This window comes from Acinonyx jubatus, chromosome A3 (assembly GCF_027475565.1).
Source record: "Acinonyx jubatus isolate Ajub_Pintada_27869175 chromosome A3, VMU_Ajub_asm_v1.0, whole genome shotgun sequence".
NCBI lineage: Eukaryota > Metazoa > Chordata > Mammalia > Carnivora > Felidae > Acinonyx > Acinonyx jubatus.
Genome location: NC_069388.1, coordinates 27,464,066 through 27,534,765, shown reverse-complemented (window position 1 = coordinate 27,534,765; position 70,700 = coordinate 27,464,066). Strand labels below are relative to the sequence as shown.

Sequence of the window (70,700 nt, the reverse complement as noted above, 5' to 3'; positions counted from 1 at the left end):
GCATGACAAGCTTGGGATCCGCAAACCCTAAGAAGTCCCCATCTCTGCCCTCAGTACACACATACCCCTGGAGATAACCTGACTTCCTGTACAAAGTTTCATTGACCCTGAAACCCAGCTGCCTGACATGTTGGGCACACTCAGTCAGGGCTCAGCCTATAGGAAGGCCATCTTCTCACTTCCCTCCAACGTTCTCAGAGCTCAGGCCAACCAATCCCGCTGCCTGTATCAGCCCCCACAAGCGCACAACCTGGCCACACCCTCTCCCCTCTGGGTCCCAGAGTCCTGACGTAAGACCCGAGGAAGCTCAGCTCTAAGACCTCGGCTGAATCAGTTGGGCATGATACGAAAGGCAATGGGGAGCCCAGCCTAGCTCTGGAGAGAGAGGGTCTCCAGATGAAGGGCGTTCACTGTCTTCCAGTGGCTCCTATACCCTTTGCGTCTTGTCCTCACAGCTGCCAGGGGCTCCCGCCAACTACTGGCCATGAGTCCCTGCTGTGTTTCGGGGTTAGGTTATTTTTTCATTAAGTTTGCAATTATTAAAAAAATGCAAGTCAAATTGTGACATGCTGAGCTGGGCAGGCTGGAGGTTAAAGCTCTTTCCCTGCCTGCGGCCCACTGGGCCCCCACCCTGTTCTGGGGAAAGGGGAACATTTTCGGGAAAATAAACAAGCAGGCCTTGATGCTTTGGGGACTTTATGAACTTGACCCTACCCCCACTCCATACCCGACTCCATTAGCAGGGCTTGGTCGCTCTCCCTGTTAATTAAAGGGAAGACTGGTTTCCAGGGCAATTTCAGCTCTGGCCAGGCCTATGCCCACATCCTTGAGAGGGAGGCTATGGTGATAGGCTGGCTGGGTGGCTGGTGGCCTCAGAGGTAACAATTTGTCTCAGGATGGAATCCATTCCCCCGAATAAAGGGACTTTGTGTTCTCTCCCTTTCTCATAGCCCCCTGACCTCCAAGGAGAGAATTCTTAGAGGAGAAGCAGCTGTGATTGCCCAAGAGAGGGGGGCCGCCATGGTAGGCAACTCAAGACCACTGCCTGGGCCAGCCAAGACCCTCTCATCCCCCCTCAGCCTCCACCCGGCCTCGGAACTCCTGCTTTCTTGTAGAAACCTGTGCACTCACACAGTCCTTCCTTCATCCATTCGTTCATGTACCAGCTCTTTATTGAGCCTCTACTAATCCACCAGGCAATGGTGCTAGGCACTGGCCATATGGAAGTGAAAAAGAAAAACTCCCTCCCGCCATGGAGCTCACATTCCAGAAAGACACGAAAGATGAGTAAGTCAATGTAAAATCATCACCAGGCAGTCAGACGAGGACAACTAAAACAGAGATCGTAGGTAACAAGTGACGGGTGGGCACGAGTCTCTCTGAGGAGGTGATGTCTGAGCAGACACCTGCAGGCAGGGAGGGGCGAGCTGTGGGGACAGTGGGCACTTCTGCCATAGCAGAGACAGCCTGGCCTTGTGCCTCCACCCGTTTTCCATCTCTGGTCTTTTGCCAGGACTTCCTGGACTGCCTTTCTCTCTGCCTGTATTTTCTTTAGTATGTGATTTGCTATTTTATTAAGTGAGTCAAATACATTTGTAAAAGCAGAACACAGAGCTGTCTGGGTTATAGCACAAGCTGTCCAGTGAGAATCAGGAAACCCACATTCTTGACCTGCTTCTGCTCAATATAATGGTGCCCTTACCATTTAAAACTCTCGAGAAATGGTTTTTTTTTTTTTTTAGATGGCAGACAAAAGGCATTTCTACTCCCCCTTCTCTTGTTAAAAAAAAGTTTCCCTAAAACAGGAAACAGGAACAAAAACTCGGTCTTTGAGAAACCTGGGAGATAGTATAACCCTGAACCACAGTTTACAGAGAAGGGAAGTGGATAAAGAAATGGCCAGTGGCTTAGCAGAGAGGAAGAGAGTCAGACCTAAGTGCCTGGGTAGATGGTTGCTATGGGGATGGATAGCTGCAAAAAGGAACGAGTCGATTTGCCTGAAAAGCTCAAAAATTGCAGATACCAGCTATCACAGAAGGTGCTAGGGAGTGGGGATTGAAGTGAGAGCGGGGAGGGGCTTGGGCTGGAAGTCCATACTGGGAGCAATGAACCCTCAGGTCCCTGACTCCTATTCAGCCCGGTCTGCAAATAGCCCCTGTCATATCCAGGGTGGGCCACTTCCGAGACAAAGACTTACAGATAAGATGATTTGAGAGAAGGGAGAATGCTCCACAGAGTGAGCCCAATAGCCTCTTGCTCACCCACTCCAGATGGAAGCCCACCAGTCCACCGCCCCCACCCACAGCTTTCCAATCAGAGTGTTAATATGAGTGAGCAGCCAGGGATCACTCCACATGTAAAGAAATTTCCAACATGAAAGAGACCAAAGCAAACCATGGGGGCAGTGGGGGGAGGGGGGGAGGGACTTAGAGACAATGAAGGGAACAGAAGAAAACTGAAAAATAAGTCCTACGATTAATGTCCTTTGGGAGATGAAGATACTGCATCCATAAAACATGAACAGGACGTTATTAAAAAGGAACAGAGTAAGGAAAATTAAAAGTATATGTAGTAGATTGCACAAATAGCCACAAGTTCCTTCCATCCCCCAATGCCCACCCTTTTGCCCTTCCGGAGATAGAGGCTCTTCTAGTTATCCACTGCTACATTAACAAACTACCCCCAAAATTAGTGGGCTAGTTTTGTGAATTGGAAACTCAGGGAGGGCTCAGCTGGGTGATGATTCTTCTCCAGCTGGTGTCCTCATATGACAATACCCAAAAAGAGAAAGAAAGTGGGGGGTGGGGGGATAAGTGTAGGTAGAGGGAAGAAACCCTTTCCCAGAAGCCTCTAGCATACTTCCCCTCTTGTTTCATTGACCAAAACTGGGTCACATGACCACTCCTTGCCACAAGGGAGTCCAGGAAAATATCTGGAGTAGAGAATTCATTCCAGGCATGAGCACTGTCCAGTCTCTGGTCTTCCTTTAAAGATTTTGGGCAGCTCAGGGCAGCTGGGTGGCTGAGTCGGTTGAGCATTCAACTCCTGGTTTCAGCTCAGGTCATGATCTCACAGTTTGTGAGTTCGAGCCCTGCATCGGGCTCCACGCTGATGGCACGGAGCTTGCTTAGGATTCTCTCTCTCTCTCGCTCTGCCCCTCCCCTGCTCACTCTCTCTGTCTCTCTCTCAAAATAAATAAATAAACGTAAAAAAATTTTTTTAAAGATTCTGGGCAGCTCAATCTTACATTGTTTGTTTTTCCTTTAGTAAGATTTTATATCCCCCTTCATAAGAATGGCCACCTTGCGTGTGCAGGGCTCCCTGCCAAGGCCTTCTGCACCCACTTCTCTTCAAATGGTATTATGTGGGTGCAGGGCTTCAAGGATGATTATCCTCATTTTATTGAGGAGGAAACAGAGGCCCAGCCAGAGAGGAGTCCCACCTGCCCAAAGTCAGATGACCAGTAGGTACCAGAGGGGGCATTTCAACTGAGTTCCATTCCCCTCCAGCCTCCTGTGTTTGGCCAGGGCCAAGGTTGCTCTCGTGCTCTAGCAGAGAGGTCAGGTTTCCTTGTGGCAGACCCCTCCCAGACCTCTGCAGTGTCCCCAGACAGTACTACTGTTAGAAGTGACGAAGGTAGTCATCCAGATATGGACCCCAGATCTTCCCAGTAAACACTACCCGGCCACAGGGAAGGCCTGCCTCTGTCCCCACCCCTGGAGCCCAGTATAGCCTCCTTGGAAACAGGGAGGGCGTCTCCCTCCCCCTTTCAGATATGGCCAAGTTTGGGGGTCCAGGAGAGAGGCCAGTGGAATCCCATGGGGTCGGGGAGAGTCACCTTCATGAAGCGACCCATCACTTCGTCAGACAGCATGAAGATAGACGCCCCCCACCCCCACTCTTGCTGTGGTGGCTCCATGCTGTCCACCGTCTAGTGGGAGTGGCTCTTAGCACCAGCATGGTCTGCCACGTGGAGACAGAGGCCAGCCCCCCAAACCCAGAATTCAAACACTGGAAGCCCTCTGCAATCACCTTGCACGTGGGGCACCATCACCCTGAGTCTCCTTGTATGGATTCATCACCTTGTATGTATTCACTCATCCATTCCTTCCTTCATTCATCTCTCCAACAACTATTTTTTGAGTGCCTCACCTCAAAGAGCCTCTTAATTTTAGTGTAGCCCAATGTACCATTTTTGTTCTTCTAAAATAGTCCTTCTCTCCCAGGCTATGCCCTGTTCCTGGCCCCAGGACGACCATGGTGGTCTAGACCGCCTCGCAGAGCTGATGGTCAAGGGGAAGGAAGACTTTAAACAATTAGTCCCGTCAATAATACGCAGTTTGAGTGTGGTGACACTAAAGGGAACAGGGCATAGGGACAAAACCAGGTGTTCCTGGTTAATTTGGGGAGGTGTGGGAGGGTGACTCCCTATGAGCCCCTGGCATTCTTATTTTTGAAATCAAATTGTATCAGATATTTAAAAAAAAATTTTTTTTTCAACGTTTATTTATTTTTGGGACAGAGAGAGACAGAGCATGAACGGGGGAGGGGCAGAGAGAGAGGGAGACACAGAATCGGAAACAGGCTCCACGCTCTGAGCCATCAGCCCAGAGCCTGACGCGGGGCTCGAACTCACGGACCGCGAGATCGTGACCCGGCTGAAGTCGGACGCTTAACCGACTGTGCCACCCAGGCGCCCCGTATCAGATATTTTTAAATGTACCCACACTAAATATATTTTTAGCTGTAAAATTACTTGAAAGGGTTTTTCTAATTTTACCTTTTGTAAGTGTTAGCTGTGAACAACGTATTTAATTAACAATTGTTCAGACTTAACGACAATTGGTCCACACCTCTAGGAGTTCTAGCACAGTGGAAAAAATAGGGTCCACAAGGGTTTTCAACTCCACCTTGAGCAGGATTTTATTTAAGCAGAGATCTGTGACTAAAACACTTTGGAAACTCTCCTCTTCCGGGGCCCCACGCATCAGGATTGGAGGGTTGGGGCCCGGTGGGAAAGGTGTTATAGGATAGTCTGGAGTGGTGGGGGTGGCACAGGGAGCCTGAAGCCAGCATGACTTGGGGGGTGGGAGGCAGGTTCAGCATCTGGGGGAGGTAAGGGGGCCTCTCCTGGGTTGGGGATGGGGGATGATTAGGGGCAGTAACTGTACAACTAGGGCTCACTCTCAGGACAGGCTGTGATCTTGGCCTGGGCCACCTCTACCTATAGCCACTGACAGCTAGGGCCTCCAGGGAGTGGAAGGAGGCATTCCTCTACCCTCCCCTGAAGCAAAGAATATGGGGGGGAAGACTCTGGCTGCTATCAGGGAAGGCAGGCCAAGCCCATCCCTAGGCCTGAGACCCAGATGAACTTGAGAAAGGAAACTTCCTTGGAGATGCATGAGAAAGGGAGATTTATTTATTTTTTATTTTTTATTTAAAAAAAAATTTTTTTTTAACGTTTATTTATTTTTGAGACAGGGCATGAATGGGGGAGGGGCAGAGAGAGAGGGAGACACAGAATCGGAAGCAGGCTCCAGGCTCTGAGCCATCAGCCCAGAGCCCGACGCGGGGCTCGAACTCACGGACCGTGAGATCGTGACCTGAGCTGAAGTCGGACGTTTAACCGACTGAGCCACCCAGGTGCCCCTCGGGAGATTTATAAAAAAAAAATAAATAAATAAAAAGGTCATTATTATCATCATGGATCAAGAGCTATAGGGCTAAGCTTAAACCATTCAGTTAAAAAAAATTAATTCCCAAATGTAAGAAAAGAAAATCGTTAAGATTCAATAAGAAGACAAGCCAGTGGCTCTCAAACGCAGGAGCAAATGCTTCCCGTCACTCTCAATTCAGAAACTCAGATTTTAAATGTACGACGGGTTTGACAAGGACAGGTGTTTAATGAGGACGGCAAAGTATATCCCTAAAAGTCAAAAATTAATTACAAAAGGAAAAGTAATAACTTCACAGTGGACACCACCTTAGCCAAGTGGTCAAAGTGAACACGAAGGGACAAGTTGACATCCTGTGCCTCTGCTGCCATGCACTAAGAAGGACACGGCACCACTTCTGGGGTATTCCCGACAAAAAGGCATAACCAGAGTCTAATTAGGAAGAAACATTTCACAAACCGAAATCAAGGGATATGACATTCTGTGAAACAATGTATCTGTGTTCTTCAAAAATGTCAATGTCACGAATGACAAAGAAAGGTCCGGAACTGTTCGGGATTAAAGGAGAATAAAGAGACACAACAACTAATGCAATATGTGATCCTGGGCTCCATCCTGCAGTGGGGAAAAAAAAATCTATAAAGGATATTATTGGGACAGTTGACAAAATTGGAATATAGACTGCGGCTCAGATGAAAAGTATGAGCTGGCCGGCCAGTGGGGAGCAGGCATTTCGCTACACCGGCTGGAATGTCAGGCCATTTGGCAATATCTACCCAGTTACAAACACACATCCCCTCTGCCCAGTTCCTCTCCTAGGAATTTATTCTGCACATACACGTATTTGCAAATGACATCAGCATAAGGACAGGCATCGCAGCCTTCTGATAATAGCGAACGGCAGGAAACAACCTGAAAGGGAGCTGTATAATCTGTCTCCCACTGACCCCAGGTGGAGACTTTGACCCCCTCACCCCAGAGGAGGACTCAGGGGCCCAGGAGGTCTAGGACGAACCCCCAGGCCTCCTAACCCCCAGGTGCCCCGCCTCCTTCACACAGACCTTTTGTATTTTGCCCCAGCCTCCCTGACCTCCCACTACCCCATTCTCTCCCCACTCACGCCTCCTTGGTGTGGATTTCTGGGCAGCCACATGCGTCTTGGTTTGCACGCTTTCATCTTTTTTTTGGCTGCCCCTTTCACCGCCAAATCGTAACGTAGTGGCTCAGAATCTGAAACTAACACAGACCTGAGTTCAGCCCCCACTGCCCAAGTCATGACTCCTAAACCGGTGCCTGCAAACACTTGGCAAGGTGGGGCTCACCACGTGGAAGCTGCTGGTATCGTGGAAAATGAGCACCATCTGCCAAACCTCCAGCTCCCGTGAAAGCCTCGGCTAAAGCCCAAAGAAACCCCACAAAACAGGTCCCAGGCCTCTAGCCGCCTGCTCTGGGGTGAAGGGTCTGGAAGAGCAGCCTGCAACGTGGTCATCAATCCTGTGCTCCAGTCTTACCTGCGAAACTGCCTCTTGTACTTGGTGAGCACACACTCTCTGTGTTTACTCATTTTAATTAATAAATTGTAATTATCCAACTCACCTATGTAGAATGTAAGTGATACATTCTCTTTGCAAATAGTTGAAATGTACGGAAATCTATCAATGAAACACCTGAACAGAACGTTGCGTCAAACCAGCCAAACACAAAATTGTATCCACCTTATGATCCCGTTTACATAAAGTTCGAAACCAGGCAAAACTCACTTAAGATGATAAAGGGGATAGAACAGTGAGAACTACCTTTGAGGGGATAGCCATCAGGGCTCCTAGGATGCCGGCCATATTCTCGTCCTTCATCTGAGTGTTGATGACAGGGATGGGTACAGTTTGTGGAAACTTTTATCGACTGCCAGGCTTATCCATGTGCATTTAAAATGTATCTTATACCAGATCCAGGCACATAGACACCCCAGGCACAAATAAAATCTCTAAGTAAGAATAGCTCTTTGCACGCCATGCCATTTTATTCTCTCCTTCAGATCCACCACTGTTAAGTTTGGTGCTTCCTTCTGAAATATTTTTCTGTTTGTTTATATTGATAGATTGATAGATGATAAATGGATGGGGGGTTAGATGGATGGATGGATGGATGGATGGATGGATGGATGGATGGAAGGAAGGATAGATACATAGATGATAGCAAGTTAGAGTTTATGTTTTTCCCATGGACACTATCCACTGTTTTTCTGTGACTGGCTGTTTCCTTTCTGTCCTATGTCTTAGAGATTGGACCATATCATTATCAGAGATCTGATCTTGTTCTTTTTAAGAAGTACAGAGTATTCCATAGCGAGGACAGACCACAGCTTACTTAATCAGCGCTGTTGAGCATTTAGGTTTTTTTTTCAACGTTTGTGGTTTAAACAATGCTGTAAGGAACACTCTTCTACCCAGTCCTTTGGGAATTTGTATATTTCTATTGCGCGGATGCTAAAGGAGGAATTTCTGAGTCAGCGAATACGCACTTAAAATTCTAATGAATGTTGCCAAATCACCTACCAAAAAATGCTACACCAATTGACGTGCTGTCCATTCATTTGTTTCACTCACTCTTATGCCTGATAAATATTTATGAGACACCTTCTCTGTGCTGGGCATGCGGTTCTAGGTTCTGGGGCTTCAGCAGGGAACAGGAGATAGTTCTTACCCTCATGGAACTAGCAGTCTGGTCAGGCAACAGCCCCAAACAAATAAACACGTAAATATATAATACGTCAGGTGATGAGATTCCCCTTTGCCCATTTTATGATGGAGTGCTTTGCCTTTTTCTTGTTGGTTTATAGGAGCTCTCAATATTATGTATTTTAATCTTCTGACCTATATACATGCAACTATTTTCTCCAGCTGGTTGCTAGTCTTTTATCTTTGTTCCTGATGTTTCAAAAAGTCCTAATTAATGATGGAGAGCCACAGAAATTTTATTTCAGGGTTCTGTTCTAGGAAAAGTGGTTTCGGTCCTCCCCCTACCCCACCCCATGAATCTATGTATCTTTGTATCTTTTTTTTTCTTGCTTTGACTACAAGGAAGCTCAGAACAAATGTTTCTATTGGCTTCTAGCAACTGCCCAGAACCTCACAGCAGGATCCTGTAACCTGATCTCGACCCTGGGTTCCTGTTCTTTCCTTTCGCACAGGTTTGTTATCTATTTCTTTTTCTATCTTCTAGTTTGTAACACCTGTAAGCTGCCTAAAACCATTTTTTGCTTCCAGGTGGGGCGTAAATAAATGACTTCATTGCCTGCTCATAGCAGCCCATTTCACAGATGACAAAACTGAGGCCCAGAGGAGGGCAGCAACTTGAGCCAAAGCTGCATTGAGACGGCAGAGAAAGCCACTCAGGTTCTCCATGTCTGCGCTCCTTCCCTGCTCTTTGTTTCTAAAGAAGAGCCTTGTCTGATTTGCCGCCTGTATTAATCAGAAGTCTCTCAGTTGCCTTTGACAGAAATCCTGTGAAACGAGCCAAGGGGATGTGTTGATTCACGTGGAGGATGAATCCAGTGGGCTGCAGGTACGGCTGGATTCAGGCACGTAGACAGTATTGGCAAACCTCCCCCTACACTCAGCTTCACTTCTCTCTGTCTCTCTACTCGGTAGCATCATCGTTTCCTGCTCCACTCCATGTGGCATAAATGCAACACCAGCAGCTCCAAGATCACATTCAGAGCCCAAAGAGGGAGACCCTCCCTGGAGCCTCAAGAGAGGGAAAAGATTCCAACTGGCCCCGCCTGGAAAGCCCTTCTCCGGTAGCCAGGGTGACAGGCATCTTGACTGACAGCTCTACGAGGCTCCTGGAAGTGGAGAGGAGTGCCCCAGAGACAGAGGAAAGGGGGAAAGAAAATGTGGTGGGCAAACAGAGTCTGCACCGACCAATGCCTATTGTCCCGGGGAAACCGATCTCCCGATGGGGGAGGAAAGCGATGCTCGCCCCGAGAACAAATTAGCCCACGGGTGACTGGTCTTCCTTTAACAGAAACTCATCTTTTTTTTCCCTCCCGCTCTTGAGCTCTCAGTGGCTTTGGGGGCTAACCTACCATCATCATTGCCAACCACAGCCTCTTTCATGCCAGTCCTGACTGCATCCACTGGCTTTTGCCATTTCCACCTCCTGAATGCCCGCTTCTTAGCTCCTAACCAAATCCTAGCACCTCTTCCTTGGAGCCCCCAAGCCCAGGAGGTGCCTCCCTCTTCCGAACTTTCCACACCAACTTAAGACATTTTTACAGTAATGATTGTGGGCTTAGCTCCACAGGGAGAGACAAAGATCCACCCGGGGACGAAGGTGCACCAGATTTGCCCCAAAACGCCATTTCAGGCAGGCGGCTGGATGGTTTTTCTCGAAGGCTATAGTTCATGCTGGAGAAAGCAAACAGCACTCCTACTGTGCCCCCCAAGGTCGTTTGGGAGATGAAGTGAGAAGAGACATAGGAAGGGAAAGCAGTGAATATGTGAAGCTCTTTTTGTGTGTTCAGATCTCCCCAGATCTCTGCCAGGTGCATATTAGTTTACAGACAAGGAAACTGGTGCTCAGAGAGGTAAGGTGGCTTCCCAAGGTCACACAGCCAGTGAGAGATCTGCGGAACCCAGAGTTGAATTGTCCCACTGTCTGTCTTCTTTCTGCCCGTTCCTTAATAGGCACCCCCCATTATTAAGTGACGACTCACCCTACAGAAACGTCTCCTAATTAAATCTGAAAATAGGAAAAGCATTTGGAATCTACTCTGAGGAGGCTAGCCTTAGCAGAATTACTTCCATACCAAAAATTTGTTCTCCAGCTATGTAGCAGCTGGATTTTTTCTTTCATTTCTTGATGCTCTCCATGGGTGGAAAATGTAAGATGACAGAAGATGACCAGTTTCTACCCTTCCCTTCCTTCCGCAGATGCCTCAAATCCTTTGTATAATAGGGACGTAGAAATGATTGATCAATCAATTAAGAAGCCTGTTGACAAATTTAATAAATCCCCCCCCCTTTTTTTTTTTTTACCAGATATGCTTGTTTGGGGGCAGTTATTGACCCAGAGTGGACACAGCAAAGTCCTGGACTCCATCCCACAAAACACAATGACAACCAGTGGGGTAGGTTGCTTTGTTTTACAGCCAACAGTCTGAGAACACATCTGTTGTCAGCCTCCAAGTCAGGCCACTAAAAAGTGTGGAGAAAACTATGGGCTCTTTCCCTTTCTTGCCACGTAGAGTTGTGATAAACTAAGCCGAGTCTGAATATTCCAGCTTCGTCTCCTTTAAGCTGTGGGCTCTAAAGGATGAGCCTTCCTAGAGCCTCTGTGGCCCCCATCCCTGGCACCCCCATCCATCCCTGGCCACCTTGTGGCCCCTTCCCCCGGAAGAGGAGAAATCACCCTATTATCGGGGAGATTCTGTTGGTCCACTCGCTTGAAATAAAACCAGTTAAGGGGTAAGGTGACCACAGAGCCTGATGCCATCTCGCTCTAACTGGCCTCTTCAACTTCCCTCACCCTAATTCAGCTCCACCAGCCTCCTTGCTGCTCCTCGGGGCTTTTGCACCGCTGTTCCCTCTCCCTGGAATGCTCTTCTCCCAAGTTGTCCCAGGGCCTCCTCCTTCCCTTCCCTTCAGGGTTCTGCTTCAATGCCACCTTGTCAAAGAGGACTTCCTTGATGACCATCTTGCCTGGGTTACTCCCAACATTGCTTCTTTGCCTGATTTTTCTTTGTAGCACTTACATCTCAGGTACAGTATGTATTTATTTGTTTGTTATCTGCCTCCCACAGCCAGAACGTGAGCTCCATGAGGGTAGGGCTTGATCTGGCTCAAAGTTGTATCTCAGTCCCTGGAATAGTGATTGATGGATGGCAGGGTCTTAGTAACAATTGAATAAATGGGTAGGTGGCAGGTGGATGGTGGATGGGAGGATATATGGATGGGAAGATGGTGGGTGGGTAAATGGGAAAATGGGTGGATGGGATAATAAACCGATGGGTTAACGGATGGATGGGAGAATCGGTCTATGGGTCAAAGGGTCAATGGGCCAATGGGTTGATGGGTTGATGGGTTGATGGGTCGATGGGTAGATGGTAGGTGAGAGGAAGGATAGATGGGAAAATGATGGGCTGGAGGATGGGAAGATGGGAAGATGAGAGGATGGAAGGATGGGTTGATGAGTCAGTGGACGGATGGAAGAATAGGTCCATGATTTGATGGGTCAATGGGTTGCAGGGTCAATGGATAGAGTGAAGAGAGCACTGGATTTGGAATCAGACAGACCTGGGTTTTTGTTCCAATCCTCTCCCCACTCCCCATGTGACCTCAATTGACTTACTCATGCTCTCTGATCCTCTATTCCTGCATTTGCAAAATACACAAACTATTTCTTTGCATCAAGCGTCTAGCAATGACTATGTACCAAGTGCCATGCCGAATGCCGAATGCCGAATGCCTTACAACACAATGTCCTTTAACCCTCTCAGCAATCCTGCAACGAGGAGGCTGAGGCCAAAGGAAAAGACATGACCTGACCATGGACACGTGCTAGCAAAACCCAAGCAGGAACTCAAGCAGTTCACCTGATACCAAGATCCAGGTATTTGTGAATATGGAGGGCTGAACAAAGGAGACTATTATTATTGTTGTTGTTAATCTTATTGATTGTTAGGGCGAGGACTTGACCAGGAAGTATCATTGTGGTACTTTGGAATACACTTGGGGGCCTTCCTACGTCTCTGGGGTCATCCTTTACACCTTGATCTTCCAAGAGGATCGCTGAGGGTGCACCGACCGGGTAAAATCAAGGGACGTCAGCAGAAAGCATTGCTTCCTCTGACTTTGTCTTCAAGAGGGAGACCAGATAGTCAAGATAAGACTGAAACAGTGGACTTAGAAAAGAGGAGAGGTGGATGGCGAAAACATTGGGAAGGGAGGCTGGATCGGACCAGTGACTCACTTGACAGAGAATCTCGGAGACAGTGGAATCTACACGTGGATCTGGTAACTGGAGGGAGGATGGGGCCACATCCCCAGCAAGGGAAGGTCTAAATCAAGCCAAAATGATCCTGGATCTCCAGCCACAGATCGTTCCCTGGAACTGTGTGACGATTCGGAGAGGCACCCCAATAGTTGGGAACAGGGCTTTGGAACCAGAGGGGTTCCAGTGGTCCAGTCCTGGCTCCATCTCTGACTCGGGCAAGTTGCGTCCTCTCCCTGAACTCTGATTTCCTCAGCTGAGAAATGTAGATAGTAGTCATTTCTGTCCCTCGAGGATGTTGTGAGAATCCAATGGGGCTCTGTGTAAAGAAGATAGATAGCACGGGGAACCAGCTGCCATGTTGTGAGGGAACTCAGGCAACCCTGTGGAGAGGAACCGAGATCCCAGCCAACAGCCAGCTCCAACTCTTGGCCATGTCGGTGAGCCACCTTGGAGGCAGGTCCTCCGGTTCCAGACAGACCCTAGGGTGTGTGCGGTCCCAGCCAACATTTGCACTGCAACGTCCTGAGAGATCCTGAGCCACTAAGGATTATTGGTGCCATAAACCAAGGGTCAGTGAACTTTTTCTGTAAAAGTTCAGATAGTGAGTAGTTTCATCTTTGAGGGCCATGTGGTCTCTGTTGAAACTGGCTTGTCATTATAGTGCAAAGTCAGCCACAGGCAGTACGTAAATAAATGTGACCGTGTTCCAATAAAACTTTATTTATAAGAACAAATGACAGCCCTCATTTGGTCCATAGTTTGCCAATCCCTGTGTTACGCCACTAAAATAAATGAGTCATGTATTTCTCATGGTGCATAAAAATAGTTGCTTTCTTTGTGGGGTTGATGGTCTTGCCTGGAATGCCGACCCCGTCTCCTGTACGTCTTCTCCATTGGATTGTTCAGACCTCGGGGCAAGGTGTATATTGACTGACTTCCACATCTCCACCTCTCCCAGCTCTTAGAGCCATGCACAAAGAAAATGCAAACCTGTTTTCTGGAGGAACAAACCAAGTAAAACTCAGGACAGTGTTTATGCCACAAGCAGGGAGCAGACTCTTGAGACTGCGGAAACATTCCGAGGATTAATGTAATCTGGAAGGCTTCCTGAAGGAGGTGGACTTGAGCTGAACCTTGAAAGGGAGGTATACCGCAGATGAACATTAAGCAAAAGGACAATCATTTCAGAGCAGAGGGAACAGTGTGAGCAAAGAATGGAAGGGCAGGCACATGGTGAAGGGGTCGGTGCGGGCCTTGAATGCCAAGCGAGGGGCTCGGCTGTCATCTGGGAGACCAGGGCCTCTCAAATGGAGCCAGATGGGCTTTAACAATGGGCTCTGGGGAGAGAAGCTGTGACTCATAAAATTCTGTGACCCAGAGACAATGAAGACACTGGAGTAAGCTGAAGATTTATGTTTTATTTTAAACAGAAGGGGACATCTTGGTTTGCGTTCCCCCAAAAGTAGACACTGAGATGAGGAATCAAGCAAGTGCTTGATTTGGGAGGTAATTCAGGGAAACACAGTACAACACAGGGAAAGATGGGGCGGTGAGGCCTGGAAGGAGAGGAGGCCAAAATGATGTGTAATCAAGCAGGCTGCTGATGGGGGCTATGGGATCCAGTCCCAACGGGATCTCAACTGGCCACCTCTGGGAGACAGTGAAAAGCACCTGAGAGCAGGAAGCTGGCATTTATCCACCAACTCCCACGGGTCACTGGCTGAGGGGTGCTTGGCCCCTTTGATTCCCCGGCACCTCTAGCCTCGGTGGAGAGCTCAGGTGTCTGCGGGAGGCTCCTTGGGCATGGAAAGGTGAGTACTGAGGGAACAATGACAGCGAGTGACATAGGTGGGGTGTCACCTACAAAGTAACGGGTTAGAAAGAGTAATTGAGCGCCCAGGGCGGGGCGGGCACAGACTCTGACCTGAGACCCAAGGAAGTGGCTGCAGCAGACCCTGAGGTCTGTGGGAGGGGGTGGATGGGCCCCTCCCAGAGCGGGAAGCCAGGAGAGGAAGGGGCTGAGTCGGGCTGCAGACACCCTGGGCTTGAGAGGCCCACAGGACCTCCAGTGGGGCCGTCAGAGCTAGTAAAGGACTTGCCAGACAGCGGAGATGGAGGGAGGAGAACAGAGCCCAAAGGGACGCAGAAATGCAGCAAGGAGTGCAACAAGGAGTGGGAAGGGCGAGAGGAGTTTGCAAAGGAAGGGGGCGGGGGGGGGGCGGGGGGGAGAGCGCAAACGGATTTGGGAGGGCAGCATTCGGAACTGATGCCTGTCGAGGGTTTAGCACCGGACCCTCAAGCTCTTGGGGGTGGACTTATTGCCTCTCAGATACCTTTATATGGATTTATGTAAATGCCTGGGACGAAGTAGCCAGCGGATGTTCTTCACCCCGTTGTACAGATGGAATAGTGGAGGCCCGGAGAGGTGAAGTCACCTTGCTCCTCCTGCTCTGCCTGAACGCAGAGCCCACGTTCTGGGCTTCCAGGGGGTGTGAAGTGAAGAGACCATCCAGTTGGAGAGAAGAAGGGGCTGGCCCCACTGGGTGAGCCTGACGATGCCTGAGGCAACAACCGCCAGGCATCCCCCACAGCCAGTCTCCCTTTCTCTTGGATGCTCACATTTCCCCTGCGTTTCAGCTGAGCGTGTGGCATTTCCCAGCCTCCCTTGGGACTGGGTGTGGCTGTGTCCCAGTGCTACCGGCTGGACTATGGATGTGCTGGGCGCTATCTCAGGCAGCCCCCAAGCAGCCGTGGAGCTACCACGTGAAATGAGTCTGTACAGTGGAAACTTTGTACCAGCAACACTGCTCACGCCTGGGCTGCTGAGGAAGAGAGCTATACCTCTCCCGGCTCTCTGTTCTTCTACGGAATCCAGCCACCCAAGTGAGCATGGCTTCCCACCCCTTGCTGGGGGTGGGGGTCACTCTCTTCCAGTTCTTTCCACCCCGCCCCCCATCCGCCACCAGCATGTCCCCTAACTGGCCCTCATCACCAAACTCACAGCTAAATGCTGAGGCCAGCGCAGGGCCCCGGGGCAGGAGGCCCAGCTGGTGCATACCAGGTCCCTGCTTTCAGGGGCACAGCCAGCAAGACCACAAATCACTGAGGCCAGTCCAGATCCTGGGAAACGGCCTAAAGGGAATGAAGCCAGCGAAGGGGATGGATGAAGGCGGGGGCGGGGGGGGGGGGGGGGGTTGACGGAAGCGTCAGGGGAGGCCTCTCTGAGGAGGTGACCTTGGAGAAGACAAGGATGAGCTCACCGCGGGAGATCTGGGGAGCGCTCCAGGCCGAGGGAACAGCAAATGCAAAGGCCCTGAGGTAGTAATGAGTGGGGAGTTGTGTTTGAAGAACACGAAGGTGACCGATGTGGAGTGTGGAGAAGAGATAGAGATAAGGGGCGGGGCCAAATCCTATGGGCCTTGAAGGCCGTGATAAGGGGAAAACGGGGGCGGGGGGTGGGCAGTCATGGCAGGTTTCAAGCTGGGGAAGGAGACGGCCTGATGCTCTTTATGTCAAGATCCCTTTGGCTTCTTGGGGTTGCAGGCAGACTGCAGGACAAAACCAGAGGACAATTTGGGAGGAGGCCTTTATATGCACGCAGGCACGAGATCCGGGGGCTTGGATGAACAGGCAGTCACGGGGGTGTTAGAGACGAGGGGCTGGCTTTGAGAGCTATTTTGCGGGTGAAACGGACTGGGTGTGGTGATCGCCTTAGCAGACCTAGAAATACGAAGTCAAGGGCAAATTGGTTACTTGGGAGCTGATCCCAGAAAGCAGCAGCAAGGAAGTGAAGGAAGACAGGGAAGAAAAAGAAGCAAATATAAGGGGTGGTGAGAATCAGGTTGGGCAACAGAGTTTCCATGCCACTGGGAACCTCGAGAGTCCCACCCGGGGGGCCCGAGCTGGGAGCTTATCCACCAACTCCCAACATCCCTGGTTGAGAGTTGTTCCGGGGAGCATTAACTACCCTGAGGGCAGCTGGCCCCTGGGTCTGGGCCAGAAAGTGCCTGAAGGGTAAATGCCAAGCCGGTGTGGGCAGGGCACCCACTGAAGGAGCTAGAGAAGTGGGAAGGAGGAGACTTGGAAGCGAATACCTTGGCCAAGACCTCTCGGGAGCTGACGTGACAAATCGAGAGGGATTGGAGTGGGCAATGGGGGCCATACGGTAATGGGGGCCTGGTCCTAGGATTAAGGGACTGAGGGACACCAGAGAGTTAGTGCTTCTCACTTCCTCCTTGGTCCAGTTTTGGCTGAGCAGCTGGGAATAAGGTGGGTGAGGACTTGGTGGGCGGGGGGAGGTCATGGGTCCTGAGGGTCCTTGGGCTGGGAGGCAGAGGCCAGAGAAGACAGGTGAACTGGAGGCAGTCAGATCTGTGTCCCCTCAGAGTGCCTTCCTGGGACCTCCTTTACCCCATCTGTGAAATGGGGCTGTTGGTAGGATTAAGGGAGAGAGTGTGGAAGGACCCAGAACTCTAGACTTTCTAATGCCAGGGTCCCATCTTGTCTCTCCCCTGTCCAATGCCCCTCAGTGGCTGCTGATGGCTTTCAGAGAGGGTGGAAACTCTCCCACCTTTCCCTGAACGAACAGGACTCCTCCCCATGTGTCCCGGCCCAGCTCTCTGGCATCTGCCCTTTCCTACCCACCGCCTCCCATCCCCACGGGAAGACACATCCCTCACTCCCTCTGCTCCAGCCACTCTGCCTCCCTTCACTGCCTTGGCCCCACGTTCATTCCTGCCTCTGGGCCTTTGCATCTGCTGTTCCGCAGGCGCCTGGAATGCTTTATCCAGATCTCCATACAACCCACTCCCTCACCTCCTTCAGGTCTTTGTTCAGTGTCCCCTCTCAGAGCAGCCTGTCCCCGCCCACCCTGGTCCAACCCCAGCTTTCTTCACTGCACTCACCGTCACCGACATCACGTTCCACTCACTCCTTGTCTCTCCCCTGGACCGTAAGCTCCAGGGGGGTCGGATCTGGACCTGGCGTACCGTTGGTTGAGTCCAGGACATGGGGACCAGCACTCAGTAAATATGTGTTGAACGAGTGAATATTTAACCGCCACGAGCAGTTAAATAGGACTCAGCTCAGACGTCAGCTCTTACAGGCATCTTTCCAGCCCCTCGCCTGAGCTGCACAACCCCTCCTACTTGCCTGGATTTGAGAATTTCTCCGACTTTGTTATGGTTTCTGCTTTTTCTCTGTCTCCCCACCAGGCCGTGAGGGCCTTGTGCCTTTAACGCTCAACTCAATTCATCAATTATCAACTGCTAATGGTCAGAACCAAGATGGGGGACACGGGGCAGTGGGCCACCAAACTCTACCACCTTTCAGGGGACAAACAATTGCATATAAATAATAACAACATCTATTCCGCGCACCTGCTCAGTGTCAGATTTGTGCCGGAGGCTCTGCGATCGCCTAGTCTTTTGATCTCCGCCGTCCTCCTTGGGCAAGTGGTATTGCCTCCATTTCATAGGTGAGAAAAGAGAGGCTCGGGGTTAAGGACGCACAGCAAGGAAGAGGCTCCGGGTCTTGGTGACTTCCAAAGTGGGAACGTGTGGAGGCCTGAACCTTGGCTCTTCTCCCTCACCTTTCTGCACTCAGTTCCCTTTCGCCCCGCCCCATTGCTCCCTTTGTGTTGACCCAGAGCCAAGGCTGGCCCCACGCCCCACGCCCCTGCCCCGGGGCCCACCAGAGACCTGCCTGCCGGCCCTTCCTTGTGAAAAACTCTTTGTCCTTCCCTTCTCTCCCCCAGCCAATTACTGTGCGATCAACTTGGTTGTGGATGTATTTTGGAAATATTTTCACTGTTTTAAAAGTTTTTTCCTTTGAAAGAGGGCTCCAACTCCAACCGTGCAGGGGGAAGAAAAAACCCTACCCCAGAGGTCCAGGGATGCAAATGTAAAAACCAGAATCGACTGTATTAAAGAATCAGAACTGAAAACCTCCCAAATAATAGAACTCCTCAGAATTCTGGCCTCAGGAAGACATGGGTCTTTGAGGCTGCCCCAGGGTGGGTTTGGGGGCTTTGCAAACATAGAAAATGGGTATCTTCCTTCTGTGATGGGATATAAACCCTGCTCTAAGGGTGCCGAGAGAGTTCTCTTCTCCGTCATTTCCTGGGCAACGGACTGAAGTCTGGGTACGACGGGCAGTTGGGTTGACACAGCAGATCCAGGATGGGCTACAAGTAGAATTCCAGGTTCGAAGCCCCACTGTGGGCTCCACGTGGGGCCAGAGCTAGTGCTCAGTATGGCGCCAGGGTCATGAGTCAGTATGGAGCCAGGAGTATGACTCAGTCTACAACAAGGATGAGAGCTCAGTCTATCACAAGGTCCAGGGTTCAATCTAAGATCGGGATCAGGGCTTAGTCTGAAGCTAGAGTCTAGGCCTACTATGAAACAACACTCATGGCCTGACTGAAACCCAGGTGTGGTTAGTGTGGGGCTCAGTCCACGAACAAGACGGGGATCAGAACCCTACTCAGGTCCAGGATTATATCTGGTCTAGGATCAGGGTCAAGTTTCAGTGTGTGACGAAGGACCAGGACTTAGCCTACAATGAGAGTCAGGGTTCAATGTGCGACTGGGACCAGGATTCATCTCGGGTCTCGAAACCACCAAAAAAAGAAAGTCTACCGCCTCCTGAGACCATGGGTGAGCCACTGCACCTTCTAGGCCTCAGTTTCCTCTTCTGTGAGCTGGGGATAATCATAACCCCCATCCTGAAAACTTCCATAGTTAAATGTCAGGCCAAGTGAAATAGAGGATGTTAGCAAGCTTTGCAAGCAGTACGGTGTTGGGCAGATGTTTATATAAAGACCGCAGGGGAAACCCCAAAGAAGGCTGATCGTGGAAAAGCCCAAATATCACTAAGCCTCCCACTCCACCTTCTACCCAAGTTTCTCTTCTGCCTGTAAAACTAATAATAGCTAACAGTTACACAGCAGGGCCTTGTGCTAGGCACTGTTGTAAGAACTTCACATATATTTAATTTAATCTTCAAACAACCCTACGAGGTAGGTACTGTATTATCCCTATTTTCAGAGGGGGAAACTGAGGCAGAGATAGGTTAAGTACTTTGCTTTGTCACCCTTAATATGTAGAAAGTCTCTGATTTGAACCTAGGCACTTTGGCTCCCAAGTCTATGCTGAGTATAGGCACTGGGGGTGGGTGGGGGGGAACGGGGGACGGGTCTGGAAGATTCCTCATGGAGCAGACAGGGGTGAGAGATGCAAGTCAGCACCAAGCTGAGGGATGACCCATGGCCTTTCCCCAGGAGGTTGTCTCTCAGCAGACCCCACTCCCACAAGAGGACATAACAGGCTGGGGTAGGGGGGAGGAGTTGGTGGGTGGCATTAAAGGCATTTCTTTAAACTTGTTTGTTTATGGAAAGAAATTTCAGGCCAGCTGCTGAAAACCTGTATTTTATGGGTAATTTTTCAATTTATTTCACACTGGTATTAAAAACAACAACCCAACCCACCACGGAGGCTGTGATTCCCCTGGGGTTGGCGAGGGAGGGGCGGCTGGCTTAAAGCAGCTCCTTTGTTTGCCTAAACAACCCAGGGACAAGGCTGCCTGCCTTCCCTTGGGAAAAACCAGACGACGTGAAGAATGAAGACAGGGCACGATGCAGAGGGTGTGGTTTAACAGGAGAACAAGGTGAAGTTCAGCGGAGGAAGGTGGGGGGGGGGGTGGTGTTCAATGCCTGTCTTTTATAGATGATGAGCTTGAGACCCAGATAATGAAAATTGTTAGTAAGAACTTATTCTGGAGGAGACATTGCTTTCGCCGCCACTGCCTCATGGGTGGTCATGACAGTTAAGATACTGCCTTGGTTTGGGATTGCTGTGATGCAGACACTGAGACAAAGATCGGAGCTCAAGAAGTTTATTTGGGAATTGATCCTAGGAAGTGTGGGGCGGAGAATAAGCTGTGAAACAGGATGGGAGGACGGCCCAGGAAGGGCGGGTCATCAAGACAGGTACCAATGGGGACCACTGGAGCTCACCCCTGCTGGGCAGTTCTGGGAAACAGCATAGAACACGCCTCGGGCTATCCCACCTGTTAAAAGAGGGCTTTGGAGTAACTGTCCATCATCGGATATCTCCACTCTACTAATGAGTCTACCAGCAAGACTTTTTTTTTTTTCCAGTCATTGTACTGTTCAGTTTTATACTTTCTCTTTGGCTCTTTTTAAAATAACTTCTATTTCTTTGTTGAGATTTTCTATGTTTTCCTTCATTTCCAAAGAATTTATAATTTCTTGGCAAGGCGCTTCTTGGATGGTGGCTTTAAAGTCCTTGACTGATGAGCCCAATATCTGAATCATCCCGGTTTTGGTATTAGTTGATTGTCTTTTCTCATTCAAACTGTGGTTTTCTGGTTCTCAGTATGACAGGCAATTTTGTACATATCCTGGACCTTTGGGCTATTATATTAGGAGACTTCGGGTCCTGTTTAACTCTTTTATTTTAGCAGGCAGTTTCACTTTTTAGGTGCAGCACATAGATTCTCACCTACTTTTGGAGGCTGTAGTGGCAATGACCATTTTGTTTCCAGAGCTCTTGCATTTCTATTCTGGTCTGCTTTGTTCTTCTGGTGCTATTGGGGCTAGTATTAGCCTGATACCAAAATCAGACAAAAGACAGCGCAAGAATTATATATAGGTCAATGTCTTTCATTGATGGATGCAAAAATCCTTAAGAAAATATTATCAAGTAGAATTCAGCAACATACAAGAAGAATTATGCGCCATGGCCAAATGGGGTTTATTCCAGGGACAGAAGGTTAGTTCAATATTCAAAAATCAAGGTACTACATCAACAAGCTAAAGAAGAAAAATCACATGATTGTATCAATAGATGCCCCCCCCCAAAAAAAAAAGAAAAGAAAAAAGCATTTGACAAAATCCAACACCCATTCCTGATTGAAAACTCTCAGGAAAATAGTAATAGAGAGGAACTTCCTCAACTTGATAAAGAGTATCTACAAAAAACCTACAGCCAACATCACACCTAATGATGGAACACTGAATGAATGCTTTTGCATTAAGACTGGGAACAAGGCAAGCATGTCTGCTCCCATCACTCTTATTCAGCATAGTGCTAGAAGTTCTAGCCAATGCAATAAAGCAGGAAAAAGAAATAAAAGGAACGTAAATCAGAAAGAAAGAAAGAATACTGTCCGTACTTACCGGAGACATGTTATCTTTGTTGGAAAACCCTAGAAATCTACAAAAATACTCCTAAAACTAATGATCAAGCTAGGAGGATACAAGATCAATCCATAAAAATCAGTTGTATTTTTATGCACTAGGAATGAACACATGGGGTAACAAAATTGAAAACACAATACAATGTACAATTCTTTTTAAAAAGGAAAGAAAGATTCTTAGGTGTAAATCAAATAGAACATATGTAGGACTTATTAGGCAAAACACTAATTCCATAAATCAAATAGAACATATGTAGGCAAAACACTAATTCCGTAAATCAAATAGAACATAGGTAGGACTTATTAGGCAAAACACTAATTCCATAAAGAATCAAAGAATATCTGAATAAATGGAGACATATACCATGTTCATGGATTGGAAGACTCAACAAGGTCAAGATGCTAATTCTCCCCAAATTGATATACATGTTTAGTGCAATTCTGATCAAATTCCCAGCAAGATTTTTTGGTAGGTATAGACAAAATTATTATAAAATTCATATTGAAAGGCAAAGGAACTAGAATAGCTAAAACAATTTTGAGAAAGAATAAGATGGATGAGATCAGTCTTCCCAACCTCAAAATTTCAGTAATCAGAACAGTAAGGTATTGGCAGACAGAACAACACATAGTCTGCAGAACAGATAAGTCAGAAATAGATTCACACAAATATGCCCAATTAATTTTTGACAAACAAGCAAAAGCAATTCAGTACAGGTAGGACAGCCTTTTCAACAAATCACACTGGAGCATTTGAACATCCATAGGCAAAAAAATGAACCTTGACATAAATCTTATTCTTTATGCAAAAATTAATTTAAAATGGATCATGAACTTAAATGTAAAATGATATAACTTCTAGAGAAAAATAGGAGAAAATCTTTGAGACTTGGGACTAGGCAGAACAAGAGGGCACAAGACTAGGCAAATGTCCTTAGACTTGGAAAGACTCTGGGAAAGAAGATGAAGGGACAAATCATAAGCTGGGAGAAAATACTAGCAAACCACATATCCACCAAAGGACTTCCGCATGGAATTAAAAAACCCTTAAAATGCAACAGTAAAACAAACAAACAAAAATCCCAATCAAAAATGTGCAAAAGACATGCACAGACATTTTGCCAAAGAGGATATACAGAAACTTGTACACAAACATCCATAGTAGCTTTGGACTTAATAACCAAAATCTGGAAGTTATCCAAATGGTTTTCAAAGAGTGAACGGCTAAAGAAACTATAGTACATTCATCCCATGGAGTATTACTCGGCAGTAAAAAGCAACTGTTAATCATGCAACAAGTTGGGCAAATCTCAAGCAATTATGCTGAATAAAGAAAGCCAATCTCAAAAGGACACATACTACATGACTCCATTATATAATATCTGTGTTACAATGTAATTATAGGAATGAGGAACAGATTGGTGGTGGTTAGGGGTTAAGGTGGAGGGGAGGAAGTGGTCCAGTGTGGCAGAAGGGCCAGGGGTTCACCAAACTGTTATGTTTTTCCTCCTGAGCACACAGCTAGACTACATTTCCCAGCCACCCTTGCAAGCAGGTGTGGCTACATGACTGAATTCTGGCCAGTGGGAGGTGGGGGGACATACTCTGTACCTCTTCTAGGTGACCTTCCATGCCTTGCCCCTTCTACAGGGAACTTTAAGCTGCATACCAAAAGCGCAGAGCAGAAGCTGGAATTAACCTGAGCCCTGGCTGTCCAAGGAGGAGAAGGATTTGCTCATCTGGAACACCCGATTATGCCTGTAATGTGTTGCAGCCATTATACTCGTCTTCATTTATTTGTGACGGTGTCCTGTCGTTCCTTAACCGATACCCCTGCTGTTCCTTAACTGATATACACCTCCTGGAATGTCATCAGCACCACCAGCCTCGATGTCCTCCCTGGGTGCTTGTGTTGGGGGAGAGCGACCAGATGGCAGGCCAGGATTCCCAGACAGCCCCCTACAGCTACAGAGACCCCAAGACCCTCTGAGCATCTCAGAGCAGGGTAGAGACCTGAATTCTGGCTCACAGAATCCTAGAAATATGGGATTGTCAAAAGATTGTAAAACTCTCAGGGAACACAAAATCCTGTCCATACCACTGAACAGGTGGGGAAATTGAGCCTGTGAGAGCAGGAATGAATGAATCAGGGCACGAGTGAGCACTCGTTCGTCCATTCTTTTATCCACTGCACAAATACTTCGTAAGCACTTTATGCGTTAGGCACACAGGTAAAACAGAAGATTCCTGCCCTCATGGAACTTACAAACAAGCCAACGACAAACACGAACAGGACTATGTACTCGGTACCGTGGAAGATAAGGCGAGATAAGGGGATAAAGGAAATGGGTGTTCTGCTTTATCTGGAGTGGTCGGAGAGGGCCTCTCTGAGGAGGTCGCCTTGAGCGGAGACAGGCCTGGGAGATGTCTCAGGAAGGATTTTCCAGACTGAAGGAACAGCAAAAAGTCCTGCTGAGGACACATGGCAGAGTCTGAGAAACACGGGGAGGCTGAGTAGCTGGAGCAGAGGGGATGGGAGGAGAAAGGGGGGAGGCTACAGCCTGCAGAGCCGTGCAGCTGTCTTGTAGCTGGGGCCTCCGCATGACCAATGCGCACTGCTCTTCCCCAGCGCGGCTCACGTGGGGGCTGTCCTGCTCTGGACTTTGGAGACTTCAGGACCAGGGGTGGTTGGGTAGGGGCTGACTTTCCAACTTCCTGACGTTTGATCTTCTAGGGTCACCTCATTTCTCCAAATACCTAATTCCACGTATAAACCGGGAGACTCCTGCATTGGGAGAACTCATTCATTCATTCATTCATTCATTCATTCATTCTTCATGAACATGCTGACTCCTGCTCTGTGTCTACTGTGTGCTAGCATTCCAGGGCTCTGCGTATGACCTCATCTCTGGCCTCAAAGACTTGATGATTTAGAGAGAGAGACAGAGACATCAATAGTCACCACCTGGTGTGATCCAGGCTGTGATAAAGAGACGGTGGGAGCCTGGAGGAGGCACTGAACCTGGCCTGAGAGGCAGGGATGAGGGGCATATCCAGGGCGGGGTCCTGAATGAGTCAGTGAGGAAGGGGGATGGGAAGCTGGCCAACATTCCATGGAGAGGCCACCTATGAAAGGCTCAGAGATGTGGGAGGCCTAGAGGTGTCGGTCAAATACCGCAAGGAGTTGAGATCTCTGGGATCAAAGACGTGAGGGGTGGGGGGATGGGGGACACTGAGATCAGAGAGATCAGAACAAGAGGGATTTGTAGGGTGAGGCCGAGGGGATCCATGCTGGAACGCCTGGACGCCCATCCCACCTCTGTCCGAGACTTGCCGGGCTGCCGGAGCTAAGCACCCCCAATCCCGAGGCCTCAGTGACCCCATCTGCGAAATAGAGCCATTTTGGTGGAACCACTCCAACATTCGGCCAAGATCCCAGGATGCCGTCTGCCCGTGTCTGTGGAGCCCCACAGAAGCATGGCCAGTGCTGCCTCCCTCTGTAGATTTCCTTCCCCTTGACATGCCTTCAAACGTCCTCATTGCACTGGAGACTCACTAGGATGGAGAGAAGGGGCTGGAGGCCACAAGCCACACACATAGGAAAAAGGAAGGACAGCTGTTCAGCAAGAGGCTGTCCAAGGGTGAGTTCCTCTGTGTCCTGAGCAGTGGCTAAGAGGGCAGGCGAGGGACCCAGACAGGGCCCTGACCTGCCTCGTGTGGCCTTAGGCAAATCGGTCAGCCTCTCTGACTTCTTTCCTCCCCTGTAAAGTGGGGCTAATCAGAACAGAACCTCACTGAGTTGCTCTGAAGATTATATTACGTGTCAAGGGCTAAGCACAACCCCAAGCACACAGGCCCCGAAACTGATAGCTACCATTAATAGCACGGGGGTTGTTTTCAGTGGGCGGGGCCACGGGAGGCAGGAGTGAGTGCGCTGTCTGTTGGGTAGGCGGAGGGGTCTGGCTCTGCAAGGGTTAAAACAGAACCCGCTGCTCCCAGTGCCGCAGATAAGGTTGGAGGAAACACAGTCCAGGTCCCCCAGACCCTTCACAAGTGAATTTATGAGGTGCTGGTCACTTCCAGGCAAAGATTAGGGGCTCCCCGCAGGCCGCGCAGGAAACATTCAGGGTCAGTGGCCAGAAGGGACGCAGGACTCTTGAAAGAGCAGAAAGGGCGCAGACCAGATGGCCCAGGGACGAGGCCACAGAGTTTGGGGGGCGTGGGGGGGGGGGGACGTGAGACAAAGACAGAAGAAGAGAGTAAGTGCAGGAGTGGCCCTGAAGGGCCAGGCGCAGGAGACAGGAGCCACCGAGAAGGAGAAGAGAGAAAATCGGCGGCAGGCGGGGAGTGGGGGGATCGCGACGTGCCGAGAGCACAAGGATGGGGGTCACTTGGCGGCCGCGCGTCTGTACCTGTGTCTGCCCGGCCGGCGGCGGCGGCGGGGCTGGGGAGAGGGGCAGTGCAGGGGGCGGAACGACGCCAGACCGCGGGCTGCGGGACCCGCCGACCTCCGGACCCCCGCCGGGCGACCCCCGCCCCCCGCCGCGCGCGCCTCCCGAGCGGGTTAACGCGCCGCCCCGCGCGCCGGCTCCTCCCCGCCGGGGCAGTGTCCGCGCTCCGCCGACGCCCTCACTCGACCTGGCGGCCGGCCCCTGGGCGGACGGCGCGTCCCTGGCGGCGGCACCGAACCCGCGCCCCGTGGATGCGCCCGCGCGCCCGGAGCAGCCGTCGGGCCTCCCGGGGAGCCCCCCGCGCGCCCGCCCCGACCGGGCTGCCCAGATGCGGGCGCCACTCTGCCTGTTGCTGCTCGTCGCCCACGCCGCGAACATGATCCCCCCGAACCGAAGGAAGAAGCAAGGTACCAGGGGCAGCGGGCAGGGTGGCAGGTCGCCCACAGCGGGGCCGACAGGGAGACGGCCCTTGGGACAGCTGCATGGTGCCCGGCGCCCTGGGCCACTAACTCCTCCGCGTAGCCGTCAGGCCCGCTTTACAGATGGGGAGACTGAGGCTCCAGGGTACCTGTTGAGCCAGCTGGCCCAAGGAGGCTCTCCAAGGAAGGAAGGGGCTGGTAGGGCTCTCTCACTGACCCGCTCCCCATAGTTGCAACATTGCTGAAAAGGAGGGTGGCTCTGTGCAGAGATAGGAAGCCCGGGATACCGGGACTACGGGACAGAATTTTGGGCTTAGAAGCCACGCCTGGTATCCGTGCTGAGCCAGGAGAAGACATACAGCCCTGGGCCAGGAGTCCAGATGCCCCGGACTCAGCCCCAGCGTTGACCCTGACTCTCGCATCACCTCCCGGAAGGCAGTGATTCTCAGTGGGCTCCCCTTCTGGTAAGGACATGAGCTTTGTGAATTCGAGATCTGAGACCTGAGTTCAAGTCCATTGGTTCTGGGATGATCTGGAAGAAGTCCCAGAGCCTCCCCCCACCCCCCCACCAGGTTTTTCCATCTTGACCTCCTAGGAACACTAGGAAGATAACCCAAGGTTCAGACTCTAAGTGTACCTGGGGCACAGAGGGGACCCTTGCATCCTCACTGCGAGAGTCAGAACGTCCTCAGGAGGTGGGTTTGAGGCCGTCCCTGCAGAGTGGGGGTCGGCAGAGCCGGTGGGGCTGAGGAAGACAAGCAGGCGAGCCTCCTCCTGAGCTGGTGCCGGTCGGAACCAACCTTGGAATGCCCGCCGTGGCGCCAAGGCTGTCCTTCATTAAGGGAATCCCCACTGCCTCCTCATGAGAACACCCATGCCATTTTATAAAGCCGAGGCCAAGGCTCAGACAGGTTAGGTAACCTTGCTAAGTTGTCCAGCAGGTGAGTGGAAGATCCAGTGTCTTTCTTCCCAGCTGTGGTGTTAGGTCTCAGGAAGGGTACATGGGAGTAAGAAAGAGAGTCTGCCCTCTAGGGGCTTCTCATCCACTTGGGGGAAAAGCCCTGCCTGGACCCAGTGACTGCTGGAGCGGAGCAGGAAGCAGACGGGCTACGGAGAACTGGGAGTTGGGATTGGGGGGAGCAGGGAGACTGGCCCAAAGGGCTCCAATCTCGGGTGTGACTGAATGGAGGGACCCAGGGGGAGGAGAAGTGGGTGGGCTTCAGGGTAAGCCAGGGGAAGTTTGGGACCTCGTGGTCCTGTGTGGATGGCCCTTGTATAGTGGTTGATCCCATGGGTTCTGGAGTCAGCCTGCCCGGGTCCAAATCCCAGCTTCCCCAGTGACCAGCTGAGGACCTCGGGGAAGTCACTTTGCCTCTCTGAGCCTGGGTTTACCCACCTGAGGTTCTTTTAGAAAATCTCTAAGATTTTTCTCAGTGTTAAAGCAGACCAAAGACATGAAAAAGAAAAACTTTCTCCTCATTGACTCCTCTTTAAAATAGGCATAGTAATCTGAAGTATCTAACTCACCAGGCAGCTATGGGTAAGACTGAGTGAATTGGGGAGTATGTGAAGGGAGTAGCCAAGTACACAGGCTCCTAGTGGGCATTTGCAACACATCTTCATTTCCTGCCCATGATGTCCCTGGCTATGGGAGGTGCTTTTTATCTGGATGGGGATTCAGAGAGGGAAACTGACTCGTCCAAGGTTGCACAGCAGGTAAACAGCAAAGCAGGCTCGAATCCCGATCCATCTGACAGGGTGTCGCCTGAGCTGTGTTGGTCTTCCCTCTCAGAGCCTCAGTTTCCCCATCTGAAGAAGAGCTGGTTTAGATCTTTGAGATGTTTCACAGTCCAAAAAAGAGACAGACAGACACAACACACACACACACACACACACACACACACACACACACAGAATAAAGAAAAAGAAAACTTCCAATCCCTTTCCCCGTCACCAGTCGCTTGGTGAGGACGTTGGGCATGGCAGTCCCTGACGCTGCCCCAGTTTGTCAAGGGGGCTCTCGGCACCCCTCCCGGAAGCGGTTGATGTCTTGCGTAGGGGCCACAAACATGCCCCATCCAGCATCTCCAGAGAGAGGCTTGTGGCTCCACTTGTCAGTCGGGTGCCACGGATTTCAGTCCCACTCTGGACCCCTTTGTAGTGTGTGACCTTGGGCGCGTGGACTCCCCCACTCCTGCCTACAGCCTCAGTTTCCCCACTGGCCCTGGGGTGGGGGTTGGGGGTAGGAAAACCTTTCCTGTAGCATATTACGCAAGGGGGTCATAGGAATCCTGGCCAAATAGGTTTGGGAAACGCTTAGTTTAGCAGATTTCTTGACTGCAGGACTTACCAGAGCATTCATGGTGAAACAGTGGGACGAGGCCTCAGGATCCCAAACTAATTATGCAGCAGAGGCCATTTTTCGTCAGATAGCTGCTTGGAAGATTCCACAGGACACCCCTGAGAGTCTTACCCGCTTTGACATTTTCCTCTAACTTTAGCAGGAGTGTGCATCCCGAAGGCACCTGGGTGTTGGTCGTGCTTCATTCATCGGTTCCTTCACTTGTTCATTCAACAAGTGCCACAGGCTCTGTGTTGGGAAACTTGGAGATGCCAAGGTGTAGAGACCCTGGGCTGCCCTTGAGCAGCTGCCAGGGTGGAGGGATGTCCCTCCCCTGACTTCCCCAGCCTCCCCTCCGTGCCAGAGTCCTTAGCCTCTGCCTCTGGCCTGCTCTGCAAGGCCCAGCAGCAGCCCCCCCTCAGGGCCTGACACCCGCACACCCCTGCTTCCTCCAGCTCTGGCGTCACTGTTTTTTTTTTTGTTTTTTTTTTTTTGATGAAACCCAATTTTTCTGTTTCTAAGACAAGCAAGAATGAAAGGCAAGGCTTGAGAAAGGTTCTTGGATCTCGAGTGTCTCTTACAAAACAACATGTTGATGAATTAAGTGTAAATGAATCAGAACCAGATGGAAACATTTCTCTGGAAACATGCTGGGGTGTCCTGGCAATGGGACAGTCAGGGAGTGTGAGGGGGCTCTGGTCTGCACCCCCCCAACCGCGATATGGAGCTTCATTTAGGCAATGAGGAGAAGACAGGCTGTGACTGACTTCCCTGATGTCCAAGGCTTGCTGGGGAGGGGGCCTGGTGGAGGTGAGAGTTTCCCCCACGTTTGCAGGGTGATTTTAAGATCCTTCTAGACCCGAGGCAGCCAGGGGCAGAGGGAATTCAGGGAATTCAGCTCTGGAATACAGATAGCCCTGGGTTCAAATCCTGAGCCCTCTCCTACCCTACCATGCCTTCTCCAATCTATGATTCCACATCTGTGAAATGGGAACAGTTATACCTACCTCTTTGGCAGTTGGAAAGATTCACCGCAGTCCCAGAGGGAAGGTGTCCGGAAGCATACAGTAGGCGCCGCATAAAGATTCTCCTCCTTCCCCCCTCCCATTCTACAGCAGGGTGGGATGCTCTCTGGACTTGGGGTAAGGGCATCTCACGTGGGTTGAACCTCACGTCTGCCCTTGTCCCTGCTGTGAGCCTTTTTCTTCATCTGTCAAAAGACTGTGACAGCGCTGACATCGGGGGGTGGGGGGTGATCGTACTCGTTCTCTGTAAATTGCAGAGCCCTGCGTGGACAGCCAGGCAGACAGCACTATCCCCTGTGCATAGCAGAGATGCTGAGACCCGGCAAGCAGGTGCCCGGGGCAGTGGCAGAGACGGGGAAGGACCCAGGTTTCTTGTCTCCAGGGCTGGGCCAGGGCTGGACCCAGAACAAGGTGCATCCCCCCCCCAAATGCTGGCATCCGGGTGATGCCAGGTAAAGATGCATGTCAGGGGCGACTCTGGAAGGGGAACAAGTTGCTAAAGGACGGGGAGAGGGCTGCTAACCGCACCTGAAGGGGTCAGGAAGGCGCTGCGTATTGGCAGAGTCCTGCTTAAGACAAGTCATTTTGGTCCCTTTGGGTCTGGGTGTCTTCATAAAAGTAAGGCTGGTTGGTTGAGGCCAGGAAATCAGGATCCTTGGCACATAGTAAGTACTCAATAAGTTTGGCTCCGCTCACATGCCGTCTCCCTCCGCAGCCAATTCTGGAGCCCACACTGGGCTCATAGGAGATGCTGCTTTCACCTCGCGGGCTCCCCCACGCTTGGGGGGGATCCACCTCCGTCTCCAGGGTTGGAAACTGCCTAGCTACCACCCAGTCACCAAAGGAGAGCCCTGAGGCCACTTAGCGAGGGCTGGCCACGCGCCAGGAGCTCCACACATGGGGAACCCTCACCGTGTCACTGCCTGGTGTTCTACCCATTTCCCAGACAAAGGAACTGAGGCTCACAAAGGGGCAGTGACCTGCCCAGGAACTCCCACCATGTGGGATGCGGACCCAGGGTTTGGGGGCTCCAAAGCTTGTGCCCAGAAGTACAAATGGGGTCTGTTGATGGCTTGCAAGGTGGAGGTCTCCGAGAGGAGCCTTGTCACGGGTGGGACTTAACCGTTTATCCATCCATTTTTCCATCTAGTGGGAAAACGGACGCTTGCTTTAATCCAAAGTTTTCAAACTGAGATTTACAAGCCGGCAGCGGATCAGGGAGATCCATTTATTAAGTACAGCCAGCATTTTTGAACGGTACAGCGAGGGACCAGAACAGAACGGTATAGAATGTAGAGGGCCGGAGAGTAAATATTTTAGGCTTTGCTGGCCACATTTGACCTGTCACCTACTGTCCTTTGTTGTTGTTGTTGTTGTAGTAAACCATTCTTAGCTCACAGGCCGTGCAAAAACAGGCTGAGGGCCAGCTTTGGCCCACAGGCTATAGTTCGCTAACCTTAGAAAATACCAGAATGTGTTGCGAGGGTTAAAATTAAATATTATTTTGGGAAGTGCGTTTCAGGCTACACGTACATGCGAACGTGTGTCTGAGTAGGTGAGTGCACTTGCTCATGTGCCCATAGATGTGGGTTACGTGCGAGAAGTGTGTGTGTTTGTACTAGCGTGTGTATTCTGCGTGCTGTGCATGAACGGATATACAGCTGTCATGTTTACCATTGTCGAGGAAGTGTGGAGGCTGCTGGGTCAGCTGAGCCCAGTGTGGTCCCCATCAGTCTCTCCGAGATGGGTTCTAGGAGGATCCCTACGGCACAGATGGGGACACTAAGGCCCGGGGTGGGGGGGGTCACATAGCACGTGCACCCAGGGAGTCTGGCCGCGGAGCTACAAATGCAACACCAAATCGCCTCAATGAGCAGCAACCGCTCCTGACACATTTTGCAGGTCGTATGGCCCTGAATCCGGTGGATGCGTCCTTCCCAAGGCCTGTGGCTTTTAGTCTCAGAAGGTGGAATGATCGGTCAGGGCCCTGAATTTCCTCCTGCGTCAGACACCCCTGAGCAGCCAGTGGGTGCCAGATACTGCGTGGGCCTTTCTCGCTGACCCTGCCGGGTGGATGTGGTTGCACCCTCTGCCCTTACAGAAGAGGAAGGCTGCTTCAGGGAGGGAGCCTGGTTTGTCCAAGGTCACAGAGGATATGGATGTGTGGCCTGGGTCTTCCAGACTCCAGACCCACCGGAGCAAATCCGGGCTACGACGGACTTCTCTGGAAAACCCATCCAATGCCAGTCACCATCCTCTTGTTCACACGGCACTTTACAGTTTGCAGAGAATTCCGCTTGCCTTCTCTCTCGGGAGTTCTAGAGAAGGGTGATAGAATGATGGCATGCTGGGGCCGAAAAGGCCGACTGAGACCTCTGAGACCGACACCTGGGCAAATACAGAGGCTCAATCAGGGCAACACGTCACCCACGGTCACCCAGCTGGGGGTGGAAGTGAGGGTACAGTCGAGACTGGGGAGGAGGGGAGGGCGGCTGTGGAGAGGCAGAGGAAGGCAGCCTGTTCCGGAGCCTGAAGGTCCTGGTGTAGGGCCTCTGAGAGCCTCAGTTTCCCTGGGTGGCTTGGCTGGGCTGGGTCTTCTGTGCCTTTCTCCCAGGTCTCGGGTAAACGTCAGATGAGGAGTGGAGTCAAGCGCGCCAAGGCTGTTGGTGGAGGCTTCTTAATAACGAGGGGCCAGCCCAGGACCGGGGGAGCCTCATATGGGCCCCTGGAGTTACCTGTGTGCCACATAGGTCCGTGGCTTGGCTGTGTCGTTCCATCCGAGGGAGCCGGCCGAGACCTGGGCGGGACTGAGAGCCATCCCTGCTTCAAGGCCGGACCTTCCCTTAGAACCTCAGGCCACGGACGCCGTCAGTACACAGAGCGGCCCCAGGCTCAGTAAACACCCAGGATCACGCTTCTCACCTGTATTTCCACACACATACAGGTTCCTAAAAACATATATGTGTATTTTTTTCTTTAAAAATACTTAACTCTCAGGGTGCCTGGGTGGCTAAGTCGGTTAAGTGTCTGACGCTTGGTTTCTGCTCAGGTGCATGAGTTCGAGCCCCGCGTCGGGCTCTGTGTTGATGGACCTCACGGAGCCTGCTTGGGATTCTCTCTCTTTCTCTCTCTCTCTCGCTCTCTCTCTCTCTCTTTCTCTGTCTCTGCCCCACCCCCCACCTCTCAAAATACATAAATAAGGAACACCTGGGTGGCTCAGTCGGTTGAGCGTCTGACTTCGGCTCAGGTCACGATCTCGCAGTTCATGAGTTCGAGCCCCGCGTCGGGCTCTGTACTGACAGCTCAGAGCCTGGAACCTGGAACCTGCTTCGGATTCTGTGTCCCCCTCCTTCTGCCCCTTGCCTGCTCATGCTCTGTTTCTCTCTGTCTCTCAAAAATGAATAAACGTTAAAAAAAAAAATTAAAATAAATAAATAAATATAAAATTTAAGAATGAATGAATAAATAAATAAATAAATAAACTAAAAAGAAAAATACTTAACTTCTGCTGACAACAAAGGTTTCAAAAAGTCTGTTTTTGATCTGGTTTTACGGTCAAGCGTTAACTCAATGCCAGGTGCCGTTACCTGTATTATTTTATTTGATTTAACAAGACCAGGCCCTGTTCTAAGTACTTTATATATATGAACTGATTAAGTTTTCTTAATAAACCTATATGAGGTGGGCCCTGTTATGATCCCTGTTCTACAGATGAGAAAACTGAGGCACAGAGAGGTCAAGTAACTTACCCAAGGCCACACAGCCGAGGCTCAAATCCTGCCTGGTCCCAGGGCCCGAGCTCAGTCACTTCTCGGCCTCCCAGGTTTGCTGTGAGGACTCTTGTCCATATTTGGCAGAGGAGGAAACTGAAGAGAGAGGGGCATTACATAGAGTGTATGCAATTGCCACTTTTATAGGTCAAAACCGGCCCCACATTAGCAATTTCATATGCTTCAGTCCAGTAGCTTGGCAAAGTAAGTTTGGCAAAACCAGGATTGAAACCCAGACAATTAATTCCAAAGCTTGGGTGCATAACCAGCCCGCCAGGCCTTCTCCCAGCCACACAATAGCCCGTGAGGCGGTTTGATCCTATTATTCTACAGAGGAGGCCCTCCAAGCTCAGAGAGGGCAGTTGACTTGCCAAGGGCACAGAGCCAGGACGGGGAGAAGCTGGGATGTGTCTCCAGGTCCCCAGGGGCTGGAACCTCCTATCTTGGCCCTGTGCAGCAGGCGGTGCTATTCAGACACACGCCCTCGGCCCCAACCTCAGGGATCCCCCCCCCCCCCCGGGTCCCACAGGGAATGGTCCGGTTCCCACTGCTGACAAACTCGTCTTGGGCACAGCGGCTTCGGGCCGGGCCACCCCTTCCTGCCCCGGGATGATTTCTTGGAGTCATGCCGTGTGATTCATAGAGCCCCCGCTCTGCCATCCATGGTGGAGGCTCCAGTGCGCCACAGTGGTGGGGGTTCTGTCTCACCAGCTCAAAAGAAAGGCATTCCCAAGCCGGGGGGACCCAGACCGCATGGGAAAAACCACTCCCTTTCGCCAGAAGCCTCCACTTTCCCTGAAGTCCAACAGCGGTGCCCACATCCGCCGGGGCTGAGACACGCAGAGAAGGAAGGTCACGACTGCCCTTCAGGAGCGTGCTCTGGTGTTGGCAGGCAAGCACAGCTGTCCCTAGCAAGTCCCAGATGAGCAGCGGGTGGCCAACAGGCTGTCACGAAGGCCATGGGCTCTGCCACTCACTGGCTAAGTGACCTTGGGCAGTTCACCTCTCCCTTCTGCGCGTCTGTTGGCTAACTTGCAAAGTAGGGCATTCCTAGCAAATAGGGGGTGCTCTTAAGAGTTCCAGCACCAGGCAGGGAGGATGGGATTGGGGCTGGACGTTCATGGGCTCAGCTCCCACCTCTGCTACTGCCTTGCTTGGGTGAAAATATTCCACTCCTGGGTCTCAGTGTCGTGTATCAGTACAATGGGGACACTGATAGCATCTACATCATATGGTTGTCTTAAGGATTAACATTATGCATGCAACCCACCTGGGAGATAGTAGGTGCTCAATAAATGGTGACACCCGTCATGCACCGTGAGGGGTTGGCTCTTTCCAGATCAAGTAACTCTGGACTTTCCAGAGTCCAGAGCTGTCCAGCCTGGTGTCAGACACGCCCCGGCCTGCGTTTGAAAGTCCTCAGGAGACCTGACTTGTCAAAAGAAGGTCACTTGGAGGAGCCCAGATTCAAAGGAGATGGTGGTCCTAAGTGCTGTGTGACTGTCGCACAGTGACTACCGTCTCTGAGCCTCTGTTTACTCCTCTATGAAATCCGACTCCAGAGGACGGCAGTGAGGCTGGAAGGATGTGGGCGTGTGTGTGCGTGGTGCTGGCACGTTATAAATGTATAAATGATGTGATGGCTATTTGTGGATGAGGCCGTCGCGGGGCCCGACGTCCTACCCTGTACCCAACGCAGGCTGGAAAAACCCAGTCAGATGCTGTCTTTTGGACATGCTTTTCCTTCCTCCTGCCCCCGTCCCTCCCTTCTGGCAGCTCCCTAATTCATAGCACATTATCCGCACCTAATTCATAGCACATTATCCGCACCTAATTCATAGCACATTATCCGCACCAGCCGTGCAAAATCCTGCCCTTGTTTTCCATTTTATTTTTCTTGCTTTCTTTTTTAAATTGTTACAAATTGCTGGTTTTTTATTTCACTCTTACATTTGTTTCACTTCTTTAAACTTTGTTCTCTTTTCTCCCACGTAGACAGTTTAATTTTATTTTTAAATTTTTCACTAATTACTGCAGGGAAGAGAAAAAATAAATAAAGTTTTCACCATTATGAATTGCAGTGTTTCCTTTTAATTAACAGAATTTTGATGTATTTACGCTTACGTTAAAAGTGCATTTTAAATTTTGCTTTTACATTTTGTTTTTGTTAGTTATTTTCATCTTATTGTTTTAGTTTAAAAATGCGACTTATTTTATATTTCTGTCAATTTTAAGTATTTGTATTTGATTTTCATTCCTCTTATTTCCTCTTATTTCATTCCTCTTGGCTTTTTATTTTGTTTTGTTTTGTTTTTCAATTTTTATTTTATTTTTATTTTTATTTACTTATTTATTTTAACATTTTTATTTATTTTTGAGACACAGAGAGACAGAGCATGAACGGGAGAGAGGCAGAGAGAGAGGGATACACAGAATTGGAAGCCCTTGAAAGCCTGACGCGGCTCTGAGCCATCAGAGCTCTGGCCATCAGCCCAGAGCCCGACACGGGGCTCAAACACACAGACCGTGAGATCGTGACCTGAGCTGAAGTCGGACGCTTAACTGACTGAGCCACCCAGGCGCCCCAATTTTTATTTTATTTTTATTTGGTCCACTTTTTTATTGCGTTTCCTGAATATTTTTCATCAGTTTGTAGGACTCACGGTGTTACCTGTATATTGACCCCATGTTGGTTTTGACATTGAAAATATCTTTCATCGGTCCGACACCCATCTGCTAACTTTGTATGTCCTTTGGAGTTTAGAAATCATTACCCACGATACTGTTCATGTGGTCAAAGCCCACGAGCTTTTTGGGGAAGAGGGTTGTCTTCTGCCTTCTGGTCTGGGCTTTTTAATCTTAGAAAATGTCCTTATAAGGGGCACCTGGCTGGCTCAATGTACGATTCTTGATCTCGGGGTTGTGAGTTCAAGCCCCACGTTGGGCATAGGTTATTTAAAAAGAAAATCTAAAAAAAAAAGAAAGAGAGAGAGAGAGAGAAAGATAAAGAGAGAAAAGAAGAGAAGAGAAGAGAAGAGAAAAGAAAAGAAAAGAAAAGAAAAGGTCCTTATAAGAAAGTCTCATTAGAAGGGTGTGAGCCCTCGGCTCTCCATCCCTCAAGCGGGCCACCCTTCCGTGACCCATGCCTTCCATGACAACATGCGGGCCTCGGCCCCTCCCCAGCACACTATTGGAATTCTCAAATGCAGGGGATGCTTCTCGGTTCACCCTCGTCCCTGAATGTCCCCTCGGTCACTGCATTCCAGCTGGCACTTGCTGGTAGCCAGACCCTTTCCTTGGGGGCCCCAGACTGATGGAGGTGTCAGGCCCACCAGAGCCGGTCTTAGTGGAGTAGGAGAGGTGACAGTGAGGTTGGCTTGAAGGGCATCCCGAGGGGTGTCAGAATCCTCCCCACGGGGCTGAGCAGCCCCAGCCCGAGGCAGGCATTTCCTCAGGGCTGTTTTGGCTAAAGGGCTACAGTTTATGGATCATCTTATTGTCTAGCATCACACCCAAAAGCACCACCAACAACAGGAGGAAAAAGAATACAAACACTCAGGACATTTGTAGGCAAAGCTGACTTTAAGGCAGGTCCTCTCTTCTGCCTGGAATAAATCTCCTCCTGTCTGTCCTCACAAACAGCTCAGGGCCCCTCTTGGGCTGACCTTGGGCCCTGATAGACATATGGCTTTCAAGGGCTGTCCTCTGCTTTTGGAGAGCCACGGGGCAGGAGTCACCAGGGAAGCATGCCCCCAGCAGTTAGGAGCTGAGACTCTGGGTTGCATCCTTGCCGTGAGTTCGTGGGGCAACACTTCATCTCTCTGAGCCTCAGCGTTCTCCTCCATGAAAATGGGGAACGTGTAGCCCCAGCTTGTAGAGCCATAGTGGCCTTGAAGTGATCTGCCACAAGGACCAGGGTGGCACGGGTCCTTGCCTGCTGCAGAGACTCAGCCACCATGAGCCGGCTTCTGCCCACTTGGAGCCGGTCCCTTCGAGGGCCTGCCAGAGCTCACAGTGACCGCCGTCCCCTGGCTCCGCTGCCCTTCCTGGTTCCAGACCTTAGTTCTGGTTTTAACTGGGCAAGAAGGAGTATGGTTCCCATTTTGCAGATGAGCAGACTGAGGCCCACTGACTGGGGATGTCAGATTTTCAGGCCTGTGCAAGCCCAGGTTCCTCAGACTGCCTGGGTTGCAGTTTAGTGGAGACAGTGCCTCGGGGCCACGAGAGAGTCAGAGCCGAGGCCATCGATGGCCCCATTTCTGGGGACATTCTGCCACCCCCCACCACGTGCTGGGCCGGTTTGCCCTCTTCCGTTCAGTTCCTCCCCACTGGCATCGTATGGTTTATTGAGCACCTACTGCGTGCCGGGTGCTTTGTGTGCACCACTCACATCCTTAGGAGATGGGTACCCATTTTACAGAAGAGGAAAATAGGACCCAGATGGGGGAAGTCAGTTACCCAGATTCTCACAGCCCTCATAGAGCCTGGATTGGAACCCAGGCTGGGGCTCCAAAGACCTCTTTTTCACTGTGCCCGGGATTGTCAGCTAAACCCAGGACAGAGCATAAGGATATGTTTGGCTCCCATTTAATGAGTGCTTGGCATGTAGGCGGGCACACAGCCAGGTGCTCTGCAGGCTATCACCTGCCTTTACCCTCCAGGCAACCCTTGGAGAGCATCATTCTGTATTGCAGATGAGACACTGAGGCCCCGAGGGTCAAAGGACCCCTTCCCCGGCCAAGGTGGCAAAGCTAGGATTCAGCCGGGAGCCTCCTATACCCTGGGGAAGGAGTGTCACCTACACCAGCAAGGCCCCAGCCATCCTCAGCCCCCGGGGCAGCAGTGAGTAGCCTGGGCCTAGCCTCCCAGGTCAGGTGCCGAGGACCAGACCATACACAAGGCCAGACGGAGTGAACCAGGTGGCCAGAGGCTCTGTGGCCGACTAGCCAAAGGCACCTGTCCTGTAATCAGGATTCCAGCCCTGCCCTCTGGTGACCAACCGGGTGACTCTGAAGGTGCCTGCCTCTCTCCGGGCCTCAGGGTGCGATCTGTACAATGAGGTTACTGCTGTCATGCTACACCCTTGAAACTTTAATAGACCCTGCCCAAACCCCCTCCTCGAAAGAGAGGTGTGGGTGACTTCAATCATATACAGTGTCCGTATCCTGTAGGTCACAAATAATATTTCCTTCTTGTTTTAATCTTCATTTTGAAAAGTAGTTGGGGCCCCCGGGTGGCTCAGTCGGTTGAGCGTCCGGCTTCGGCTCAGGTCACGATCTCACGGTTTGTGGGTTCGAGCCCCACGTCGGGCTCTGTGCCGACAGCTCAGAGCCTGGAGCTTGCTTCGGATTCTGCGTCTCCCTCTCTCTCTCTGCTCCTCCCCCACTCATGCTCTGTGTCTCCCTCTCCTTCAAAAATAAATTAAAACATTAAAAAAAATTTTTTTTAAAGTATTAGTGAGGTAAGGTAGCTCTCCATGTGGTTTCTGGCTCATTTGTCTTTCTCCTTTGAGTTACTGGTAATATCTTTGCCTGTTTTCCCACTTTAGTTGTTCTTGTTTTTCTTATCGATTTCTAGAAGTTCTTTGTATATTAAGAATGATGATCCTTGGCCTCCTCTGTGTGTAAGTGGCTTAATGATCAGACTGAACATGTGACAGAGGGTTGCAAATATGGCATGTGCTTTGTCTCTCTCTAGTTCTCTGTTGTATCTCTAAAACCCAGTCCCGAATTATCTGGGCAGATCTCAAAGCTTTCTTCTGGTATTAAAAAACCCAGCCCGGTGCTACATTTTAAAAACATAGGTCTAATTTTCTTCTTCCCCCTCCCTGACGTGGCTCCTGAGTCCATTGACCTGCCCTGTGGGGAGATGTGCCGTGCCCTCTCCCTCCCTCCCCCTCTGCACGTTGGGGGGCAGAATACAGGGGGTAGGGACAGGGACAGTGGTCTCTACGGTCTCTTCGGTCTCTGGTGCTGATGTAGCCTCATAACACTCAGCACTGAGTAAACTTGGGGCCTCATCACCAGCGAGCAGAGGGGCAGGGGGTCAGGTCTGAATGTTCCTATGCCCCGCTTCATGCCCCCGCCATGGGACAGATGTCATAACTGGCGGGGTGTGATTTACCAGGGGGGAGGAGCATGGGCTCTTCTTTTCCTGATTTTCCTACCTCCCTCACCACCCCACAGCCTCTTGGCTCTTTGGGTTGGGAATCCAGAGCTTGGATCAAGCTCACCTGCCTCCGTCAGTCGCTTAGGCAGACAACTGGCCCAAAGGTGGCAGTGCGGTCTTCCCCGGGCCTGCGCTGGCCCCTTTGGCACTCCCCTCCTTCCCGGTAGAAATGGGGCTGGTCCGTAAGTGTGTGTTCCATCAGGGGATGAAACGCCATTTCCACGATCCTCAGGCGCCCTCCAAACTGTGAGTGGTTCCCCTGCCACCCCAGCTGGGTCGAGGGAGGTGGGGAAGTGCGGGACAACCCTTCTTGGATTCTCTTCAGAAATCCGTTTATACAGGCTGGGGAGGCGGTGGCGGCAGAGAGGGTGGGGGGGGAGGGGATGCCAAGATACCTGTCCCCCCTCTCACCAAGCCCTGGAGGGGGTGTCAGGTCCCAGTTGCATACCCACGAGGCAGGTCTCTTTAGAACACAGCGGCAGGGGAGGGGAGGACTCAGACGGTTTCCACCCTTTGTCACAAGCTTGGGAGCAGCAAGTCCCGTTCCTTCATTCATTCAACAAACGTTTACAGAGCACCCGGCGTACCCAGCACTGTGCGTAACACTGGGGGCGGGGATGAGTAAGACAGAGAGCCTGGGAAATCTACCTTCCAATCTAGAATCGTTCTGTGCATCGTTCTAAAATGTTTCCACAGGTCTGTGATTTGTCTCCTTTTTTTTTTTTTTTTTAATGTTTTTATTTATTTTTGAAGGAGAGGGAGAGACAGAGCATGAGCGGGGGAGGAGCAGAGAGAGAGGGAGCCACAGAACCCGAAGCAGGCTCCAGGCTCTGAGCTGTCAGCACCGAGCTGACGCAGGGCTCGAACTCAAGAACCGTGAGATCATGGGCTGAGCCAAAGTCAGAGGCTTAACGGACTGAGCCACCCAGGCGCCCCTCTGTGATTTGTCTTTTAACTTTAATAAGTCGAACAAAAGCAAATGAGATGGGGTTTTTTGTTTCCTGTTTTACCCTTATGTTCCTGGAGTCTAGGAAAGGGTGTGGTACCTCATAGGTATTTAAGAAATGCCTGTCCGATGGATGGATGTGTAAATGCATACTGGACCCTTCCACACAATGGGTTTTGACAGATGGAGAAACCGAGGCTCAGAAACAGGGAGGGACTTGCCCTAGGACCCAAAGATCTGAGGCAGGAGGCTACATCTGGGGCTCTCTCCCTCCTGCTAGGATTCGAGAGGGGAAGGGAGCCTGTGGGAAGAGACCAGACCCAGAATTGGGTCCGCGAAGATGCTTAGCGCTTGCCTGGAGGCCCAGACTGGATTCTCGACTCTGTCACCCCTCGGAACCTCCTGATCCCCAGGGGGGTGCTGGTTGAGAGGGGCTGGGGCTGTCGCTGGAACCCTGACAGCCCTGACTTCTAGGGCTGGTCCCCTTCCCTGGTGCTCACTGGCAGTGGGACCCCAGGATTTCTCTGTGCTGGGCGCTAATCATCTACCCAAGGCTTCCTTGGGCTTAATTTTATGAGGTGAGGAGGGTGTCTATGTTGGGCCTGTTCTGAGGGCTAGATTCTCCCTCATACTCAATAACAGCCACCAGTTGCTAAGACTGCCTGGCCTTAAATCGCAGCTTGCCGCTCATCAGCTGTGTGATCTGGGCACCTCACTTACCTTCTCTGTGCCTTAACTTCTTTGTCTGTAAGGGAAGATACTAACACCTCACCGGGTTATGGCGACAGAGTCTGGCCATGGAGGGGCTCCACGCTGCTCACAGATGTCCCGCTGCCACACGTCTACCGTCTGCCCGACACGGGTTTACAGATGGGGAAACTGAGGCCCAGTGAGGTTGGTTTGAGGTTTGAACCCAGGCTGTCTGCTGGCTGCTGTGTCACCTCTCCTGCTGCCACTGGAACTGTGGGACTTTGGGGCTCGAAGGTCCTTAGAGATGGTCCAAGCCCTCAGGGGCTGCCTCCAGGAGGGGGTGCAGGGACCCGAAAGGACCGGGTTCAAGACCCTCACTCTCACACCCATCCAGATTTCAACCCAAGCAGCTCTATTCTTTCCTGCCCTGTTCACTGAATGCCCATATCTCATCTCCTTCTGGGGAAAAGAAGGCTTTCGTAGCGGAAAATATTTTGAAAGCCCCTTATCAAGACCAATCCTTTCGTTTTCTGCTGGGGAAACTGAGGCGTGGGGCGAGGAGGAACTCTGCCAAGATCATACACGGAGTCTGAGTCCACGCCGAGACGGGTACCACGGTCCTGGTTCCTAGCCCTGTGCTCTGGGCCTCCCAGGACTTCAACAGGACAAAGTAAAGGAGGTTGCTTATGTCAAACCTGGTACCTTTCTCCAGTGAATCTTAGGAATCCAGGCTTTCTAGTTCCTCTTAGAAAGTTTCCCCTACCTTCCCTGGAATCCTGGCACTCACATCCTCCTCAGGGCTTGCGGGAGGCTCCTGGTTTAGCCCAGTGGGCATTGCCCCCTACCCACGGCATATGGCATTGGGGTGCCAATATTGGCTGGACATGTCCCACCAGAGTCCTAACTGCTGCAGACATCCTCCTGCTCAGCCGGAGCTGAAGTTTTATAGCCTCTCAAAGAGCCAGGAGGGGCCTCCGCAAATAAAGAGCAACGGGGAATCATAAGCTCCCCAGGGGAGGGAAAGGGTTAGGGTTGATTGAACCCCAGTTCTGCCAGCTACTTTATACGCAGGTCTACTTTAGAGCAGCCAAATAGGTTTAGAGAGGATCAGAGAGGCAAGAGACCTGCCCAAGGTCACACAGCAAACCATACAGAACCAGAACTGGAGGGAGCCAGGAGCTGTCTGAGTCCACCCCCCACCCTACAAGTACTGAGCACCTACTGTATACCAGGCATCTACTCTGCCAAGTACTAGGGCTATGGCTGTGAGCAAGCCAGAAACGCACCCACTTCAGGGAGACTCCGTTCATGGGAAGGGTCATGAGATTTCTTGAGGACCTACTCTGTGCCCTTTTGAGCAGAATGCATTTGACCCTCAAAATATCCCAATGAGCTAACTACAGAAGAAGAAACTGAGGCACAGAGTATTCCAGCAGCTTGTTCCAGGCCACCCACCACAACAAACCGCCAGTCCCTGTAGCTGGAAAAGAAAAGGAACCGTTTTCTCGATACTTTTTCCCAAAAGAATGGCGACCGCATCTACTTGACAATTTTGTGACAGTCTCACACGTAGGACAATCGCGAGACAAGTTCTTACAGTTTCACCTACTTGACAACATTACGACACCTTCACACCCAAGACGGTTTTGTGACAGTTCCGTAGGCAGATTGATTTGCTGACAGTTTTACAGTCAGAGCAACTCCATGATGATTCTATGCATGGATGGTGGGGTGCTGACCTCTGGGGAGATGTGGGTCCCAGAGAAGCCACCTGGAACATAGGACTGTCTCTGCCTGGTCCCGGTCTCAGCCGGCTGCTCCCACCCCCAGTGCTGCTTGCTGAGTGATGCAGGATCCAATAACAATCCTTTTTTCTTTCTTTTTTTTTTTTTTTTTTGCAAGTGATTGTAAAATGACGATTTTTCTGAAGGTCACTAGCGCTGCTTTGGGCTGCTCGGCTCCCACAGGGCTCCCCCAGGAACACAAGTGTGGCCGCCCTTAGCGAGTGGGTAATGGAGGGCAGAATACATCTGCTGGGTCCAGGGAGGGTCGTTGAGGGACAGGGAAGCGGAGATTTGGTTCGATGAGAGTTGGGAGGCCGGGCACGAGCAGACCGCTCTGGACTGTGTCCACCCCCCTCCGCCCTACCTGGCAGGAGGGCCAGGCAGGGCTGGCACAGGGTGAGGATTCCATGCTTCACCCCTGAGCACTGGAATCCTTTTGATGTGCGTTTCACCTGCCGGCACACACCCCTCATTGTCCCAGCAGCGCACGCGCGCACACACACACACACACACACACACACACACAGGCGCTCCGCACATACAACCCCAGTCCCTCCCCTTCCTGCCTGGCTGAGCTTGGTAGGGACTGTCCCCATCTCACGCCACTTGGGAAAGCCCTCCAATGAGTGCTAAGAGGAGCTGGGTTGCCCCTTCCAAATATTACCCCCACCCCTCAGCCACCATCAAGGCCGCTGGGCAAGGTAGCACCGTCTGGGGACTCTATTGAGCTCTGCTGCTTACACTGGTTGGCCTAGGAGCCTCAGTGTCCTCACCTGTATAACGAGGGGTGAGAACAGCACCAACCCCCTTGGTTCTTAAGATGAGGTCAAGGACCAGCACCATCCACGTCCCTGGGGAGCTTTGCAGGAAAGCAGAATCTCAGACCCCACCCAGACCTTTGGCATCAAAATCTACACTTGAACCCAAGATCCCTGGGCACTTTTGTGTGCAGCATCAGTGTTTGGGAAGCCCTGGCTGACCTCGCAGTGTGGATTTTGAAGACCATCACAGTCTTTAAACCAACCCCCCTATATTGAGAGGTGGTGATGCCCTCTGCTTTTGATAAGCAGCCCCGGATGATTCTATGTGGATTTAAATCTGAGGATCACCAGGGGCTGGGAAAGAACAGATGTGGGTGTGAATCCTGGCTCCCTTACCTTCCTCCGTCCTGTCTTCCCCTGCCCATGTAAGCCAATGTCGTGGGTAAAGGATTCCTTCTGGATTCTGACCTGGGGGGAGGGGAGCAGAGCACTTCCCTACCTCCCAAAGCCCTGGTGGGGACAGCAAGAGAAACCCCCAGAGAGAATTTGGAAGGGACGGGGAGACAGGCATTTGCTCCCTGGTTGACCGCACACGTGCGGTGTGTGTGCTGTTCTGTGTCACGGGGGTGAGCATGGCAAAGGGGGGGAATGAATGAGACGTGCAGAAGGGGCGGGCTCAGTCCCTGGACATCCGGCACTTGTGTGGCCAGGGCCAACTTCCTGCCTCAGTCAAGGTCAAATGGACGTGGAAGGCGGCAGTGGCCTTAGCACAGCACTGGAAACTTAGCAAAAACCGTAGTAGGGGGACGTGTTATTCATTGTGGAGGATTAAAGGGGGGGGTGGGATACCCTGGCACCCGGGAGGAGGTGTGGCCTTAAGATGAAGCCTTCGGGTTCTGCAGTCGCCCTGCTTGGGTCTGGCTGTCCGCTCCACCTCTTACTAAGTGACCTCAGACAAGCAGTAGCAGTGCCCTGAACCTCAGTTTCCTCGTCTCTGAAGTGGGTATGATGATCGCACTTAAATGCCTTTTGCAGCATCCCCACATGGAACGGTGAGCAGCTACGAAAAAGAATAAGGCAGAGAGGTGCAACATTGGCCAGGATAGCTCGGATGAGCAGAAGCAAGGTGCTGACTCGTCTGTGGGCGGAGCTGGGGTTTATCCCCACCCTCCTGGGGCTCACCCTTCAGTGGAGGAAAAGAGACCCCATCAGCTTCCTTTATGATACATGAGCCTGGTCCTCCCACCCAGACTGCAGGCTCCCTGAGAACAGGTGCAAGGCAAGGACGACTTGAAGAACACTCCAAACTAGGCGCCAGCCCTCAAGGGAGCACCTTGGGTGCCTCCCAGGCATCTCGCATAAATCAAGTAACAAAATAGCGCTCATCCGTCTGCCCTGAGTTGTGCTGAGCACTTTGCGTGGATGAGCTCACGTCACACCGACAAGTGCCTGCGAGCTGGTTGCCGCCGTTGTCCCCATTTTGCAGGAGATTGAGGTTCAGAGTAGTGAAGCCACTTGCCCAAGATCACCCAGCCAGGAAGCGGTGGTTGTCAGGCTCCAAAGCCAAGCGCACCTCAACATTCTGCTGAGTGTGTGGCCCTCTAGGTCCCCCCTGGGTACTGAGAAGAGGCCAGTGGGCTGGAGACCTTTAGCCCTGCACCCCGTGGGAGACTACAAGCTGGGAGTCATCTCCAGGGTCCATCCCTTGCCAAGATGGTGCAATCTGCCCTCCAGGCAGGGATGTGCCACGGGGCTCCTCTGAGCCAGCTTCCAGCAGCGGCGACTGCCTCCCATATGTGGTGGCCGGAGTGGACAGGCAGGAGCCCACATGTTGTTTATTTCCTTTGGTCATCGGTGACATGTGTCCCCCACTTGCCAGGCAGGGATCAGAGGACGCACTGCTCAGCGCCGTCTGCATGGGGCCCCCCTACAATGGTCTGGATCCTCCCCTGGGACAGAGCAGGACTGACCCAGGGTGGGGACTGGCCCTCCTCAGGTTGCACTGCCTCGGGGCAGGGGGTGGCATTCTCTTTCCACCCCCATCCTTCTCACCCCCAGGGAGAGCTTCAGGACAGCTGTGTTAAATCCTCTGTCGACCATGACACATGATGTTCTCACGCAAGACACAGTTCCCCAGGCACATCCCAGTTAGGAAGAAACTCTACCCCCAAAAATGTTGACATCAAAGTAAAACGTTCTGCACTGATTGCCCAAGCAAGTCCCAAATCACAAACACCCGGGAACGCATGGTAGGTGGTGATAGTAATATTCCTGAGTCGCTCATCGGTGTCAGGGTTTCTCAGGTCCTCACGACATTCACTGTAAGCTCAGCCAGTCTGATGCCTATTTTGCAGGTGGGGAAAGTGAAGCACAGAGAGGCTCAAGGACACCTGGGCAAGGATAAGGGGCAGAACTGGGATTTGAACCCACAGAGTCTGGCTCTTAACCCTACTCCAGTCTTCAAGCAGCGCCCGCATCCCCTGGGAACCTGTTAGCGATGCACATTCTCAAGCCCTGCCCAGATCTGCTGCATCCACAACTCTGGGGGAGGCTCAGCCATCTGTGCTTTAATTTTTAAAATCTTTTAAAATGTTTTATTTATTTTTGAGAGAGAGAGAGAGAGAGAGAGAGAGAGAGAGAGATACAGAATCCGAAGAAGGCTCCAGGCTCTGAGCTGTCAGCACAGAGCCCAACGCAGGGCTCAAACCCATGAACCGCGAGATCATGACCTGAGCTGAAGTTAGACGCTTAACTGACTGAGCCACCCAGGCACCCCAGCCACCTGTCCTTTCATAAGTCCAAGGCGAATCTGATGCATGCCCAGGTTTGGAAACCCCTGCTCTACATTGCCTTCTAGCATCAGTGAGTGAAGTGGGTATAACATAAACAGAAGCTCAAGGATGATAACCCAGAGCAGCTGACCTTTGCCCTCAGCGGCAGGGGTAAGTAAAGGAAATGGTGGGGCAGAGTGGCGAGCCTGTGTCCCATCTAGGTAACTTCAACCGAGTATTGCCTGGAAGGAATGCAGGCACAGTGTTGGCAGATAGGCTGGCTTTTTCCAGAAAAGTCCAAATGCCCGCTTTTTATGTGAAATCTGATTTTTTATTTTTATTTTTTATTTTTTTTCAACGTTTTTTATTTTTGGGACAGAGAGAGACAGAGCACAAACGGGGGAGGGGCAGAGAGAGAGAGGGAGACACAGAATCAGAAACAGGCTCCAGGCTCTGAGCCATCAGCCCAGAGCCTGACGCGGGGCTCGAACTCACGGACCACGAGATCGTGACCTAGCTGAAGTCGGACGCTTAACCGACTGCGCCACCCAGGCGCCCCAAAATCTGATTTTTTAAATGTTAGCAATCTATTCAAATTAGGGTGGGTTTTTTGGGGGGTTTTGTTTTGTTTTTTAAGTGTGGGGCTGGAGTTCTTGACTTGGGTATTGAGGGTGTTTCAGACTCGCTGTGGGCTGCTGAGGACATAAGCCTGCCTGGGAGGGCACGTAACTTTCAGGGTCGTAGATGTCACCCTGTGCCTTTTGGCCCCTTCCAGGAAAGCTCTGCAAGCTGAAGGTGGGTGGGAGGCATGATATCGCAGAGGTGACCTTGACTCTACTTGAAATTCCCAAATGGAAAAAAAATATGGAGATCACTTGCAAATGTTGAGCCATTGACTCCTCTTGCAACAGGGCGCCTGGGGGTGTTCTCAGGATACGGTCACCCCGATATTGGGAACCCTTGTTGGAAGACACAGGTCACTGCCTGATCCCCACAGAAAGGATAAAATTGCCCTTCACCCAAGACCAAAGCTGCCTCCTCACGTCTGCCCTGAGCTCCTCACCTTCCAGACCATCTCCCTGGACCCTGCTGTTCACCAACCCCTCTGGTCTCCATCTGCCCACCTATGAGAGGGAGGCGGGTCCAAATGTGGACTGACATCCCACCCTGGGCCCGTGACAGTGAGGGAACCGGAAAGGAACTTACACTTAATAAAGAAGCACCTACTACGTGCCAGGCGCTTGCTGGTTTGTTTGCACACACCTCCTGGCAAGGCCCATGAGGGTAGGAATTGCCACCACAGATTTTCAGATGGAGAAACTGAGGCCCACAGATGATGGGGCGTCTGTGCCCAAGGTCACTCCATGAGTGGTGAAGCCAGGATTGGAACCTGGGCACCTGCACCGTAACACACGTCCTTAGCTTTTTGAGGGCACAAAACTGGTCGTGGCTTCAATATAACAACAATGGCTGCCGTTTATGGGGGGCGGGGGCTGCTATGTGTTGAGCTCAAAGCCAAGTGGTTTTCATGGACCACCTCCCTCAATCACAAGCACCCTGCAAGATAAGCATCATCTTATGATGCTTTTACATGAGAATAACTAAGCTCAGAGTTAAAGCGCTTTGCCCCCAGTCACACAGCTGTCCCCCAAAGCTGATAACCATTGAGTCCCTAGCACTGGACCTGCCAGAGTCACATTGGTTGGATGCACGGACGAATGAATGAACGGATGACCCAAGCCTGGGCTCACGCATGCGCTCAGAGTTGTTACTAGCCTGCGTCTCTCGGTAAACTGCCAAGCCCGATGTCATCCATTCTGCTGTCATTTTCTCGGGGAAAGACGAAGGGACTCACATGCCATTTGAAACCCCTCCCAACTGCTGGAGGAAAACAGGGCCATGCATTTTGGGCCTGGTGTTTTGACTGGGGGAGGATGGCTGTGATCATGGGAGACAGTTGATACAGGAACTCACTGGGGTGTCATCCTCTCTGATGCTCCCCCCCCCAAAAAAAACCCAGGGGGTGTTGCAAGCTGAGCTCAAATGCTTTCATTTAGAAATGTGCGTCTGAGCTGGGAGAGGCCAGTGATGAAGTCCAGGATCCAGCTGAGGTGTGGAAGAATCCAGGGGCTTTCAAAGTGTGCTCCCTAGAACCCGAGGGCCCGTGGGGAGCCATGGCAGTCAGGCTGGGTGGCCGGCGGTCCAGGCCCCTTGGGCTTGCTGAAGCAGAGCAGCTTCGCCGTGGCCTGTTGAGCCCCACATACCTGGTGAGCTGCATCGTTCTGATTGTGAGTTGACAGGAGGAGAGGCTAGCTCAGGTGAAAAGCTATGGAGCTTGGAGCTTGGAGCTATGGGCTGAGCCCAGCCTTGAGGGAGCCTTGAGGGGTCTCCATGTTCCCAAATCCCAACAGAGCGGAAAAGAAAACCCATGCCCATGCATGCACATACACACACCTGTTAACCACCACCACCACCACCCCCCCCAAAAAATCTCAAGCCCAGCTCTTGTCGAGACACGTGCCTATGTCCGAACCAACCACTGTAGTCAAGGGCACCCAGTGTGGTGATTGCCCAAGTCTGGATTAAGTGCGTCTGGGTGGAGAGACTCTATGTGAACCTCAAAGTCAGAGAGTGTGGAGGGATGGGGTCTCTATTAGCAAAGAGAGGGGCCACAGATGCTAGTGCCCGCCAAAGCTTCTCACACTTGGGCACTGCCTTGCCCTCCTGCAAATGTCCTCAGGTCAAGAGGCCAGCCCAGACCGTTTTCTGGTGGCCCAACGTCAAAATTCTCAAGAGAGGTGGTCTAATGGGCCCAGCTAGGAAGAGCTGTCAGTCCCTAGTTCAGTCCGTCCACCACTGGCCAGGGGACAGGGTCATGCAATCCAAGCTTGGTTGCCAGGTCTGCTTCTCAGGGAAAGGCAACTGTGAGCAGGAGAGACACATCCAGAACGCCTATCACATTTATTTTGGACTTACTGTAATGCACATTCCTGGGCTCAGACCAAGCCTCCCTGGGGATTCTTACACACAGTCAAGTTTAAGAACTATCAAGTTTGGGTCTTTCTAAAGCAGCATGGTACAAATTCTAGTTGTCATCACTTATGATTCATAGCATTATCTTGTCTCTACAGCCATGACCTTGGGGAGGGGAGAAATAGCATTGCTCTTTCCAACACGTTCTAGAGATGTGATGAAAAGCCACAGACCATCAGAATTTAAAGTCATTACAACATAGAGGCACTAGAGGGCATCCTAGCCAACCACCAGGACCAAGGATGCAGGAGGAGGCAGAACCACCTGGGGTTGAAAGATGCTAGTGACATCTGTTCCCTATGTGTGCACCCATGTGCGCGCGCGCGCGCGCGCACACACACACACACACACACACACACACCCTCTGAGGTCAGGGGAGGGTCTTTATCAGGTTCTTTTGTCTTCGGCATGTCAAGATATCACTCTACAAATAGTGCTGTAGCTCTAATTGGGGCTTATTTGCTGCTGGGCTGCCTGACCTTGGGGAAGGCTCCACCCCTTCTGGCCTCAGGATCCCCAGTGAAACTGCAGGGGTCAGGCAAATGATCCTGAAGCTCTTCCCAGAGAAGGGAAGAAGTTTTACTTTGCCCGTCTGCCACTTCTGTGGGCTTCAGCCCTCTCACCAGGCTGTGAGGTCCCATAACGGCAGGGGGCATGTGTGGCTCGTCCCCGTGGCCCCGGGCTCTGCCTGACAGAGTGGATCCCTGAACAAAATGCTCCAAGAGGGCGGCGGGGGCTGACTGCCGTGGGCCCTGCCTCCAATGATTCTGCAGGACCCTGAGAGTGACTTTCGCCTCTTTGAGCCTGTTTCCTCCCCTGCATTGTGGACAAGGACCCCCAAGTTGGGGTGTGAGTATGTCCACACGCTCAGTGTGCAGGAAATATGATTTTGTTTTTCTGTAACTGAACATAACTTCTAATTTGAACTCCTGTTCTGCCAAGCGGCAGAGATCGCCTCAAGCTGATTGACGGTCCCTTTGCCCTTTGTTGGTGGGGCTGCATCTCAGGTCCAGCGGCATTTCATAGCATCAAAGCACTGGGGAAAGGTACCCTGGTCTCCACTGACATCACTCTGTGACCACCTGCATGGTTGATGAAAAGCCCACATCGTCAGTCGTTATCATGCGGTCCTCATGGCTTAACCAAGAGGATTGACACTTTCCTCCCTCTCCCAAACGAGAATGTGAGGTAGACTGCCCTGGGCTAGTATGGCCTCGCCGTGGTCTCTCTGCTAGGTCCCTCTGCCGCCTGCACCTGCCCTGGCTCCTGCCTCCAAGTCTGCAGTCCCCGCAGGCCCACAAAGAAGGGGAGGAAAATAGAGCAGCTCTTCTTTGCAGGTCATTTGGCGGGTGGCACAGGACACTCCCACTGGAAGCCCATTGGTCAGAACTTAGATGTAGCATCCCATACCACTGCAAAGGAGCCTGGGAAATGTAGTCTTTGTTCTTGGAAGACATTAATTCGCTAAACAGGAGGGTTCCGTTACTGAGGAGGAGGGAGAATGAACATGGGGGGAGGGAGGACAACTCTCATAGCTCTCATGGCTGCAGGTCTCCATGGCTCTCAGAACTTCTGTCACCGTCCCCTGCCCAAGGCCTCAGCTTGAGGATGGGCCAGGGCTTGGGGAAGGAAGCTGGGAGGGGTAGGATTAGATGTCCTCTCCCCGCTTTTCCCTCCCCAACCCACACACACAACAGAGGCTAAACATTTTTGAAGTATATTTTTATTGTAAAGTAGCTCAACCCTACAGGCAAGAATAAAAAACCTAATAGACATCTGTACACCTGCCAGCCACGTGTAGCAAATATTGCCATTTTCGTATTTGTTGCAGATTTTCAGAAATTAAATACTACAGATTCAAGAGAAGTCTCCAGCCTTCTTCCTGAATCCCCTTTCCCACTTCTCACCTCACCTCGGAGGAGGAGCCCATTCTGAATTCAGTGTTTCATCGGTCCCCTGTGTCTTTTACTCTTAATACAAATTTAAGTATCGTAAATGACCCAGAGCATTGCTTTGCAGTTTGGAACTTTCTACGAATGGTCTCTTCCTGCACGATTCATTATGTTCATTATGCCGTTTGCTTTCTTTGCTCTCAGCATCGTCTCTGAAATGTATCCATAATGACAGCTACAACTCAGCCTCAGGCATTTATCATGGGTCCTGGATATGGAATGTGGCGAGCGTATATGGCTGCGTGCCACCTGTGTTTCTCTCTTCTTTTGATACACGGGTTTTTGCAACTGTTTGCTATTCAGTGATGCTGCAGTGAACATCTCTGTTCATGTCTCTCTGGGCACAGACACCAGAGTCTCTCTGTGTCAGTGGTTCTGAGAGCATACTCAGGGACCAGCAGCAACAGAGTAGCATCACCTGGAACCAGTTAGAAATACAAATTCTCAGCATCCCCTCGCCACCACCCCCCCCCCAGATCTACTGAATCAGACACTCAGGGTGGAACCCAGCGCTGTGTGTTGTAACAAGCCCCCTCCAAGAGGCTGGTACAAGAATTTGAGAAGCTCTGCTCTAGGGTTTAGACCACAAGTCAAGCGGCTGTGTTCGGCAAAGGCACATCCTCAAATGTTCTAGATGCTGCTGGATTTTTCTCCAGCATTTACACTATCAGAACGGAAAGTTTCCTTTCATCCTTGCCAGCCCTTTGTATTATCAGAATTTAACTTGTCTCCCGTTGGGCGGGAGGTGTGGGCTCTGTTCGTTTTTTCAGCTGAAGTTCTCTCTCTGGCCCCAGGGGTTCCCTCTTACGACATCACACCTTCTCTCCGCCCCCAGGTTCCTGCGGGTCTACAGCTTTGGAAACACGCAAACCTTGACTCTGCTCTTCCCAGGGACATTAGTGAGGGTTCTCAGTTGTAAGCAACAGCAAGGGGACTTAGCAGCAGGATGTGGGGGGCTCCCAGAATCCAGGCAGCTGGAGATCAGGCTGGGAGAAATGCAGGATCCACCCCACAGCGGGAAGGAGGGGAGGCAGAAAGGCCCCAGGCTGGTCTGGGCAGTCAGCTCGCTTCTACCTGGACCCTTATCCCCACATATCCTCCTTACTCTCTTTGTTCGACTCCCAGGACTCAGGGTCATGGGGATGAGTATCTGATTGGTCAATGCCCAGTCACTGCCAACTTGAAGAAGGGCTTGGCCTCCTTGGTTTTTGTTCTAGGGGGACACCGGGATTGGCCCTTCTCCAGGTTCTCTCACACAATGGGGAATTCCTCTAAAAGGCAGGTCGGGCCCCAACAGAAAGGGGGGGCAGAGCTGGAAAGTCAAGAACATCCTGTGCTGAGTGGCCATGGGCTCAGTGAGCCGAGGTGTGTAACTGGTGTATTAAGCAGTCTGACCTTAAACGGGGTATAAATGTGGAACAGTGTAATGTGTCCCCAGGGCACCTGGGTGGCTCAGGCAGATAAGCATCCAATTTCGGCTCAGGTCACGATCTCGCAGTTTGTGAGTTCGAGCCCCACGTCGGGCTCTGTGCTGACAGCTCGGAGCCTGGAGCCTGCTTCGGATTCTGTGTCTCCCTCTCTCGCTGCCCCTCCCCCAGCTCACGCTCTGTCTCTCTCTCCAAAATGAATACACGTTAAAAAATATATATATTTTTAATGTGTTCCCAATCACCTCGAAGAAGCTGCTTGATCCTTCGCGACACCTGGTCACTTTCTGACTCTCCTCGGCTCCTGCCTTCCATGGTTTCCCTTGCTGCCTCTTACCGGGACACTTGCCATCAACCAGCCTGCCTGGGTAAGGCAACAGCAAGAGCACCGAAGCCTGGGTACTTCTACGGGGCCCTTGCCGCCGAGAAGCCCCTCGTGCCTGCCATGAGGGATGTGCAGGCTCTTTCACTGCTGCCCACCCACTCAGCCCTGCCCTTCTCTCCCTTGGCCTCTTTTCTCTGCTCAGAGAGGCCTGGAAAGGGGCAGATCTGCAGGGCTCCAACACAAGCGAGTGTCCCCCCGGGGCATGAGAAGCTGGTCACCTCTTTTTGCAGACACCCCATCTCTGTGAGGAGCACCATGCATCTCTCCTCATTTGGTTTTGGGGGTTGGGAACAGAAGGAAAGCCACAGCAATCCCCCCCCCCAGGCTGACAATTCCAGTCTCCCATGAGCCCCTCTCTCTAAGTGGTCAGCTTAATCAGGTGATGGCCAGGATAGCAAGGACCCTCCCCTCCCCCCCCCCCACCATGAGCCTGGGAGAGGATCTCTTTCTAGAGTATTCTCCATCTCCTTCTTCCCAGCTTTGGGTCTGGTTGCTGATTCTGGGGCAACAAAAATTTTCTTTCCTCAACTTGCTATGCTTAATGATGTTGGGAGCCCTTGATGGTGGTGACAGGCAGGAACGGAGTATTGTTCGGACCCGCCGCAGGGGGCCGAGGGTCTCCCCCACCCCCACATGGACGTGCACCCCACCCCCCACACGCTCAAAAATGCACACCATTTCCCTGAAGGTTAAGTTTGTCTGTGAGTTATAGACAACTCCAGATAACAATGGTTTAAACAAAAGAGACATTGATTTCTCTCTCTTGTAAGTCGGCACAGGCAGTCCAGGGCTCGCACAACAGTTCTACCTTCCTCGGGGACTCAGGCTCTTTTGCTTTTCTTGCTCTGCCATCCCCAACACGTGGTTCCTACTTCATGGTCCAAAATGGCTGCTTGAGTTCCGGCCATCATGTTCACGTTCCAACACCAGGAAGGACGAGGGGGTGACACGAGGCCCGCCCGTGCTTGTTAAGGCACCTTTTGAGAGGTTGCACGCGTTGCTCTCCCTTATACCCCAGTGGCCAGATTGGGGTCACGTGATCATACCTGGCCGTGGGGGAAATGTCGTTCGTCTGGGTGGCCGTGTGTTCAGTTAATACGCTCCGCGAGGCAGTCTGAGCTGCTCACCTACGTGGTTTGACTCTCTCTGTCTCTCTCTCTCCCCCTCCCCCTCCCCTCCCACCCTGGCCTGGCTGGCAGCGGGCACTGGTCCGGGGGGCAACTGCACGGGCTGCGTCATCTGCTCCGAGGAGAACGGCTGTTCCACGTGCCAGCAGAGGTTGTTCCTGTTCATCCGCCGGGAAGGTATCCGCCAGTACGGCAAGTGTGTGCATGACTGTCCCTCTGGCTACTTCGGCGTCCGCGGCCAGGAGTTCAACAGGTGCAAAAGTACGTGGTTCCTCCCTTGTCCTGTGCTCGTGCTGGGCCCCTGAGGCCTCCGGCCCATATCCGCCCCCTCCCCCCCCCCGACAGGGCCACAGGGCAACTGGTTTGTGCCTGAGCCCAGACTCTGGGATTTCAGGCGGGGTTTCAGGCTGACTCCGAAGCTGCAAGCAAGTCAGTGTCCTGTCTGGTCTCAGCGCTAAGGGGGCAGGGAACCTTCGCCTCCACCCTATGCACTGTGTGGCCTTGGGCGTGTTAACTCGCGCCCTCTGGACCTAGCTCAAGCGAGAAAAGGAGTCCTAAGTCCTGACTCTGCTTTGCATGGCGACCCGGGACAAACCACGGCCATCTTTGAGCTTTGATGGAAATGGGGCAGAAAGTCCGCACTCCCAGCCTAGATTTGCTATGTGACGACATCAGACGAGCCGCTTGCCCTCTCCGAGGGCAGCCGCCCTCACCGCGGGTGACCTTGGCTCTGTTGCAGAATGTGGGGCCACGTGTGAGAGCTGCTTCAGCCAGGACTTCTGCATCCGGTGCAAGCGGCGGTTTTACCTGTACAAGGGGAAGTGTCTGCCCACCTGCCCGCTGGGCACCGCGGCCCAGCCCAGCACGCGGGAGTGCCAGGGTGAGTGGGGGCCTCCTCGCCCCACCTGCTTCCCTGCAGGGCCCGGTGCGTGCGGGGCGTTGGGAGAGCCGGAAGAACCTTAAGAGAATGTCGCGTGGTGATTGGAGGCCCAACAGGTGACGTCAGGCACACAGAGGGAGCCTCCAGCACCGTCACTGTGATTTGCCGTTATTACCGACAGCGGCTTCACTGCCCTTGCCAGGGGGAGGCAGCAGAGGTCACGAGAAGAGTACTGCCGAGGAATAAGACAGACCCGCGTTCACATCCTTTTCACTTCTCCCCTTCGCCCCTCCCTGAGCCTGGCTAACCTCCCCACCCCTACTTCAAGCTTCAGGTCAGGAGTCACCTCCTCCAGGAAGTCTTCCAGCTCCCCCCAGGCCCCTGGGGCCCATGCCTCCTCTGGGCTCCGGCACCTGCCTGTGCTTCCTCCCGTTACCGCAGGAGCACCCTGCCCTTCCCGCCTGACTTTTCTAGGCGGTGAACTCTGGGAGGCAGAGCCAGTCGGTCTGGTCACCGCTGCCACTCAGCACCTAGCACAGCATGAGGCACACAGTAGGTGCTCAGTCCCTGCTTGTCAAATCAACACATCTAGCAAAAGGACCGTTGTTCTCAGGCCTGGAGACCTGGCTTCTGGGCCCGATCAGGTCTGAAACGCTTACAGTGTTCTGATGTTGAACCCCCTTCTCTGTTCCCTTAGCGGGCCCCTTACCTACTCAAGGCCTCAGTGGCCTCATCTGCAAAATGGGGGTATCCCATAGCTGCCCTGTTCTTTGCCTACTTCTCAGGGGCTCTTAAAAGAATCAAATGTGAACAAATATATAATATATATATATTTATATATATTTATGATGTATATATATTTATACATATTTATAATGTATATATTTATATTTATAAGTAAATATAAATATATAAATATATACTTATAAATATGTATTTATATTAATAAATATATATATTTATATACATTTATAATATATATTTATAATATATTTCTATTATATGTTTTTATATTTATATATTTATATTTATTATAGAAATATATAAATATAAAAAATATATATGTTCACATTTGATTCATATATATATGACATGATTTGATATATATGTACATATATATATATGGGTTTTTTTTAAGTTGTTTCCTACTGAGGACGTTCATGTCCCATGACCTCATTTTTCCTCACAACAGCACTGCACGGCTTCCACCTTCCACAGCCCATCAAAGGCACATGATCAAGGTCGAAGCAGTGTCTCTGCCCTGAGGGCCTCCCAGCAGACCTTCTGGCCTCTTCGCCTGGCCCTCCTCCTCCCAGCCTTCACCCTGCCCCTGCTCTAGCTGCCATCCCTCAGACACGGTCTGCCAGGCCCCCAGGGCTGTGCACGCCTACCCTCATGGTGCTTCCTTCTGGTCCCACTGGATCACCTCCTCTCCCTTTAGCCCCTCTGTCATCTCCTGGGGGAAGTCTTCCCCTCTAAAGCCAGTGGTCACGCCCCACCCCCTTCCCCCCGCCGCATCTGGCCTGGGCATGCTTTAGTCTAGCGCCCATCCCGGGCTCTCATAAATAGATATTTAAGTGTCTCCCCTCTGCTCCTTGTGAGAGCTTGCAAACCCCTTGCATGTGGAGACAGCGTTCGGGGAACGGGACCCCCTCAGACCCTGCCCTTGGATCTGAAGGACACTCACTGCCAGCTGACCAGAACTGTCTATCTGTCTGTCTGTCTGTCTCCACCCAGCAGAAGAATGTGAGCTGGGCCCCTGGGGCAGCTGGAGCCCCTGCATGCACAACGGGAAGACCTGTGGCTCGGCCTGGGGCCTGGAGACCCGGGTGCGGGAGGCCGGCCGGGCCGGGAGGGACGAGGCAGACACCTGCCAGGTGCTGTCCGAGTCACGGAAATGTCCCATCCAGAGGCCCTGCCCAGCAGGTGAGCACCAGGCCGGCATTCGGGGCTGCAGTGGGCAGGGCCCACGGGGGACTTTGAGCAGCTGGGGACATCACCTGCCCAAATAGTGCGTGTAGGGCTGCCCGAAAGTCCAAGAGTAGCCATTCCTTCCCATGGGCTAAGCATCGCCCACCCCGGTGTCCTTCCTGGCTGGGGTCAGTCCCAGCTATTAAAGCCACTGACTTAAAGAGAAGAGAGGCCGCGGAGGGTGGTAGGTACGACGTGAACAGTGAGTAGCAATAATGCGCAGGGGGCCAGCATTAACTGTGCATCTGCTATTGCCGTGGCCAGTGTGCTAATCCACCTTCAGGTCATTTAATCTGCACCATGACTCGATGGTGTGGAATCGTTACCATCCCCCTTCAACAGAGGAGGAGATCGGGGCCCAGAGAGGTTGTCACTTGCCTCAGGGTCATGCAGCTAGGAAAGTGTGGACCTGGGATCCAAACGTAGGTCTGTGTGCAAAGAGGAATCTAGAGTCAGTGTAAGGAACCCGGATCCAGGTTACGGGGGCGGTGGGGGGGCACACAGCTGGCATGTGGTAGGGCCAGGACTTGAGCCCAGGGACACGCCTGGTTTCAGGAGCACTTGTCGTCTGGGTTGGGAGTACAGACAGCAGAGCTGGGCGGCCGGGGACAGAGGGTGAGGTTGAGAGGGGACTGGGGAAACTAAGACCCCAGGCCCCCAAAAACACCCACGTGGACAAACGGACAGATGGAAAGTTCTCTACAGCACCTGTCACGGCACATGATTGCTGGTGGTGATTGGCAATGGAGGGACAGAGAGAGAGGAAATGTCTTCCCATAGGTGATGATGATGATGATGAATGAAGAATGAATGACAGCAGCAAACATTCATGCGCTGGGCCCTGTGGTCAGTCTGTAAACCGATGCCTTTCGTCCTCACGACAACCCTACTGTGAGCTATTTGCATCCTCCGGGGCTCAGCTCAAAGTCCCCTCCGCAGAGAGGCCCTCCACGACTGCCCCTGCCAAGAGACACCACCCGTGTCTGGGACCGCCATCCCGTGGTGTCACAGCACTTACTTCCTCCCAAAATGATGGCGCACACTCTTGTGCTGCCTTGTTTAGTGTCTGTCTTCCTTACTAGAATGCGATCCCCGGTGAAAGCCGAGTCTTTGTCCGCCTTGTTCACGGCTGCCTCTCCAGGGCCTAGAACAGGGTCTGGCACACAGTAGGTGCTCAGTTAACATTTGTTGAGGAGTGGATGGGTGGGTGGATGGGAGGAAGGTGGGCCCATATCAGGCAGGCAGAGGGAAGGGCTGGGGACCCCACACCACTCACCCCACCCTCCTACCTTCAAAGCTGGCACAGCCACTCAGGCAGTGGCCACCCTTCATCCCCCAGATGCTTATGTCATTTCAGCTGACACAGCCAGCCCCGGAGTTTAGAGTGGGAGCCTGGCCTAAGCAACCCCTAAGGGTTCAGGAGTGGGTGAAGGGAGGCCCAGAGGTGGACAGCCTCATCTAAGAGGATGACCCAGGATCTGCCCTGAGGGGTGAGTGGAGGCAGGAAGGCTGGGGGGAGAAGGTGTGGTCTTTTCCTCCACGTGAGCCGGGAGCCACTTGAAAGTGACACCAGGAAGTCCAACCCAGACTATGTCACCAGCCAAGCAAGGTCCCTGTTGGGCCTCAGTCACTTTATCTGAGAAATGGGACGAATCAGATGTTTGTGCTAGAAACTCATCCCCGCCGCAGGGTTGGGGGACTGGGGGTACAGTGGGGTCAAGGTTCCCAGGTAGGTCTGGGGTTTGCAGGCCAGGCCACCCCTCCCCACAGCACGGACTGTCATATGGGGGCGGTGGGGCCGCGCCTGCTCCCACACCTGCGGGACGTGGCTGCATGCAGGGGTGCTGGCTGAATGCTACTGTCCTTGTCGTCTGAGGCCAGAGCTGGGGCCCCGAAGGTGAGTGGGGGAGCTGGTGCCGGGACCCGGGCAAAAGGTATGGAGTCTCCGGCTTGGAGCCTTGTAAACTGCGAAGTGAGTGCCCCCAGGAGGGTCACGGGCACCCCCCGCGAGGCCGCCCTAAGTCCTGACCGGCCCCCTCGCCCCATGCGAACCTCTGGGCCTGGCCAGGCCAGATGCCCGGCATGGTGGGGGTGGGGGTGCCCTCAGACAGTCAGTGCCCCTCCTCACCTGCTAGGGAAGTGGGAGCAGTGGTCCATGTCGGGTAGGTTCCCCCGCAGTCCACGCTCCAAAGTGGAGTGATTGTAAGGTCAGCACCCAAAGGTGGTTCTGAGCCCCGCTCAGGGGGAGTGGGGGGCCCACCCTCATCTGGAAGGATGGAGGGGCCTCCCGGGGCCCCGAATGGCCTCAGAAACAACACCCTGTGCTCTCGGTGCAGAGAAGAGCCCCAGCCAGAAGAAGGGCCGGAGAGACGGGCGCCCGCGCAAGGACAGGAGGCTGGATCGCACGCTGGACGTGAGGCCCCACCAGCCGGCCGCCTGAGGAGCCCCAGAGCTGCAGCCCCCAGCGCCCCGTGCCTCCTGCTCCAGCCCTTTCCACCACGGTTCCTGCTGCTGCTTTGTCTTGCCTCTCCCCACCCTCTGTCCCTGTGTCCTTCCACCTTTCCTGTTTCTCTTTCTGATACTCCTTCATCTGTCTTCCTCTCCTCCCTCCCTCTAATCCTCTCCCTTCTTACTCATTTCCCTTTTATCTACCTGCCTTTCTTTTCCTTTTCCGCTGCTTTCCTTCCTGTTCTTCACCGTGCCCTCTGTGTCTCTTCTCTCTCTCCCTCTCTCTCTCTCTCACACACGCACACGCACACACACTTTGAGAGACCGACCGTCTGTGCCTTGCTCCCCAGATGCTCTATCTACTTCTTAAAGAAAGCAAACCACTTTTTCTAGGCCTTACCCTGACCTTGTCCTGACCCCAGCTTCGCAGAGAAGGGGTTTCCAAGGGCAGGGCCCAGGTCGCAGTACAGGCAGGCTGCTTGTATCCGGACAGCCCCGCTTCTGCTCCAGAGGAGACCCCAGAACCCAGGGCTGTGAGTGCCCCCTGCTCAGGCCAATCCCTGGAGGCCATTTCCACGGCCCTTGGTCACCAGCTCGCATAGGAAGCCCCAGAAGAGGCCATCAAAGCTGAAAGGAATTTTGAGATTATCCAGGCTGCTCTGTTCCCCACCCTGGAGCCCCCTGTTGTACTCATGGGGAAACTGAGGCCCAAGAAGGGACTTGCCCAAGGGAACCCAGGTGCTAGACTTTTTACTTACTGGCTGCCCTGCAGGGCACAACTCTGGGGGCCTTTGGAGAGGAGATGAAGGAAGGAGCAAGGGAAGGGGCAGAAGCGAGGGAAGATTCTCCCACTCCCCCACGCCACCACTGAACCCTGCGCACTCGTATTTCACTGTGACAACCTCACACACCCGGCAGGAAGAACATTGGCGGGGGGGGGGGGGGTCCTCCAGTTAGACCTAGCTGAGAAGTGGGTTTGTTCTCACTGCCTGTCATTCCACCATCATGGTACCAACCTCCTCCTCCTTGGCCTCCCGGATTCTCCAGAAGGGGGGCTCCCAGCTTGCCCTGGCATTACCTGCTGGCCTGAACTGAGAAGGTCCAGCAGCTAGGAGCTTTGAGGGTCTGGGGTGGCCTGGGGACGGGGTGTGTGCAGGCTGGAAGAGAGGCTGAAAGGGACAAAGTAGCACTCCCCCACCCCACAAGAGTGTCCACCCGCAGGCTTCCCTCTGCCTGGCACACCCTCTGAACCCCCCCCAAAGGCCCGCCCTCACTCCTAGCTCCCCTCCTCCTCCCTGAGGACAGCCACAGCCCTTCCTTGCCTGGCCAGACTACCAGCTTCTCTTCTGCAAAGTTTGTGCCTCTGAAATGCTCTATTGTCGTTGTTTCAAGGTCCTGACTTTTTTTTTTTTTTTTTTTTAATAAAGAGAAAAGAAAAAAGAAATTTGCAAGTGCTTCTTGGGCATCAGGCGGGTGTTACAAAACCATGATGCTGATGAGTTTGGAGTAGCCGAATCTAAACCATGTGGGGCGGTCTTCCCTGGAATGCGCAGAGGGCCTGGGTGTGTGGGGGACGAAGGGGGTGCTGAAAGAAGAGAAGGGGCCCACAGTCCCCCAGGCTCCTCTCAAGAAGGAGGCTTAGCCACAGACAGAAGGCAGTAGCACTGTCGGCCCCCACCCCCAGCACCTCTCGGCCCCATGAATCACAGGAGGGGCCGGGGAGGCCCAGGAGGCACGACCATCCTAAGGAGCCATCTCAATCCCCTGGGCTGCTGGTGAGAGTGGCTTTAGCACTGGGGGCCCAGGTTCAAGTCCCAGCCTGCCACCAGCCATCTGTGGGCTTTAGGCCAAGTCATTTTTTCTTTCTGGGCCTCAGCCCCCCCCCCCCCCAATCTGATGGATGCAGAGGGGGCCTGACCAGATAGAAGCCGTTGCCCGAATAGGAGTGGCCCAGCAGCATCTTCCTGAGCGCTTTTTGTAAAAATTCAGATTCCAGGGCCATACCCCAGGCCTACCAGTCTCCAACAAGTTCGGCGGCAGACAGTGGGAGCCAACGACCCATTCCAGGACAAGCTCAGCCGAAAGGGTGGCTCTCGGGTGACTTAGAATCCCAGCTGCCATTTTGATTCTGAAAGCGGGGCTCGGCAACGTGGTTCTTCGGAGTCTCACGTGTGTATCTCTCCTCTATACAGTTTTCTGGTGAGATTTGAATTCTAGGATGCCAGATGCTATTCCACAGAGAAAACAAGGCTTGGCCCGAGCGGAGGAGTTGCTGTTTAGCCCTCCCGCCCAGCTCCGCCACGCTGCGCCGGCCACCCCCAGAGCCCACTCCGCAGGCAGACTCCCCACCCGGGAGCTCACGGTGTCCCGGTTCCCCCGGACCCGCACCACGGCCCTGCCTGTCATTCCCACCTCCTGTCCCTAGAGGGCGCCGCCCAACCAGGAACAGCGCTGCAGGCGCGCTTGCAGCCAGGCACTTTGTAGAAACGGGGACGCAAGGCTTTTCTCTCCTATGGGGCTGGTGGGCAGGAGGGGGGGGGGGTGGATGACAGGGGGAGGCCGCCTCCCGCCTCAGGCTGGACGACAACAGACAACAGTTGCAATGGTGAAACCATTCACAGCAGTGAAGGCCCAGGGCTCGGACCCTCCCTCGCACAGAGGGGACAGGGATTCATCCTACAGCGGTAATGGAGACTGTAGCAGTTCCTGACCTCCCGGCCTCCAGCCCCCAGTGACTCGGGGAGTTCTGTTTCTCCCATGTTCACGTATAGGAGGATTTCAGACCATCCTGTGCGGCCCATCAGACTCAGGAAACGTGCATGCTTCTGAGAACAAAAGCAGCAGTAGTGATACTGACGATTAATGATCGGAATGTCTTAAACGTAATTAACACGACCCAGGGCTTTGGGGGCAGTATCTTTTTTCCTTTGCTTTTCTCTCTTCGATGTAGATCACCTTTCCGACTTCTCCTGTGTGCGTGCCTTTCCGCGTCATCTCCTGCCGCTTCACAGCAGCGCTGCAAGCTAACTTACAGAAGAGGAAACTGAGGCTCGAGTTAAAGTCGCTCAAAAGTTACCAGTCTCACCTCGCCATCGGTTCAGTAAATATGCACCAAGGCGCTGCTGTGTGCCTGGGACTGTGCTGGGTGCTGGTGATAAAGACCCAAGACCTTGTCCCTGGAGCTTTCCAGTCTGTACTCAAGTCAGTTACAATGGCGTGACAGGGCTGCACATCGCCCCCCCCCCCCCCCCCGGCGACAGGATCTGGGAGGAGGGACAGCAAATGCGTCTACACAGCCCAAGGGGGCTCAGGGAGCACCTCCTCCAGGGCCAGATGGATAGGCTGGGAACGGAAGCCGGACACGGGTCTGGAGGGGGCCCAGCTCCGGGAAACAGGCTGTGCAAATGCCTGGAGCAGAAGCTGTTCGTGGAGGTACTGACCCCAGAATGTGCCAGCTTCCTAGGCCCCCGACCCTGGGATCCAAGCACTCAGCCCTGGGGTCTCTTGCTTCTCCACCTTGCCCTCCAACTGCCAGCCTTCCCCATAGTCTTCCATTCAACTGGACACTCACCACCCACAAGGCCGAATAGATCAGCCAGCCAGACCCGGGACTGAAGAAGCCAGCTCAGAAGTGACTCCTGCAGCCCTTAGCTGCACAGTCTGCCTAGCTAAGGCCCCAGCGGAGAGAATCTGCCCTCTCTGAACTCCTGATCCTCAGGACTCACAAGCATAATAAAATGGTTGCTGCTTTCTGTGCCTGAGGTTTGGAAGCTTTGTTTTGCAGCAACAGACAACTGGAATGGGGGTGAAGAGGGGTGAGGCAGGGAAGAGCCTCACAGGAAGGCCAGAAATTTCACCTGCGGGCCACTGACCATCTCTGAGCCCTTAGGCAAGATCCTGTCCATCTCTCTGTGCCTCAGTTTCCTCCTCTGTTAAAGGGGACAAGAAGAGTATCTCTCATGGTGTCACTGCAAGGTTTAAATAAGCTCCAATAATACGTGGGAGTTTATACACGCAGTAAGTCCTCAATAAAGGTTTTTATTCCAATGCCTATTTCATTCATTCATTCAACAACCATCTCCCAAGCACTAAGTCAGGGCCAGGAGCTGTGTGAGGCATTTACCATTAAAAACTTAAATTCATCCTCCAGCTCACCCTCGGAAGTAGCTTTTATTATTTATTTTTAATTTTTTTGTCATGTTTATTTAATTTTGAGAGAGAGGGACGGAGCAGGAGTTGGGGAGGGGCAGAGAGAGAGGGAGACACAGAATCGGAAACAGGCTCCAGGCTCCGAGCTGTCGGCACAGAGCCCGACGCGGGGCTCGAACTCACGAACCATGAGATGGTGACCTGAGCCGAAGTTGGTGCTTAACCGACTGCGCCACCCAGGCGCCCCAAGTAGATTTTATTATTATCCCTACTTTTTATACGTGAGAAATCCAAGGCTCAGAAAGGAAGTAATGGAGTGGGAACTCAAAACCTCGCCTTCCACCAGGTGGCCACTTCCTGCGGGGCGCCAATGGGGTGCGCCCCACTCAGCCCAGGAAGACGAGTGTCACGAAAGATGCGTCCAGATCTCCACTGCTCTTCTGGGCAGTATTGCTCCTGTAACAGCAAAAAAGCCTCATCTGGAAAAGGGACTCCAAATGGCCCTTACACACGCGCCAGAAGAGATGGCCAGCTTCGTTCAAATGAAATGACAATAAAATCACCCAGAGCTATCATTTGGGACCTATCTGATTGGCAAAGGGCCGGAATGGGAAACCACAGGGCTTGGCCAGGCTGTGGGTGAGCCCGCGCTCTCTCCTGCCTTCCTAGGGGGAGGAACATGGCCCAGCCACTAGCGAAGATGAGTTGATGACATCTATCAGAATGACAACACACTCGTCCCCTGACTCGGCGGTGACCCACTTCCAAGGATGTGTAAAAACACAAGCATATGTGCCTCACAGCTGTTCCCTGCAGCCTGCGTGTGATCACAAAAAACGGGACACATCCCAAACCTCTGTAGGAGACCCTCTTAAGGTATAATCGGCCAGCACTCAGTGGCACACCAGGCCGCTGAGAAAGGATCCCGAGGAAGTGTTTGATGTACTGACACAGGGCAATTGCCCACATGCATTATTAACGGAGAAAAGCAAGTTGCAGAACTTGGGTGGGGGCCGGGATTGGAGCAGGTGGAAGGAGACTGGCTTTTCTCTTTTGCTCCTTTGGACTTGCAAGACACGGGAATATACTACCAAGTCCCCAAAATGAAAATGAAACTAAAATACTTTGGAGACAGTCACACTAGGCAAATGGGTCTTTAAATCCCCTGAATACACATTCACATGGCTTTGCATCAACTCCAAAATGAAGCTTTTTTTTTTTTTTCCCCAACAGGATCTCGGAGACATGGCCTTGAGCTCCAGGAGGGAGGCCCAGTGGGGTGTCCTCGCTCCTGCCAAAGAGCAGGGGTGCGGCTTCCGGGGTGAGCCACTGCGTGGGGTCCCACAGCGTTCTTCCGCCTGGTCACGCAGGCGCTACGTCTACTCCCTACGCAAACCTAGTGCGAAGTTTTGCTGAGACGCTGTCCAGTAGTCTCCTTGACTCCAAATCGTATCTGTTCTGCAGCATAGATGCTCCTCCTCCAGGAAGCCTTACCTGATCCATTGTGTTTTCCCAGTCGAGCTCCCTTCCTCGTGTGACTCAGTCCTCCTCCCTCCTTCCACGCCCTTTGTTCGATACCCTGGGGAGGGGCCTGGGTGCTATAACTCTTGTGGCCATGAGAGGGCAGCATTGCCCAGGGAGCCCGCAGCACCAGGCTGGAGACCACCCTGCTGGCCCAGGGCTCACTGCAAAGCCCTACTGGGTGCCAGATCCCACTCTGCGCACTCTGCTTACTTTAGCTCATTGGAGGAAGGCACTACCGTGGCTGCCTTCTGTCATCCCCATTTTGTCTTCTTCCCCCCCCTTTTTTTTAGACTGTGGGTGTCAAGAGAGTTGAGTTCGTCATTCTCCATCCGGGCAAGCCCCTCTTTTGCTTTATTGAATTTCGCTCTTTTTTTGTTGAATGTTTTTGTTTATTTTTGAGACAAGCTGGGGGGACGGGCGCAGAGAGAGAGAGGGAGACAGGAACCGAAGCGGGCTCCATGCTGGCCGCAGAGGGCCCCGATGCGGGGCCCAAACTCACGAGTGGTGAGATCGTGACCTGAGCCGAAGTCAGATGCTTAGCCGACTGAGCCACCCAGGCGCCCCTATTTAATTTCTCTCTTGATGCCCCTACTCGTCTCTGCCCCCCCCTCCCCCCCGCACACCCACCCTCACTAACTCTGTGTTCTTTAATGTTCTTTAAGGTTTGCATGTTTTTATGTCCAGAAATGATTCGGGGGGCAGGGGTGGCTCAGTGAGTTAAGCGTCCAACTCTTGCTTTCGGATCAGGTCATGACGTCACTGCTTTGTGGGTTCGAGCCCCACATCGGGCTCTTCACTGGCAGTGGGGGGGCAAGACTTGGGATTCTCTCTCTCTCTCCTCTCTCTCTGCCTCGTCCCCCACTTGCACTGTCTCTCTCTCAAAATAAATAAACTTATACTGTTTAAAAATTTTTTAAAAATTGTTTTTAATTAAAAAAAAAACTGTGTGTGTGTGCTACCGATTTCCTCCCGTCCCCTTCCCCCTCACCCACGCGGTGTTTCTTAGATCTAGCTCTCCTGCTCCTGCCCCCTCCGAGGCTCGCTTACCCTGACCTTAGACGCGACTGTCCACTGCTCCCTTCCTCCGACTGCGTCACGGTAATCACTGCCTCTTAGGGCCGCCTTCCTGGGCCTGCGGTAGAATTTCTCTGGGCTACTTACGCAGGGAGAGGGTGGCGGGGTCACTGGCATGCCCCTGCTTTAGGTCCAGCAGAACACAGAATTCCCGCCTCCCACACCCTTTTGCTAACCCCGGGAAGCCCCTGGCTTTCTCGTGTTTTTGCCAGCTCCATGGGGGCAGGTAAAGGAGGAGTGCTTTCACTATTGAACTCTCATTTTCTCCGGTGACCACTGAGAGCGTAGGAGCCTCGACTCACCCTTTTGTCTGCGATGTTCTCCCCCATTTTACTGTGACACAACCGAGGCTGAGGCCGAGGTCCAGGTGGTAGGAGGTACAGCCCTCCCCTTGACCTGCCCCTCTGATGACAATGATGGGTTCGTTTTCCGAGGAGTTAATGACTTTGCCGGCTGGCTCTTTCGTGTTCTCAGGGCAGTGGCTTTGTTAACCCAACAACATGCAAGGGGTTGAGGGGGGGGGAGGTGTGAGGACCTGGGAGCCTTCGTAAAGGGGATTCAGGAAGGGTGAGCCTCATTGCTGGAGGCAATGGAGGAGCCTCAGGACGGCCAACCGGCCCAGTGACATTGGTGACCAGAGAAGAGGAAGCAGGAGGCCAGGAGACGCCGGGAACAAGGTGAAATCTCTACCCCTCATGGCCACAAGACCCTACCAAGTCGGCCCCTGCTCTGTCTTCTGTCCTGTCCTCCTTGCCCCCTCCAGCCACGCTGGCCTCATCTGTTCCTGAAATCTCCTTCTGGCCCCAGGGCCTTGGCACTTGCTATCCCTAACCCTCTGCCCAGAGTGCTCTCCCTGTTGATCTAGATCGCCACTGGCTGCTTCCTTCTCTTTCTCTTAGTTCCACAGAGGCCTTCCCTGACAATCTTATCTAAACAGTACAGGCCGCCCCAAGGCACTCGCTGCTTAGTCCCCGTTCAAATGTTTCTTCATAGCCCTTATGGTGATTTGAGATGATCTTGTTTGGAGATGAGGGTGATCCAGCTGTGACGTCTGTCACCCCATCAGTCTCCAGGGTGGATTGGGCAGATGGGACTGGCTAGGCCAGCGTCCCCTTCCTCCCTCACTGCTCCGTGTATGTCCCTCTTGAAGCTGCAAGCTGGGTCCAAGAGGACGACCTTCCCTGATGGAGGAGGACCATTCTTCCGTCAAGGGTATGCGAGGAGCTGTGCTCCCCCCGTAGAATCTCCAAACAAGCCCTCAAGGTTCCATTTGCAGGAGGACGTAGGGTGGTCAGGCTTCCCAAGACTCCAGACGCATCCAAAGGAGGTGGTGCCTCATTTCTTTTTTTTTTTTTCTTAATTTTTTAAATGTTTATTTTACTTTTTTAAGGGAGAGAGAGAGGGAGAGACAGAATGAGAGCAGGGGAGGGACAGAGAGAGAGGGACAGAGACACAGAATCCGAAGCAGGTTCCAGGCTCCGAGCTGTCAGCACAGAGCCCGACATGGGACTCGAACCCACGGACTGAGAGATCGTGACCTGAGCCGAAGTCGGACGCTTAACCGACTGAGCCCCCCTAGGAGCCCCCGTGCTGCCTCATTTCTAAAGCGAAAAAATAGAATAAAATAAAACGATCTGGTTTATCTAATTCTTTTTTTTTTTTAATGTTTTATTTATTTTTGAGAGAGAGAGAGTGGGAGCGGGGGAGGGATGGGGAGGGATGGGGGGAGACAGGGGATCTGAAGCTGGCTCCGTGCTGACAGCACAGAGCCCGAGGCAGGGCTTGAACTCATGAACCGGGAGATCGTGACCTGAGCGGCAGTGAGACGCTCAACGGACGGAGCCAGCGTTTATCTAATTCTTGACCTCTTTATGTCTGCCCCCGTCACTTGTGTTTGTCTTCCCCACCAGACTAGGCCCAGGGGCCCCATCTGCCTCGAGCACCACAAATCCCAAACATTGAGAAGAGCAGCCGGTACAGGCTAGGCACCCAATCAGTGTTTGTGGAACGAATGGAAGAGGGAAGGAAGGCAGGCGTTGAAGGGGTCGCAGATCACTCACTTTCTGAGTGCTTCCCCTGTGCCCGGCACAGTTCACTCCGCCTTGCAGAGAAAGGGTCATTAGTGTGCTCATTTTACAGAAGAGAAAACTGAGGCACAGAGAGATCCCACCCCTTGCTTGAAGTCACACAGCTCGGGGTGGGAGCTCAACTTTTAACCTGCACGTTTTGCCACTTTCTTGTACTCTCTGTTCCGCAGCAGGAAGGCCTCTTGTCCCAACTAGCCCCCTATCCACCTATCACCCTGTGTCCCTTCCCTCTGCCAGCGGGGTTTTCTCTCTTCAAATAGAGGAGCCGTCTCATCATGAGACTTGCAAAGGCCCCTCTTCATCTTGAATGCCTCCCCATCTCTCCTTCCCAAAGGACATAAGGGAATTGGGGGGGGGGGGCGGTGGGAAAGGTGGTAAAATGTCCTATAACTTGTTTCAGCTGGTGACGCCCTTGGAAGATGCACTTGTCTAGACTCATCTAACTGTACAACTAAGTTCCGTGTATTTCTCTGTATGTGAATTACACTTCTATTTAAAAATCAGTGAATTCTAGGATATCTTCAACAATCTCCTTTCACCTCTCCCGACACCAGCGTGTGACAGATACCGCTACACTCTCCCGCTTCACTTTACTCCTGCCTTAAATGTAGATATAACGTCTGGAGCTGCAGCAGCCATCTTGTGCCCATGAGGTGACAAGTTTGAGGGAAAGACTTAAGAGGGTATGAAGCCGCCAGCCCTGACTTTGTTGAACTCCTGAAACTTTAACAGTTGCCAATGACCTCCAGGCCTCTGTTACCTGGGGAAAATAAGGCCCTAATTGCTCAAGACCCTGGTTATGGGTTTTCTGGGAACGATCTGACTGTAAGTATCAGAAAACCCGAACTCACAGAGGTGTGGGCAAATCAGCAGGACGGATATGCACCCGGCCCACACATGTACGGTCATGCCAAGTGCTCGACGTTTTCGAATCAGCCCCTTGCAAAATAATGGTTTGTTTTTCACACATAATATGAAAGTCTGGGGGTAGGTGGTAGCTTGGTGTTGGTTCAGCGAGCCAGTTACATCAGGACCCCAGTTCTCTTGAACTTGCCCTCCTGGTTGCAAGATGGCTGCCTCTGCCCACACACCCAAGGCAGGAAGAAAGGGGCAACAACAGAAGGAAGCTGTGTCTGTGCCAGGAAAGCTCTCCCAGGAAACTTCCTGCTCCCTCCTCTCTCTCTTTCACCACCACCACCTCCCCCACCTCCCCCAGCAAGGGTCTGCCTGCGTTTTGTTGTCCAGAACCAATTTCCACTCCGGCTGGGAGGTAGCCAGTGGGAACGGGGGAGTCGGGCTGACCTCAAGGGACGTGATCGGGCCTCAGAAAGAACGGGGCACTCTTTCCGGAGTGAAGTAGAAAGATCTTCAAAGTGTGTTATTAAGTAACAACAACAACAACAAAAAAATGCGGAATGGTGTCTGCAGTTTGCCATCATCGAGTAACAAACTCCTGTGCGTATTTCCAGCACGTACATAAAATAGCTCTACACAGATTTGCGAGGAATTGTCTCAGGAATGGGGGGAGATCTGCGTGTCGGGACAAGGCGGGGGGAGAGACTCGCTTTGCATTATGTCCCCTTTTGTACCTTTGAGGTTTGGTACTGCGGATTGGTATTACAGAGTC

General features: G+C 52.3%; 1 protein-coding gene across 1 annotated transcript; it reads left to right on the top strand.

Annotated features, from left to right (window-relative positions):
- Window positions 1-26,505: 26,505 nt before the first annotated feature.
- RSPO4 (R-spondin 4) lies at window positions 26,506-61,633 on the top strand. The gene is made up of 5 exons (XM_027069752.2): window positions 26,506-26,748; window positions 55,013-55,201; window positions 55,680-55,820; window positions 57,561-57,746; window positions 60,128-61,633. The coding sequence occupies exons 1-5, from the start codon at window positions 26,670-26,672 to the stop codon at window positions 60,229-60,231; spliced, it is 699 nt and encodes a 232-aa protein (XP_026925553.1). The 5' UTR covers window positions 26,506-26,669; the 3' UTR covers window positions 60,232-61,633.
- Window positions 61,634-70,700: the final 9,067 nt, after the last annotated feature.

Excerpts from the sequence above, each read along its gene's own strand:
- RSPO4 (XM_027069752.2), top strand. The coding sequence starts at position 26,670 with ATGCGGGCGCCACTCTGCCTGTTGCTGCTCGTCGCCCACGCCGCGAAC. Across the intron at positions 26,749-55,012 it reads GAACCGAAGGAAGAAGCAAG|CGGGCACTGGTCCGGGGGGC; the intron begins GTACCAGGGGCA and ends CCTGGCTGGCAG. Across the intron at positions 57,747-60,127 it reads CCAGAGGCCCTGCCCAGCAG|AGAAGAGCCCCAGCCAGAAG; the intron begins GTGAGCACCAGG and ends CTCTCGGTGCAG.